At 51.3% G+C, this 52600-nt stretch overlaps 4 protein-coding genes and 1 long non-coding RNA gene across 9 annotated transcripts; 1 reads left to right on the top strand and 4 right to left on the bottom strand.

The window, feature by feature from the left end:
- Positions 1-5649: 5649 nt before the first annotated feature.
- Positions 5650-9194, bottom strand: NEU1 (neuraminidase 1). The gene is made up of 6 exons (XM_020897266.2): positions 8902-9194; positions 8300-8492; positions 7798-8060; positions 6922-7104; positions 6497-6719; positions 5650-6383 (listed from the first exon to the last, which is right to left on the bottom strand). Exons 1-6 carry the CDS (start codon positions 9061-9063, stop codon positions 6157-6159), a joined length of 1251 nt encoding a protein of 416 aa, XP_020752925.1. The 5' UTR covers positions 9064-9194; the 3' UTR covers positions 5650-6156.
- LOC139031474 (uncharacterized) lies at positions 8010-8492 on the top strand. The gene is made up of 2 exons (XR_011483975.1): positions 8010-8087; positions 8202-8492. It is a non-coding gene; the product is annotated as an uncharacterized lncRNA (long non-coding RNA).
- A 278-nt stretch (positions 9195-9472) lies between the features above and the next one.
- Positions 9473-22580, bottom strand: SLC44A4 (solute carrier family 44 member 4). Its single transcript, XM_020897265.2, has 21 exons — positions 22495-22580; positions 20575-20623; positions 20031-20104; positions 19814-19892; positions 18770-18869; positions 18564-18686; positions 18350-18410; positions 16878-16962; positions 16709-16792; positions 16173-16408; positions 15985-16084; positions 15385-15477; positions 15028-15130; positions 11532-11782; positions 11350-11444; positions 11135-11238; positions 10951-11024; positions 10661-10731; positions 10463-10557; positions 10301-10385; positions 9473-9710 (listed from the first exon to the last, which is right to left on the bottom strand). The coding sequence occupies exons 1-21, from the start codon at positions 22529-22531 to the stop codon at positions 9589-9591; spliced, it is 2121 nt and encodes a 706-aa protein (XP_020752924.1). The 5' UTR covers positions 22532-22580; the 3' UTR covers positions 9473-9588.
- Positions 22581-23017: 437 nt separating this feature from the next.
- EHMT2 (euchromatic histone lysine methyltransferase 2) lies at positions 23018-36337 on the bottom strand. 4 transcript variants are annotated; one of them, XM_070456753.1, is made up of 28 exons: positions 36236-36336; positions 35523-35589; positions 35206-35424; positions 34852-35105; positions 34001-34085; positions 33862-33902; positions 33556-33711; positions 31812-31949; positions 31572-31686; positions 31324-31425; positions 30949-31097; positions 30716-30859; positions 30393-30628; positions 30131-30313; positions 29940-30022; positions 29325-29431; positions 29116-29238; positions 28928-29029; positions 28118-28222; positions 27864-28018; positions 27605-27772; positions 26831-26975; positions 26377-26454; positions 25914-26029; positions 25723-25809; positions 24187-24265; positions 23869-24044; positions 23018-23542 (listed from the first exon to the last, which is right to left on the bottom strand). In XM_070456753.1, exons 1-28 carry the CDS (start codon positions 36275-36277, stop codon positions 23362-23364), a joined length of 3636 nt encoding a protein of 1211 aa, XP_070312854.1. In that variant the 5' UTR covers positions 36278-36336; the 3' UTR covers positions 23018-23361. The 4 variants fall into 4 exon arrangements, with proteins under 4 accessions (XP_070312854.1, XP_070312855.1, XP_020752926.2 ...); XM_070456754.1 differs by lacking the exon at positions 31324-31425 and having other exon boundaries at positions 36236-36337; XM_020897267.2 differs by lacking the exon at positions 36236-36336 and having other exon boundaries at positions 35523-35847.
- Positions 36338-37298: 961 nt separating this feature from the next.
- ZBTB12 (zinc finger and BTB domain containing 12) lies at positions 37299-39871 on the bottom strand. Of its 2 annotated transcripts, XM_070456757.1 has the most exons (2): positions 39665-39871; positions 37299-39544 (listed from the first exon to the last, which is right to left on the bottom strand). In XM_070456757.1, exons 1-2 carry the CDS (start codon positions 39869-39871, stop codon positions 38492-38494), a joined length of 1260 nt encoding a protein of 419 aa, XP_070312858.1. In that variant the 3' UTR covers positions 37299-38491. The 2 variants fall into 2 exon arrangements, with proteins under 2 accessions (XP_070312858.1, XP_020752931.1); XM_020897272.2 differs by having other exon boundaries at positions 37299-39871.
- Positions 39872-52600: the final 12729 nt, after the last annotated feature.

The following is a 52600-nucleotide window of genomic DNA, read 5'->3' as shown; positions in this document are numbered from 1 at the left end:
CACTGATGATCTTTGCCTGTGTAGGGGAGGGAAAAGTTTTCCTTGACCTTCTTAGGGTCCGGGCTCATTCTGAAAAATCAACCTGATAAAGACAGATTAACAGAACCGTATACATATTTAAGTTTTACATAACACAAGCCTTTATAAAAAAAAATGGAAGCCCAAAGACATGGCAAAACATACTTGCTTATATGTTAGGTTGAAAGAGGCAATTGTGGGAAAGTGTCTAAACTATGTGGGGAGGCTAAAGAGAGATAAGGATTATTTTAACAAATTCTGTTTTTGTTGCAGGATCTTCGTTCCCTAACCGGGAACTTAACTCAGACCAAGGCAGTGAAAGCACTGAGTCATCACCACTGGGCCTCTAGGAAATTCCCAACAAGTTTTGTTTCTACAGAATTCTCTTGGTCTCAGCTTTTTGTTCTCCTGGTTCAGGGAGTTCAGTTCAGTTCAGTTGCTCAGTTGTGTCTGACTCTGTGACCGCATGGACTACAGCTTGTCAGGCTTCCCTGTCCATCACCAACTCCCGCAGCTTGCTCAAACTCATGTCCATCGAGTTGGTGATGCCATTCAACCACCTCAACCTCTGTTGTCCCCTTCTCTTCCTGCCTTCAATCTTTCCCAGCATCAGGGTCTTTTCCAATGAGTCAGTTCTTTGCATCAGGTGGCCAAAGTATTGGAGCTTTAGCTTCAGTATCAATCTTTCCAATGAATATTCAGGACTGATTTCCTTTAGGATGGACTGGTTTGATCTCCCTGCAGTCTAAGGGACTCTCAAGAATCTTCTCCAACACCACAGTTCAAAAGCATCAATTCTTCGGTGCTCAGCTTTCTTTTTAGTCCAACTCTCACATCTGTACGTGACTACTGGAAAAACCCTAGCTTTGACTAGATGGACCTTTGTTGGCCAAGTAATGTCTCTGCTTTTTAATATGCTGTCTAGGTTCAGGGAGGGTGCCTTTCAAATGGGAACTGCCACTCAAGTTTACAAAATGATAATTTTCCAATTTGGTTACTTTTTCTATACTTTTATATTCTCTTGGAAAATAAGTAATCTCTCATCAACTGGTACTTTAACCTGAATTTGCTTGTTCCTGCAAAGGTAAGGGAAATGGTTCATATTTTTCCTGTATTTATAGTATTGTGTAAGAGGTAGGTGTGTAAAAAGTGTCCTCCAGTGGTGGTAAATGAATTTCCCTTCTTTTTTGTATACATGGGTCCAGGAAATTTTCCTGTGGTTCCCCATGGCCATATCAAATGCCTCATTGAGACTCAGACATCCTGAGACACTGGCCTCCCCTTGATCTCTCCTTTTAGAGCCATGAGCACAGAACTGCCACTGGGGTTGGCATGACATCTTCAGTGAACCCGTGTTAGTTATTGTCTATCAGGCTCCTACCTCCAACGGCAAGGGCACTTGAACGGCTTGAGGAATTCCAAAATAACAAAAGCAAGCTCGGTGAAGGTTGAACAACATTCCTTAAATTGGTTGATAGGAACATCACCAAGTTAGCTGGGCTTAAGATACTGAAGCACAAAGGTGATTGTACATCTTCATTCTTCCCTCCAACCTCTCCCTCTCTCAATACACATTAGGTTGGGTCATTCACTATGGGCCCCACCTTTGTGGCTGTATTTTTGCCAAATTACCCAGAGGTCATTTATTTATCTTTTTCCTTCTATTTATTTGTTCCTTTTATTTCCTTCTATTTAGTTTTTGTGTGCGTGCTAAGTTGCTTCAGTCATGTCTGACTTTTCGTGACCCGGTGGACTGCAGTCTGTCAGGTTCCTCTGTCCATGGGGATTCTCCAGGCAGAAATCCTGGAGTGGGCTCCCATGCCCTCCTCCAGGGGATCTTCCCGACCCAGGGATGAAACTCATGTCTCTGGTCTCTTGCACTTAGAGACGGGTTCTTACGCCACTATTTAGTTTAAAAATATTTATTTACTTGACTGCAGCATTCGAGATCTTTAGTTGCTGCATGTGAACTTAGTGTCATGTGGGATCTAGTTCTCTGACCCGGGATTGAACCTGGCCCTCCTGCATTGGGAGAGTAGAGTCTTAGCCACTGGACCACGAGGGAAGTTCAGTTATTTCTGATAAGTATCTTATTTCTCCATCTGTGTCAGAAAAGCAGAGCAGATCCCCTGCCCCTAGTCAGGCCGCCTGTATTTCTCTCTTCATATTTGTTCTCAGACATCCCCATGTCCGCTCCCTAGGCCTGCAGACTCCGCCTCTGTATGTGTGCCCTGTGTGGTAACAATGCGGTTTACCGGCCAAGGTAAAGTATTATGAACACATCTGTTTACTTTGAGAACTGGCAATGAAAGGGGAGAAAGGAGGCATTTATCCTGCCTTTCCCACATGAACCATGCTTCAGGGTAACCGAGCAACCTTGATGAGGGACACTTCTTTTTCATTAAAGAATTCCAGTTAATAAGTGAAGGAAAATAATATAATTAAAAAACCAGTATTTCATAACCCCTCATGAAATAACTGATTCAGGCAAAACTCATTTGTGTATGTAACTGTCAGTTGGACGGTTGATGGGGAAACCTTACACAGCAGAGTTAATGGCCATCTGAACATATCACGTACCCTCAACTTTACTCAAGAGAGGGACAAGCGAGCAATACTTGCTTCCTGAGGGAGGACAATAGGAAACACACAGCACCTGAGAAGGAATCTTGTCCTATGCTCCTCCTCACCCAGTGGAATCAGAATCTAATTAAACCTTCAGGTTTGGTAAGTGGAAACACAAGGGATGGAGGAAAAAGTTAAATGACACTCTGAGGAAGAAACAGACGAATCTAGACAGTAAAACATTCTACAGGACAAAATGAATCTGCTTCTGTGTAGACGGTATCTAAAAAAATAAAATAAAAGAGAGAAAAGAGAGGAGAGGTGGACTACTGTAGATTAAAGAGATTTAAGAAATACCAAATGCAACGAGTAGATTTTCTTGGGATCCTGGTTTGAACAAATCAACTAAAATAAAACATCTGATGAAATTTGAATAACCAACTTGGGCTTTAGAGTATACCACAGTTATTGTGAATGTTTTGGGTGTGCAAAAGCATTCAGTTCAGTCACTCAGTCCTTGCAACCCCATGGACTGCAGCACGCCAGGCTTCCCTATCCATCACCAACTCCACAGCTTGGTCAAACTCATGTCCATCGAATCAGTGATGCCATCCAACCGTCTCATTCTCTGTCATCCCCCTGCCTTCAGTCTTTCCCAGCATCAGTGTCTTTTCCAATTAGTCAGTTCTTCACATCAGGTGGCCAAAGTATTGGAGTTTCAGCTCCAGCATTAGTCCTTCCAATGAATATTCAGGACTGATTTCCTTTAGGATGGACTGGTTGGATCTCCTTGCAGTCCAAGGGACTCTCAAGAGTGTTCGCCAACACCACAGTTCAAAAGCATCAACTTTTGTTGCCAACCTTTGTTGGCAAAATAATGTCTCTGCTTTTTAATATGCTGTCTAGGTTGGTTATAGCTTTTCTTTCAAGGAGCAAGCGACTTTTAATTTCATGACTGCAGTCACCATCTGCAGTGATTTTGGAGCCCAGAAAAATTAAGTCTGTCACTGTTTCCATTGTTTCCCCATCTATTTGCCATGAAGTGATGGGACCCGATGCCATGGTCTTTGTTTGTTTTTTGGTCTTAGTTTTTTTAATGTTGAGTTTTAAGTCAACTTTTTCACTCTCCTCTTTCACTTTCATCAAGAAGCTCTTTAGTTCTTCTTCACTTTCTGCCATAAGGGTGGTATCATCTGCATATCTGAGGTTATTGATATTTCTCCCGGCAATCTTGATTCCACCTTGTGCTTCATCCAGCCTGGCATTTTGAATGATATACTCTGCATGTAAGTTAAATAAGCACAGTGACAATATACAGTCTTGACATACTCCTTTCCCAATCTGGAACCAGTCTGTTGTTCCATGGCCAGTTCTAACTGTTGCTTCTTGACCTGCATACAGATTTCTCAGGAGGCAGGTAAGGTGGTCTGGTATTCCCATCTCTTAAAGAATTCTCCACAGTTTGTTGTGATCCACATAGTCAAAGGCTTTGGCGTAGTCAATGAAGAAGAAGTAGATGTTTTTCTGGAACTCTCTTGCTTTTTTGATGATCCAACAAATGTTGGCAATTTGATCTCTGGTTCCTCTCTGCCTTTTCTAAATCCAGCTTGAACATCTGGAAGTTCACAGTTCATGTACTGTTGAAACCTGGCTTGGAGAATTTTGAGCACTACTTTGCTAGCGTGAGATGAGTACAATTGTGTGGTAGTTTGAACATTGTTTGTTATTGCCTTTGGGACTGGAATGAAAACTGACCTTTTCCAGTCCTGTGGCCACTGCAATAGCATTATGATTATGTAATAAAATGTAATAAAATAAAAAAAAAGAATGAGATGCATACTTAAGAATGTAGGGGTGAAATGTCATGGGGTCTGGGGTTTGTTTTAAAATACTTCAACAAAGGAAACAGACAAAAGGATCAGACGATGCAACGTGGTAACATCTTGATTAACTGCTGAAACTGGATGTTGTGGTACCTGAGGTTCACTAAGCTATTTTCTCTAATTTTGTATTTTTGAAAATGTCTATAAAACGAAAAATCAAGTATTACATTGTTGACCACAAACTCTGGATAGAACATAACAAAATTACACCTTGTCTTTACATGCAGTGGGATATATTCTTCTTCCATCAGATAGAATAAATTATCCTAACATTTTCTTATAAATGCAGTTGAAAGTAAAAGATATCTCTAACTGCAAATGAATGTGGCCCTCATCTCTTTATAAGAATAAAGTGTCTTGAGGGCTTCCCTGGTGGTGCAGTGGATAAGATTCCGCCTGCCAATGCAGAGTACATAAGTCTGATCCCTGATGCAGGAAGATTCCACATGCCGAGGAGCAACCAAGCCGGTGCGCCACAACTACAGAGTCGGAACTCTAGAGCCAGAGAGCCGCAACTACTGAAGCCGGAGTGCTTGGAGCCTGTCCTCAAGAGAAGCCACCACAATGAGAAGCCTGAGCACCCCTAGGAAGAGTAAGTTCCACTCACTGCAACTAGAGAAAAGCCCACACAGTGATGACCCAGCACAGCCAAAAATTAATAAAGTTAAAAAAAAAAAGTCCTGAACATTCCTACCATCCTATCCAGGCATTGCATTTTCTCTCCATATGGAGGAAAGCTGTGGCCGTCCCACTCAGCTGCAGGCTCTTTTCACAGCATCTCCTCTAGGACGAAATGCTTTTTTCGCATATAATTGCCACAGTGCTTATTTCTCTGCCAAGCTGGCCTGGGAGAAGCTTCTCACCTGCATTTTACAGGTGCATTGTACAGGAGAAGCTGCTCTCTGCTTCATGAAGGATAGCTTCTCATCCCACCTTAGAATTACAATGCAGCTGGTTTTTAATTATCTTACGAGCTCCTTATGCTCTACACCTGTGAGAGCGAACTTTTTGTGTGATAGGAAAGAACATGAAGTCAAAAGGAGGATTTGACTTGCCAGAGTCACAGATTTTCAGAGTCAATAAGCACACTAGCTTCCTTCCCCAAGTTCACTCCCCATCCCACACGTGTGCACGAGGAAAACAGACACGATGACGCGCAATGACCGAAACAGAGAGACCCTGCAAATATTCATTCTCCTTCATTAAAAATGTTAAGTTATAAACATTTTGATTCATAAATAGTCAAAGTGCATGGTGCACCTCATCCTTTCTTGAAGCCAAATGTCCTGCCTTCCTAGAGCTTTCACCAACCCTCTCCAAAACCAATATTTTACCCCAAAGAGGTAAGTCTTCCCCAGTTCCCTGAGTTCACATTTATTTAATGCTACAGGCCCACCTAGCCCTGCCCAAGAAAAGGACCAATCATTGTCCCGGGAGGGCATAAAGGGCAGGGGGATGCACAATGTGGAAGGGAAGCGCTCCCAGGTGCAGGCAGCTCCTCCTGGGAGGGAGAAGCCAGGTTTTTAGTCTTAAAGGAATGATCTCCCTGTCAAAGATAAGTTGATTTTGCAAAAGGCTAGAGTCGAAAGGAAGGTGGAACTGTCCTCTAGGCTCCTCCAGCAGACACTCTGCAGACCCACTGTCCTGAGGCTCAGTTCGGGGCCCTCTGCCCTCATGGTGGGTGCACAGTTTACAGTGTTCCATAGACACTGACTTTGACCAAAGAGATGCTCTCCATGTACTGGTTCCGGCCTTTCTCATACAGGACGTAGAGTTGCGGGGCCTGGTCCTTCCCACCCACGCTGCCCTCCAGGGTGGTCAGCGATGAGTAGCCACTGGGCCCCGGCCACAGCTGGACAGTCTCCTTCCGCCAGGAGGTACCATTGCTGAAGCTCCAGCGCAGGGTCAGGTTCACTCCTGGGAACAGCAGCGGAGTCAGGGAGACGAAGGGCTTCCCTCGTGGACAAGGCGGCCTTCTTTCGGTCACAGGGGCTACCCCGCCCACCCCACTGCACCTGGCATATACTCACGGAACTCTGGATGGGCTGGGTTGGAGAAGAAGACAATGCCGGAGCTGGTGGCTACAGCCCCTGCAGCTACCACAGGGTCCACGAGCTCCGTGTCAAAGGTCACATCCCGAGGCCTCAGGGTGTCACAGGCGTCGTAGCTGCGGAGGATGATGCGGCAATGGCAGTGGTAATTGTTTTGGTTCCTCGCGTTGATGACCACTGAGCCGTCGGGGAGCTCGTAGGGCTGAGCGGAGAGAAGAGGGCTTCAGGAAGACCCAGGGCAGGCACAGGGCCCAGGGCAGGGGCAGGGCCCAGTGTCCCGTCCCCGAGGGAGCAAGGCTGGCTGGTACAGAGCTGGGCAGCCAGACCCGGGGTCTATGAGTGAAATGGGCCTCTGGAGGGCTGAGCAGGTCGGGTGAGTGGGGAAGAGCTCATGGAATTCTCACCTGGCACTCGTCGGGGTTGAAGTCATTTTCCCGCTTGGGCTGGCCATAGGGGATGCCGCTGACCCCACCTCCATAGCGCCAGGAGACACCGTGGTCATCGCTAAGCAGGCAGAAAACCCCGTCCCGCTCCAGCGTCCCATGGCCACACACGATGAGCCGGCCCTTCCGAGGATCCCGCTGTTTCTGTGGGGAAAGGATCGGGGTGCTACAGATGGAGACACTGAGGAGGCTCAGAGGCAGGGAAGGGGGACCCCTCACCTCCTAAGTGTGAGGATACACCCAGTCTCCTTCCGTTCTGTCCTTGCTGCGGGTCCCACAAGCCTTGCAAACACCCACTGACTGAATTTAGCTTTTTGGCAGAATAAACTCCTTGGGGGCATACAGGGTATACTCTGGACAGGCTGTGCGAAGGACAAGGAGGCCAAGCCACAGGCATCAGATGGGAGCTTAAACCCAACCTGTGTTCAGGGACCAAGCTGTGGCCCATGGCACAGGCTTGTGTCTGCCCAAATGAAGGAGAGTTTCTTTCCCTAATCTGCATGGGATTTTCTAATTTTTTTCTAATCTGTACATGGATTCAGTTCAGTTGCTCAGTCATATCCGACTCTCTGTGAGTCCGTGGACTGTATCATGCCAGGGTTCATGGATTGTTACATGGTTTGGGGCAGCCCTGTGGACAACCCCCAAATGGAATGCCACTGGCAAAATTCCACCTTCCCTGGGTAAGAGTGTTCTTCCCAGGATGTCCCTTTCTTCCACGGAATCCCACCTAAGACAGAAAAATCTGACTTCACAGGATCTTGTCTTTGAGAAGGAGTCCGTTATGGGGCAGACTCTCTACAAGGCAGCTCCTTCCACCTGTCTCAGGGCAGAGACCTGAATGCCAGAGCCTGGTCCTGGGGCAAACATCTCGGTGCCTATATCCAGGGAGAGGTTCCGTGGCGAGCTCCAGGAAACACCATCATCCTTACTCCACACCAGCATGGTAGAGGCCACCTGGCAGCCAGCCTTATGAGCACAGAGGGAGTAGAAAAGGAAGACCACGCCTGTCGTCGTGTCGCTAACCACTGCCCCCAAGTTCAGCCCATCTGGGGTCTCCCCATCATCCACAATGAAAGCTGTGGGAGACCATGTACTGCCTAAAGAAAAAAAGGAAGAGACCCAGGGTAAGCACTTTGCAGGTGTCCTTTCCACCACTCCCTGCCATTTTTCACCTCCTGGCTAGGGACCCAAGGCCTTATGGCCCCAAGGCCTACATGATTGACACCTTCCCTCCTTAGGTTCTCTCAACTTCTCAGGGATCCAGCAGCCTTAGGGCCCTAAAGGCAGGTCAAGCTCCCCACCCATCCAACCTCTTGTGACCCAGTCATCTTTATACCTTGGTCCATAGACCTCCGCAGAGCTATGAATTTAGCTCCTTTATCCGATGTCGACATTTTTCTGGCCTCAGCAAAGGCAAGGAGAGTGCCCCGAGGAGTGGTGGTGATGAGCGGGATTCGAAAGGTGTCCACAGAGCCGATCTGCTTCCCACTCACCCACAGCAGTTGCTCCATGGTCACAAGTGGATGAACCTAGGAAGAGGAAGGGTCAACAGAACAAAGGTAACTTTGGGTTTCAGAGTGAATGAAGAGTGTCCTGGAGTCAGATTTCTCTGGGAGAGGCAGGGTGATGGGGATCTGGTGTGCGAGCTGGGGTCTCAGAACTAGGAAGGGGAACCCGAGGAGAGTTTAGAGAGAAACTGGTGGCTCAGAGCGAGGAAGAGGCTACGACGGGAGAATGAGCCCTCAGGGACAGGGAGACCTCAAATGGGGAAGAAGCCTGAAAGAGGAGACTCAGAGGGAAAGAGGACTAGGAAAGGAGGAAACGGGGTCGGAGGGTTCCTTGGAGGAGAAAGCGATCAGCAGCCCCTGTCCCAGGGGGGACAACCGGCACAGACAGCCAGAGTGGGTCGGGGACGGAGCTATGCGAATGGGGACCCACCAGACTGAAGTCATCCTTTGCTCTGGCCCCGACTCCTGCAGGAGACAACATCAGCAGGAAGGTCGCGGAAAATATCGGAACCCTAAAGATTCCCCATAATCGCAGCATTCGCGGTCTCCTGGGTTTGCCCAAAGGCACTATACCGGGTCCCTCTTCAGTCATCTCTCCCTCGCGGCGGTCACGACCCTGGCCCCCAGGATTCGGACGCGTGTTGGAGTCGATCAACTGACCCCAGCCCTTTAAACGTTCAGATGTCTACCACAAACCCGGCCCACACCCGCCGCCTAGCCGCGCTTCCGCGACTCTTAACTGGTCCTCACAGGACTCTGCACGTGACCTTCAGCGCTTCAGAGCCACTTCTTCCAATTGGCCATCTTTGAAGCCCTGGGGCGCGTGACCCGGGCGGGAAGCGTATTGGATGGGGTGAAGAAGGGGGCTGGCATTACTCCACAGAAGCCTTTTGATTGGTCAAGACATCAGGGGCACGTCATAGGGGCGGGGCCTACTTTAAAGAGCCGGCGAGGTTAAAAACGCTGCAGGTAAATCTTGGTTGAAATTAAAGTCCAGAGAATTTTTGAGAAAACAAAATAGCAATTTTTTAATAAAATCTTTTTACTACAAAAGCGTGATCTGGAAGGCGGGGAGGCTGTACAGGCGGGAGAGAGTCCGGGATCAGGGCTGTGTCTCTCACTTCTTCCTCTTCTTGTCTCCAGGGGTCCCCTTGTTCTTCTTGCCCAGAATCTTCAGAAGGCTCTTGGACATGTAGTAGGGCCGGTCGGCTGAGCCATCATTCCGCTCCAAGTCTTCCACTAAGGCGCGACATAGACCTTAAGAATGAACCTTTGGAAACCAACCCCACTACCTGGGAAAATGAGGGACTAAGACAGCTGCCTGGTTTCCAGACTGCACCACCACCGGCTGGTTTGGGGGGCAGTTTTTGTAACCTATGTAATCATGTCTTCATCTGTAAAGTGGGGTGAACGATACTATATTTCATAGCATGATAAGGGTTAACGGAAAAAATACATATCAGTTGCTTGACAGAGAGCCTGGTACACAGGAAACTCTGAATAAACGCATACAGTAGGGTAAGGAAATGCCCACTCACTACAGCCACCTACTGGGAAGTCTCCTGGGGCTAATTTCATCCCTAGTTTTTCTCCGGGAAGATAGCAGAGGCCTCTGCCCTAGAATGCCCCTTCTTGAGAGAGCCCAGGAGCCTGGGGGCTCATTCCCTCTGTTCTTCCCAAACACCTGCCCTGAGGATGTTAGAAGAGGCTCTGGCTCCTGTAACTCACAAAGTCACTGTTTCTAGAAGCATCACATCTCCTAAAGAGCCTGAATGATCTGGTACTTTTAAGTTGAGGAGAGGAGGTAGGGGGGCTGTCTTGTCACTCACAGAAACAGAGGAAGAGAGTGTCCACACACATTCCAAAAACGCTGAAGAAGCCGCTGGCGATGAGGTAGGCCCCTAGGATGGAGACCTGGAAGACATAAGGTTCCTAATAGTGTTCCTTTGGGGAGTTGGAGAGTGAAGTGGGGGTGGGAAGGTGTCACTCACCATGATGGGCAGCCAGTAATAGTTGAGTTGAGGATTCTCAAAGTTTTTACCCAGTCCAGGGATGCGACCCGTGAAAAAAAAGAAGGACAGGACCCCTATGGGAGAGATCTGGATGTCACAATCACTCCTCTAGGTCACCTCTTAAACTGTCCAGCACCCGTGTCCTCTGTTCCTGTAACTCCCTGTCCTGGTCCTTACCGACACCTCCAACCACCAGCAGCTTCCCAAAGAACAATAGCAGGTCTGTGACTTTGTCCAGGACGACCACCCTGTATAAGGTGTTAGAAAGGTTGGGGATAAGAGGCCTGCCTGGGCTGGGAATAGAACTGGCTGCATAATTTACTGTGATAGATGCAAAATGAAAGCTGTTCACATTTCAAGATGGAGGTAGCAGAGATTAAACCAAGCTTAAGGCCCTTCTGAGCACAGCACACTTGTGGGTAGGAGATAACGGGGGTGAGGTAGGGAGGTGGTGGTGACAGCCTGACCTGACAATGTTCCGCATGAGCAGCATGAAGGCATTTTTGGCTGAGACACAGAAATTCTTCCCGTAGATGGCAATCTGGGTGAGGTGGCAATTTCAGAGTTAGCTGTGGTGAGCTCACCTGGGTCAGGGCGGGAGGGCAGGGTCAAGAGTGCCCAGAGCAGGGGTTGCTCATATAGTGCGCTCACCATGATGTATGCATTGCGGTTCAGGAACTTGATGAACTTTTCTAAACACCAGAGGCAGCACTTGAAGCAGCACAGGATACAGCGAGTCAATGGGTTCTGGGCTCCTGGGGGTAAGAAAGGCTCATGTTTGGTCACTGGCCCCTGATAGGTGCCCCTGCCCCATCAGGGATACAGCTGATTAGCCTAGCCTCGGCCAGCCCCCAGCCTCTGCTCACCTCTCAGTTTGTGGTCAATGTATTCCAGGATGACCCGGGCTATCTGCACCAGGGTCAGGATGAGGGCTCCAAAGGCTAGTGACCCCGTGTGGTAACTGCAGGGAATTGGTGGTCAGAGGCAGCCCCAGGACCCCTGGGCCTCCTAGGTTCACAATTCCCCCAGTCCTCTGCCCTGGACTTACCGGAGTGTGCGCAGGAAGGCAGAGCCAAGGGGAAAGGTAGGGATGTCCCGGGGCTTGTGGAAGGCCCAGTAGAAGGAAGCAAAGGCCCCAGCCAGGACACACTGGCCCAGGGCCAGTACCCAGTTGATGGTCCAGAATAGGCCCAGAACTGCATAGATTTGCAAGTTGAAGAGAGAACGCTGTGCCAGGCCCGTGGACCGGTATCCCTGGAAGACGCACATCAGCCTGGGACAAGAGGAGTTCACTTGCTCCTGTGGAGGAGGGCAGAGGAGTCTTGTTCCCAACCAGCTCCTGCCCTCCCAGAGTAGAGGGTGGAAACGGACTTCCCAGAGCTGGGGAAGCCCGTTCCTTCCAGGAGATTTATCTCTGGGTTCAGACAGGGTTCGGCTTGCCTATCGTGTGAGCATAATTTGTTTCCTTCAGTCTCCAGTCTCTGCAATAGCACAAGAGCTCCCAGGCTGTGTTGTTGCTGCACTGCTGCTCAGCCGTGTCTGGCTCTGTGACCCCATGGACTGTAGCCCACCAGGCTCCTCTGTCCATGGGGTTTCCCAGGCACGAATACTGGAGTGGATTGCCTTTTCCTGCTCCAGAGAATCTTCTTGACCCAGAGATTGAATGCTTGTCCCTTGTATCTTGTGTGCTGGCAGGCAGGTTCTTTACCACTGCACCACCTGAGAAGCCCTATTGTTGTAGCCAAGCCTTAATGGTATGGAAGCAGTGTGACCAGTGCCTAGCTCTCCCCTGGACTCCATCAGCTGTCCTCTTCCAGAGCAGCCTCTGCAACTTCAACCAAAACACTTCCTAGCAAAATTGAACAGACTGGGTACCAGATGATACTAAGGAATTGTTCATTTTGCTTGATGTGATAATAGTGTAATGGTTATGCTTTTAAAAAGTCCTTATCTGTTGAGATCCATCCTGGTATATTTATTGATGAAATGGCACAGTGTTCAGAAGTTACCTCTTAAAGTTCCAGAAAAAAAAAAAATGCAGGCGATTGGGGAATGGGTGGGGAGACAGAGAAAAAGAACAGAAAGCTGAAGGTTATAGAATCTGAGTATGTGGATTCTCCATGTTTGTGTGTGTCTGAAAATGTCTCTAATAAAAAGTAAAAAACACAGACTTGTCTCCTAAAGCAAAGGAAATAGACAAATGGGACCTACTAAACTCACAAGCTTTTTACACATTAAAGGAAACTGTTGAAAAATGAAAAAACAACCTACTGAATGGGAGGAAATATTTGCAAATGACATGATCAATAAGGGATTAATATCTAACGTATAAAAACAGCTCATACAACTCAACATAAAAAAGAAAAACAAACACACACACCTGATTTAAAAATGGGCAGAACTGAACAGACATTTTTCCAAAGAAGAAATGTGGATGGGCACCAGGCACATGAAAAAATACTCAACATTGCTAATCATCAGGGAACTACAAATCAAAACCACAATGAGATATCACATCATACCTGTCATCAAAAAGAATACAACAGATGTTGGCAAGGATATGGAGAAAAGGAAACCCTTGTACACTGTTCATGAGAATGTAAATTGGTTCAGTCACTGTGGAAAACAGTGTGGGAAGTTTCTCAAAAAGCTAAAAATAGAACTACCATTATGACCCAGGAATTTCACTTCTGGATATACACCACCCCTCAAAAAAAACCCCAAAAAACAAAAAAACCCACTAACTGGAAAAGATCCATGCTCTCCCAATGTTCATAACAGCATTACTTTCAATTTGCCAAGGTGTGGAAGCAACCTAAGTGTCCATCAACAGATGAATGAACAAAGAAGATGTGGTATATATCAATATATACAATGAAATACTACTCAGTCATAAACAGGAACCTGTGCAGCAACATGGATGGACTTGGAGGATGTTATGCTAAGTGAAATAAGTCAGACAGAGAAGGACAAATACTGTATGATATCACTTATATGTGGAATCTAAAAAATACAACCAACTAGTGAATTTAACAAAAAAAATGCAGACTCATAGAGGACAAACTAGTGGTTACCAGTGAGGAGAGGGGAGCTGGAAGGGGCAATATAACTACTTGGTATAAAATAAGCTGCAAGGATATATTTACAGCATGGGGAATATAGCCAGTGTTTCATAATAACTATAAAATGGGTGTGCCTTTTAAAAATTGTGAATCACTATGCTATACACTTGTAACTTATATAATATTGTACATCAATCATACCTAAACAAACAAACAAACAAACAAACTTTTCTTTCCATGGGACTTCTGTGGCAGTCCAGTGGTTAAGACTCCATCCTTTCACTGCATGGGGCTTGGGTTCAGGGAACTAAGATCCCATATAGCACGTGATACAGCAAAAAAAAAAAACCCCAAAAACTAAAGTTTTTCCATAAAATGTGACAAAAATCTTGATAACTGCTGAAACTGATTGTATGTTTGAAATTTTATAACAAGAGGGAAACTACTTTCCACTTTTTATGTAATTGTGGGTTTGTGTCCGTTACCACCACTAGGTCCTAAGCAAGTTGAAAGCAACAACTACTTCATCTGGGGCTTTGTGTAAGCAGTGCCTGGATCTTCCTTAAGTGGATCCTCCTTAAGTGATCTCCCTCTCCTTTTTCAGTGAGTGGCAAATGTCTATGGGCAGGCTTCCCTGGTGGCTCAGGAGTAAAGAATCTGCTTGCCAATGCAGTAGACACAAGTTCCATCCCTGGGTTGGGAAGATCCCCCGGAGAAGGAAATGGCAACCCACTCCAGTATTCTTACCTGGGAAATTCCATGGATAGAAGAGCCTGGTGCGCTATAGTCCATGGAGTCTCAAAGAGTGGGACACAACTGAGCAACCAAACAACAATGCCTGTGGGCACAGCCCATGGTCCCAGTTCTGATGCAGTGGCCACATGAAAGCTTTGACAGTAAATACCCAGCAGTCCAGCCCCAACTCCCTGGGAAGCTCACAGAGGAGAGTTTGGGGAAGCAGTTTCTCTCCCAGGCACCCAGGGAACCCACCTGCCTATCGCCTAGAACAGTGTGTTCTGAGGAAGACTAAAAATAACCTAAACAAAACCCACCTACAGATACCAGCTCTTATCAGGTGCCAGCCATTACACTAAGCACTTTCATGTACCCAGGGTCCTTTCATCTTCTCGGCTACCCTGAAGCACAGATATTAAGGTTATCTCCATTTTACAGGTAAGTGAACTGAGACAGAAAGGATGAAGAGGTTAATGTCCCTCTGGGCAGAGAAACGTCCTGAGGAGGGAGGGCGATGTTCTGGGATCTGCCTGCCCCAGGGCCTGGCAGCACAGCACACCTCCTCTTCCAGCACAAGGGGCAGGAGAGGTGCTCAGTGGGAGATCTGGAGTCTGTTAGGGGCCTGCTGTGTGACCCTGGGTGAGCCCCTTGCCCCTGTCTCCTCTGCACAATGAGGGATTGGACCACTTGGCCTCTAAGGTCCCCTCAGCCCTCTTGATGCCCTCCATGACGCCCCCAGATCCTCACCATGGGGTTGCATGATGTATTCATGGGCACTTTCTCACAGCCGGGCAAACTGCTGTTGGGCGCCCAGAACACATACTGGGGTTGCCCCGATGTGGCCAGGAATCCAGAGGGGAGTCAAAGAAAACGTGGTGACGGGGGGCCCCCACAGATCCCCTCCCCTCCTCAGCCATCCCTTCCCAGGTGCTTGAGCAGGTTGTTCACTGCACAGAGAGGCTGAAATTCAGCCTGTGCTTGCTCTTTCAAGGTAGGGCTGTGTCTGCTGGGCAGAAGGGGTGCTTTCTTCTGGTGGCACTAGTATTGCCCTGCCCCCCACACCCAAGGGCTTCAGGAGGGGTGAGCCATGTGGGCAAAGGATACAGAGCAATTATAGCCCAGTAGGCAATGCAGACAAGCAGGAGGGCAAAGGTGACCAGCGGGTAGAACATGGCGGACATTATGTATCCTACAGCTCTGCAAGGGAGATGAAAGCAGTCCATCAGTGAGGCTAACCCCTCCATCCCCACCCCCCATCCTCTCTTGGGGTTGACCCTGGCACAGGCCACACCTCTGCTCTCTCTGGGGCCTGCCCCATACCCCTAAGACTGGGCACACAGTAGGTGTTCACTGGAAGAACTGAATTGAATAAATCAGGCTCAAGAGATCTTTAGAGGAAACTAGAGTCACAGAGAAGCCACCAGGGGGGGCTTTAGGGACAGTAAGGGCCTATTTCCTATTTTAGGCACTTGACAAGACACTAATTAATTTAATCCTTATGACCACCCTACAATATAGGAACTATTATTACCCCCATTTTACAGATGAGTAAACTGAGGCACAGAAAGTCTAAGCTACATTAAAGTGTTCATCACCATGCTATGCTACCCCCTTTCCTCCACTGCCCTGCCACCTTTCCAGTGCTCCCATTTTGGGCCCGCCCCCTTTGCCCTCTGCCCCTTCTCCTTTCCAGGCAGGCCTGACCTGCTGGCCTCCTTCAGGAGGGCGATGGCGATGCAAATCCGCTGCCGCAGGAAGATGAGCATCAGCAGCAGGATGCCTTCGAGCACAGCCAGTATGATCACTGAGGGCAGACAGGGGGTAGAGGGGCCTGCATCAGGGCCAGGGCAGCTTTTGGGCAACCAGTGGTTTATGGTAGGCAGGGCACTCACGGGCAGCTAGCCAGGTCTCCTGAACATTTCTGTAGGCACTGAGGTTGGTGGTGAAGCCCAGCTGGGAGATGGAGGCACCCTTGTCCCGCAGCACGCGGTATTCTTCCCAGCAGTGGTAGATGCCATACGCCAGCACGCCCAGCACCCCTATGATCAGCACGAACACCAGGGGCCCAGCCACCAGCCGTAGGAGCAGGATAAACAGCAGGCTCAGAACCAAAGCCACGCCTAGCGCACTGTGGGCAGGGAAACACAAGTGAGGGTCACCCCACATTGCTTGTATCTTTCCCTGTCCAGAGGCCCACAGATGTCTTTCCTCAAACCCCTAATGTCTCCAAATCAGAACCACCCTATCCCCACCCCTACCCCCAAACACACCCTTTTTCTTATAAATCCTGTTGGACTTGGGATCCATTTGGATCTCTGGCTCCTCCTCCCCTGCCCAAAGCTTCTGTTTCAGATGGTGGTCTAGGGGACAGAAGGGGCACAGTGGGGAGAAAGGAAGGATGAGAGGGCAGGGGAACCTGGTGACTCACACAAGAATCCAATACCAGGACTGCGCAAAGTCTTCAAAGATCTTGACACTGATGTCACGGGCATTGAGGCTGTCGAAAACACCACTGTTGGAGAGAGACAGAGTCAGATGGGGTTGTGAGTGGGAAGGGGTGGGGTGGGACAGAGATGGAGGGGCAAGGGAGTGCCCACCTGATGCTCTGAGAGATGGATGTGTTGGAGATCCCTGGGAGCTCGGGCACCGTACTATTGGTCCATGGGAAACAGCGCCCCAGAGCTGGAGGGAGAGAACCGGGTGGGAGGCCACAGAGCTGACTTCAAAATTTCTGGCCCCTACCCTCCCACCCCCCAAACTGCTGCTAGGACAGAGTAGAGAAGGGCTCTGCACCCTGCAGAGGGCAGTTCTTCACTCCACAGCAGAAAGGTAGTGCCTGCCCCAAGGACCCCAGTCTGGCTTCTTTCACTGTCTCTTCATGCCCCTTCCTCCATGTCCTGCCACTGCCTAGGTTAGACTTTCCTGCCTCTTGCAGCACCTCCACTCCCACCCCTGCCACCCTTCAATTCAGCCTCTGCTGGAGTGCCTGGGAGACATGGCACAGCCGGGACCTGGCATTCTAGGCTCTAGGTCACTCTGCTAGACGCCCTACTCTGGAGAGTGCCCACACTCGACATCCAAGCTGTAAGTCCCCATTGTCTGAGCCCAGCCCCTCTCCCCTCTGTACCTTTGCTCTCCCTCCTCTAGAAATTCCATCCATTATGCCCCATTCAGCTCCATCTTCATCTCCCCTCCTCCAGGAAGCCTTCTCACCCCCGCCCCCACCCCTCTCCTCGGGCACCTATTATATGCCTACAAAGCCATTTATCACCACCCTCACAACAGCTTTGTCATGCGTGCTTTGGCATTTACATTCTAAAGATAAGAAAACAAGGTTGAGAGGCTGAGTCATTTACCTAAGACCACACAGCTGGAAAGTGCTAGAAATTAAACCCAGATCTATCTGATTCTGGAGCACTCATTTGGAGATACTTCCTGTTATACACATTGAGAGTTGGATATCTTTTCTCATGCTATAGTTAATAAAAAATTTTTTTTTCCTATACTTTCCATGAGGTTTGCACGATCTTGGCTCCCTGACCAGGGATCCAACCTGTTCCCCCGCTCCAGTGGAAACACAGAGCCCTAACCACTGAACCACCAGGGAATTCCCCTCAATTTTCCTTTTTTTCTTTTTCTGTTAAAAATAGCATTCACTATTGGGAAAAAAGAGCATACAGGGGAAAAAAAAATCAACCATGATCCATCACCACACAGTCCCTTTAACATTTGGGTGAACATCCTTCCAGTCTGTTCCTGTGCCTGCACATAAATGCACATGTGTACATTCACCCAGGTATGTTCTCTTGGGAATCTCATGCAATTGCTTTGTGAACACCTCTGATCTCAGCACCTAGGAAGTGGTTTTTATCTTCACTTCACCTGTCCCTGGAGCCTGGCATGCAGCAGGTGCATAATAAGCACCAGTGATCTGACTCCAGGAAAGCAAAGACCTGATGTCTGTTCCTATTTTGTTACAGAGTAGCTGTGTGACTTGACTCTCTCTGAGCCTGGTTTCCTCAAAAACCTAGGACTGGATGATGTCTGAGAGAGGAATGTGGCTTCTCACCTGGAGTGGAAGGCAGGAGGAAACTGGGGCAGAGCTCCTGTTGCAGGCTTTGGAGTACTTGCTGGAGGGTGGGGGAAGACCAGACAGACACAGAGCAGGATGAAGGAAGGAGTCATCCCCTTTCTACCACCAGGATCATCTGCCGCTCCCCCTCCCATCCTCCCTCATTATGGAGGCTCCCGGTGACAGCAGGGATGTTAGGGGCAGCACTCACCATGTTCCCAGGCACCCCTGGCAGACAGAATTTCCTATTTGCTGCGAAGACCTGTTCGACTGTCTGTGAGAACTGGCTCGGTTCCACGGTCCATGGGGCCGCTGGGCAGGAGGATACACACACCTGGGGGCAGAGGGCATGCTGAGGGGCTGGTACCCAGACCCTGGGGGGAGATGGAGGGACAGAGGCAGGCCCCAGACTCTGACCTGGGGCGTGGGGCATGTCAGGCCATTCTGGGCGATCGCGATGATGTTGGTGTTTAGGACGCAGCTGAAGATGTTGAAGTATAGGAGATATGGTTTTTCTCTGTAGGAGAGAAGGAAACATATGCATCAAGGCTTGGTCAAGCTCAGTGAAAGAGAAGGACTGCCAGGGCTGTCCCTCCAGATGTGGCCAGTGTGACCCAGACATGCACCACCCAGCTCCTGACCGCAGGAAGCTCAGCCCAGCTGGGGAAGTGTGGGAGACACCTGAGTGTTTCCTAGAGGAACTCAGCATTGCCGCTGCTAACAGATGGTTAAGAGCTTGAACTCTGGAGTCAGATCATCACCCAACTTTATGACCCTAACCACTCACCACCTCAGTTTCATCAGATGTAAAATGATAGTACCTACCTCCCAAGGTTGAAATGAGTTTGCGTGTGTAAAGTGCACTGCCTGCCTGGAACATAGTCAAGGCCATATGAATGTTAGTGTATTTTTTTTAATATTTATATATTTATTTATTTGGCTGTGCTGGATCTTCTTCGTTGCATTTATACAGGATCTGTGGTTGTGGCTTGTGAACTCTTAGCTATGGCATATGGGATCTGTTTTCCTGACCAGGGATCAAAACTCGGCCCCCTGCATTGAGAGCATGGAGTCTTAGCCACTGGACCACCAGGGAAGTCCCAGCGGCTTCACTATGTGTCAAGCGTCTCCTGTATTCTGGGACTGAGAGTGTTGCTTCTGGAATCATCCTTGTGTTTCAGAAGAGGAACTCCAAGTTCAGAGAGGTTGAGTCTCTTGCCAGAGATCACAGACCAGAACTTACTTAGAGCAGTTAGAGATGAAAATGCCCGTCTATGAACTCTAAAACCCATGCATTCAACCATGACTCTGCTGCCTCCCAGTTCTGGGCATCTGGGAAGCCCCTGGCCAGCAGTGGGGGCTGTTCTACGTGGTGAGATTCAGGGAAGCTGAGGAGGAGTGGTCCCCTGTCCATCCCCTATTGCACCTCCCTCCTGCCCCCTTTCCTGCCTTCATACTCACTTGTTCTCCCCGATCCCGCAATAGGCCCCCGTGGAGTTCCTGGGATAGAGGACTTGTTTGGGGTCTCCGTACACCCAGGCTGAAGATAGAGACATGCAGATAAATCACCAGGAGGGGGGGCGCAGGGACTTAAGAGGGAACAGCCATGGTAGGGTCCCTCCCTGGGACAGTAATGTCCCCAAGCCACTGGCCCAGCTCTGCCCAGCCAGAAACTCACCCAAGATCCCCACGGCGATGTAACCCAGAATGAAAACGAAGAAGAGCACACAGCAGATGATATCTGTGCAGCTCCTGGGAGAGAAATGGGGGAGATACCTGGAGAGGGGGTGCTGGGGTAGGGGGAGCATGGTCTGGAGGAGTCATGCTTTGGAGAGTTGGGGGGATGCTAGAAAGTAGGCATGGGTAGGTTTCATTTTATAACTTTTTTTTTTTTTTAAGAAAAACCTTTTCCTGGATGGGTAAACTTTCTTCTGAAGTTTAACACAGGAAAGGGCACAATTCAGAAGTGCTCAGCTGAGTGAATCTTCCCAAAGGACACATGCCCGTGTAGCCAGCTCCCAGGTGAAGACACAGAATGTCACCAGCAGCCCAGAAGGCCCCTTGGGGCCCCTCCACCCATGACAGTCTCCCCAGGGCCACTACTCTCCTGGGGCAGGAGTTTTTCCTCCCACAAGTTTCTTAACAATATTCCAGTAAATAGAAAGCAGAACCAAGACCCTGCCCAGCCCCCTGCCCCCACCAGCACGGTGCCCAGAACTTACCTGTTTCTGATGGGGCCTCGAAAGGAGGGGTCATATTTGGCTGGTTTCCCTGAAGGGCAAGGGGAGGAGTGTGGGGAGTAAGACATTGAGAGGCATCTCTTTCCCCCAATTTCTAGTCTCTCCAAATCCCTCCCCACAGCAGGATCTACCCTAAGCCCTGTCCTACCGGCCTTCAGGAATATGGAGGGAGAAAGAGAGGGGCAGGGCTGGCAGGAGGGGAGAGTAGAGAACAGGGAGGGTGGGATCCAGGCTTGCTCAGCAACTTTGCTGCTCTCTGTGAACTCCAACCAGGAGGCCTTGGAGGTAGGGGGGAAGGGCGGCCTTTTATGGGTCATTTACGCTCGCACCTCAAGGCTCTTCACCTCCTTCCCCGACCCTGGCTCCTTTCTTCGAGTCTCTTCTCTGGCTGGGACGTGGGATTCTGTGTTCAGTCATCTCAGCGGCTCTCACATCCCAGTCCTTGTCCTTTCTCCTCTCTGTACCCCCACCCAGGGTGGGCACAGTCCCTCCCACGCCTGCCCCAGCCCTTCCCTCCACTCTCTGGCCCCAGGCTGCGGGGAAAGAAACTGGAGCCAAAGGCATCAATTCCTGTAGGACCTGGAGAGGGAGGAGACCCACCCCCAACGCCCCGAAGGGACCTTAGTCCCCAGCTAATGCCAGTCTCCTCTCCGGGGGAGCAGTCAGGCTGACACCTGAGCCTGCAGTTGAGATTGCTGTGGCCACAAGTCCTGTTCCTGGTCCTCCCTGAGTACACACGGGGAGGAGGTGGGGCCAGGCCACCAGGGTCCCTTGTGGGCGCCGAGGAGGGAGGACACAGGGAGGGTGAGAATCTGGGAAGGGGTGTGGCCCCTTCTCCCAGGTGCCCTGGACTCTGTCCCTCCGTGGTTCTGGGACATGATGTCAATGATTGACCCAAAACCTCTCCAGGAAGTCTGTGGGGCGTCCCCACTGCTCCCTCCCCTACCTCCCTTCTGACCAAGCCTTGCCTCGGGGAGGTCCCTCCCCTGGGGTTCCCTCCTTTCCGGACCAGGGCAGGCCCCTGAACCCCAAGGACTCTCTGCAGGCAGGCCCCCAACCCTCACTGCACACAGGGATCCCAGAAGCTGGTCCCCGTTTCCTCTCCCTGCAGATTCCCCCACCCCGCCCCCACACTTGTCCCCAGGACCCCTGGGGCAGGCTCCCAGCCTTTGTTCCTCACAGACACTCTGGAGACAGGCCGCCTCCTTCCTCCTCAGGCCTTACCCTTCACAGGAACCCAGCAGGCCGCTGCCTCTTTCCTCTGGGCTCCCTCCTAACAGGGATCCTGGAGGCAGGCCCCCAGCCCCCTCTCCACCAACATCTGCAGTCCCAACTCCTCACAGGGGCCCTCAGCAGAACCCACTCCCACTGCCATTCCTCACAGTCCCTGGCAGGCAGACTCCAACATCTTTCCCCTCTTGGAGACTCGAGTCCCGGCTGAAACTCCCCCTCTTCTCAGGGACCCCAGCTGTTTCTCCCATAGCAGCACAGAGCCTGGCTCACTCCGGAGCCCCTGAACTCCTTCCCCCGCTCAGGACCCTGACCCTGATTCCTTCAGGCTTCACTTCCAAGGGCCCTGCTCTGAGGGTCCCCGGAATCCAGGCGTGACATTACCCCCTGCTCCCAGGGACTCCAGCCTCCCTCCTCATGGAGATCACAGCTTCACTCCTCAAAGGCTCCCAGCAATGGTCCTGTCCCTGAACCCCATCCTCCTCCAAGAACCCTGACACTATCTCCTTTCTTCCATCAGCTGTTTCCTGGGTCCTCCCCTCGGGGACCACGACTGCCCTCAGCTCCTCTCCTTGGGGTCAACCCAGCCACCATTTCCAGAGCAGGCCTCGCCTCCCTGACCGGGCTCCAGGCCCCTACCCCAGCCTCACCGCCCCCAGCCCTCCGCCTCACCGTAGGCCTCCTCGTCCTGGTCCTGTTTTCCCCCCATGGCTCAGTCTCCCGGAGTGATTGGAGCCCGGGAGACCTGGCGGCTCACCTGCCACCAGCCCCGCCCTCGGGCACACGTCACAGCCCCGCCCCTGCCTGTGGTCCCTGAAACACTGAGTTCCTCTTGGACTCAGCTGAGCGCTGGAAGCTTGAGTGGGGGAAGGAAAGCCTGCGATGTGAGTCAAGTCAGGGCTCAGGACCATGGCCTGAAGAACTCACACTCTAAGAAAATCCTTTAGAATTCTGTAAACTACTTCCAACTGTAATACAGCCATGCCCACGCCCTCCTACAGGAAGATTTAAGTGTGAAGATGAGAACTACCCTAGACTAGACTGCCCCACAGTAATCCCCCCCCCCAACCTTCCCTTTCCCCTGGAGGGCTATCCACACCGGCCACACCTGCCCAGCCTCCTTCCCATCCCCTTTCTGCCCCTTGGACCCACATTCCCTCGGGCTGTGTATGCTTTTCCGCCAACAGTCACCCAGTTTATTATAAACTCAACATTTATTGAGAACAAAGGAATCAATTAGCACAGAGGCTCAATTTCATCAAACTTCAGCTCAGGGTGGGGAATGGAGGTGGGGTGGGGCGCATGGGGGGAGGGGTGGCCAGCCCTGAAGTCACCCTCCCAGGAAAGAACCAGCTCTGGGAGACAGGGGCTGTCAGACCTCCAGGGCCTGGCTGGGAGCTGGCTGAGGAATGTGTGAAGGGGTAAGGGAAAGAGGAAACAGTAAAAGCCCCCAGGCGTGGGCTGTGGGCAAGCGGCAGAAGTGGCTGCTGAGCTGGTGGCCGTCCAACTGGATGGAGGCTGTGGTCTGATCTCACGATCTCACGGGTTGACAGGGGGCAGGGAGCTGAGCTCAGGCAGCAGCTCGGGGTGTGGGTCCAGGCGGGCCAGGCGGCTCTGCTCCAGGGCAATGGCTTCAGCCGAGTGCTTGCACTTCTCAGAGCCACACTGGCAGGTGAAGTACTTGCTTTTGATGTCCCAGAAGCGGTCACCATAGTCAAACCTGTCAGAGGAGCACGAGAGATCTGTGGGGCCCAGACCCACTCCAGAGCACCCACTCCCATCTTCAGAGAGGCTCTAAGCCCTCCTAGGTTCAAATGCCCCGGCAGCACCAGCATTGCCTGGGACCTTGTTAGAAGTGAAGGCTCTCACGACCCATCCCAAATCTACTGACTCAAAATCCTTGAGGTTCAGGACTCTGTCTACAGTGACTTCAGAGAGGCTCTGCTCTAATCCTTGCCTGGAAACCAGGCACTTGCCAGCCTTCTGCTTTTGGTCTGGGGCTTGTTGCATCTCCCACACCCCTGGCTGAGCCTCAGGAGGCCTCACCCCAGCTCCTCCCCGGCCCGGATATCTCGGGAACTGAAGAAGGCGATGCGTGGAAATCTCAGGTCTTGATGCAGCATGAAGACCCGGACGGGGATGATGTTGGGGTCACACAAGTGGTTGATGAAGCGGCTGATGTTGCCGTAGTAACGGGCATCGATGCAGTACACCTCTCCATCCTGAGGGGGGAGCATCACTCATCACATCTACCACCACCCCGCTGGCTGGCCAACCTCCTTGCCCCACCGATCACCCAGTCCCTCCTCCCCAGGTTTCCATCTGCTGCTTGAGAGGAGGATGGCAAGGGGGTCTCCTGCCCACCTTGTTGTCTAAGTCGAAGAGATAAGAATCGTCCTCTCTCACATCAGCCTCAGCATCAGAGATCAGTTCTCCAACATACCTGTTGGGCAGGAAGCAGTGGTTCTGGAGGTAAGCAGGGAATTACTGGAAGTAGGCTCCAGGCCCTCTCTCTCCCCATAGCCCGGGATTTCTCTTTCACTGTTTGTCAGCTGCCCCAGTCACTGTCCGTGAATCTCATAGATCCACATGGCTGGGGTGGGTGACCCAAGGATAGCAGACATAATGTGGGAGGGAGGGGGTGGGAGGTCCCCATCCAGAAGGGGGATCAGGAAGAGGAGTCTGGGGACACAGGCATGTGAGGGTACACAGAAAACAAACTCTGGCCAGTTGGGGTCCCCCGGGACAGCTAGATCAACAGGCAGGACCGATAGTGTGGGGCAGGGGTCAGAAGTGTGGGGCCACTGGAGTAGCAGTGGTGGGGTAGCTAAAGGGAAGGTTCAAGCTGCACCAGAGGATGATTTGGGAGAGCATGGAGGTGCCAAGCCTCTGGGGTGAAGGGATGAGTATCTTGGCAGAGGGCCTGGGTGGGGAATCTGTTCAGGCGTGGACGTGGGGAGGACGAGGAATCACCCAGCAAGGTCGGGCTGAGGACAGGAGAGAAGTGAGGACTGCAGGAAGGGATGGAGCCCCAGGAGCTGTGAAGAACTGGGGAGGAAGCACCCACGTTTGGAAAGCAGAGGGAGAGGAGCTGGTGAAGAGGAAGAAAGGATGGGTTGCAGGTAAGGATGGTGTCATGGGAGCCAGAGCTAAAGGGGTGGCGGATGCCAGGAGAATGCAGACTGAGACACAGGGGTCGGGGTGTGGGGACCGTGAGAGGAAGTATCAGCAGAGGGAGAGGGTATAGGCAGATCTGGGCAGGGATGAGCAGGGAGTGGATGGGGGGGAAACTGAGACCTAGCAGGAAGAGGCCGCTTGTCTGAGTCAAACTGAGAGATGACATGATGGAGGAAAAATGAATGGTTTCTTAAATAGCCAAATAGGGCTGAATGACTTTTTTTTTTTTTTTTTTTAAAGCCAAAGAAAATTAAGTTTGAAAGCCATGGGGTAAAAGCTAGGAGACACGGAGAAGTTACAGATGCTGGAAAGAGAACTGATGGATGGACAGGCCTGAAGCTCCTGGGGTGGACAGAAGGGTAGCTGTTATCACCTCCATTTTGCAGACAAGAAGGAGGAGGCTTAAAGAGGTTGTGAACTTGGCTGAGGACATCCAGTGGCAGAATAGGGCTCAAACCCTGGTCTGTTAAAACTGGGGCTTTCCCCAGTTGAGAAGGGCAGGGGAGAGGGAGTGTGAGGCTCAGAAAGACACCGATGGGGAGGGAAAGATGCAGGCCCTGTGGCCTGGGCAGAGTGGAGGCTCAGGAATGGGGGTCAGAGGAGGCTGGCCAAGTGGATCCATTAGGGAGGAGGGCAGAGAGGGATGCCTGGGAGTCAGCCGTGGCCCCGCGCCCAGCCCTGTGCCCCCAGAAGCCAAAGTACCCCTCCCCCTCAACCACTCACTCGCAAATGAAGGTACCCTGGGGAATGGTCTGCAGGGCACGGACGCCCCAGCCCATCTTCGCTGTCCGGTAGAGCTGCAGTCGCACCCTGGGAGTGGGAGAGAGGATGGTATTGAGGGAGGTGATGTGGAAGCTTCCCAAGGGAGAGAAGGGAGAAAGGGGGGTGAGGAGGGCCGAGGGGCGGGGACTCACTTGATGCCGCTCTGCACTACTCGGTTCTTACAGTTTCTCCAGCAGGAGCATGCCTGGTTACACTCAAAAATCAGCGGGGGCTCGATCTTATTAAATTCCTGGAGTAGCCGCCCATCCTGGGGTCGAGGGAGGGGAGGACAATGGTTTTTATGTGGTGCCCCCGCTCAGCTGCCCCAGACTCCCAAGACTTCACCGAGAAATCCACTGCTGACCCCACCCCAGACTCAGGGAGGCCACGTATTCTCTGAGTTCATCCAACAGGAAACCCACAGCCATCGCCCTTTATTTGCATATACCTGGGCCAAGTCTCTGTCATGGCAACGTCCTAGGAGTCTCGGGTCTCGCCCTGCCCTCTCTGCTACTTCCCCCACAGGATAGAAGGCAAGGGACAAGGCCCCAGAGAGCTGGTGTCAGAGGCCAGCTCCTTTGGAGGAGTGGACGGGCGGGTCGCCAGGGCATGTACCTTGTCATACCAACAGCGGATGCTGAGCTGGCCACACAGGCAGTTGGAGCTGGAACAGTCATCTACACACGTGCAGTGCTGGGGCAGGAGGCAGGGTCAGCTCACTCCCCAGAATCGGCCCAGGCCCCTCAGCTTCCCCCCACAAGCCCCCCAACTGCTGTCCTTTCTCTAGGATCCACACTGTAAGGTAGTGGTGGTGAGGGTCCCAGGATGAGGGGGAATCAAGATGCTGCTGATGGGGGTATCACTAGGGCCACCATGAGCCCATGTGATAGGACACAGCTTCACAGGTCCTAGAAAAAGGCTCCCCTTCCCAGGTGGATGCAAGCCCACACCAGAGGTCCCTTTCAGCCCTACCACCTTGGCCAGAGGCCCTTGTTGGCCCACAACATGCCCAGCTCCACTTGGTGGCTCTGGGTGCCCCTTTGGGAGGAGGTCCCAGGACCCCACTCACCTGCAGGTGGGTGATGTTGCGGTCAATGTTCATGGTGGATGTCTCACAGTTCTCCGAGATGTACTTGTAGTCCTCGGGGCAGGGCTCCCCGTCCACACCATTGACACAGGGGATGGGGACATTCTCGTAGCCCCGAGCCACGTCCCTGGCAGGAGGGGAGATGGAGCTGGGTGGCTAGGGCAAGGGGTGAGGGCTTCCCTAGGAGCCAGGAGAGGGTTGGGGGAGGGGAGAGGGTGTTCTGGGGGTTCATCGGGTGCGGGGAATAAGGTTCCCAAATCAAAGGCAGGACACTTAGTTAAAAATCTGAATTTCAGATCAGATAGTCAGGAAATAATTTTTTTAGTACATGGCTTCCCTGGTGACTCAGACAGTAAAGAATCCGCCTGCAATGTGGGAGACCTGGGTTCAAACCCTAGACTGGCAAGATCCCTTGGAGGAGGGCATGGCAACCCAGTCCAGTATTCCTGCCTGGAGAATCCCATGGGCAGAGGAACCTGGCAGGCTACAGTCCACGAGGTCACCGAGTTGGACAGGACTGAGTGACTAACACTTTCACTTTCATGTCCCAAATATACTGCTCAGAACACTCTTAAACATTTTAAGTATGCGTTGCTCACCTGAAATTCTAATTTAGCCAGATGTCTATTTTTATTTGCTGTATCTGGCAACTCTAGCTATATGTGTTGCAGGGGGGAACAGAGGTGGTTCTGGGGACTTTGAGGCTCCAAGGGGCCTGGGGAGGGGGCTCTGGGTGCGGAGAGAGCCCAGGCTCACCGGCAGATGATCTTCTCTGTGCGGATGGCCCGATTCCCCACCCCGAGCCGGAGCTTGCGGTTGAGCTGGAGGGCAAACCACACGTCGGAGCGCTCGGGGGTCAGGTCCCACGCCGTGTCCCCCTCCTTGTTCCGCAGCTCAGGGTTCGCCCCGCGTGACAAGAACAACCTGGGAGGGGACAGGGAGCCCATGGGGCGCCTGGCCGTGAGAGGTGGCAGAGGGGTATGCAGGGGTGTGTGTGCAGGGGTGGGGGGCTCACAGCACGCAGTCGTGGTAGCTCTCCCGGGCCGCAATGTGCAGTGGTGTGTCCCCATGGTAGTTGACAGCATGGAGGTCACAGCGGGCGTTCAGGAGGACCTCGGCGATGGCGGCGCTGCCGGTGAAGGAGGCCCAGTGCAGGCAGATGTTCTCCTCCTGTGGAGGTGGAAGGGGGCGAGGCTTGAACCCAGCCGGCACCCAGGCACAGGGTAGGACTGAGCCCGCCTCCGGCACCCCCACCAAACCCTCACTCACGTTGTCGGTGAGAGTGACATCCGCGCCCCGTGTCAGAAGCATGCGGATCACTTCTATGTGCTTGTGCTCTGCAGCCCAGATGATGGGGGTCCACCCGCCGCTGTCCTGGGGGCGGGGAGGGAAGGGGGAGGGTGGAGACTCAGCTCCCGCCCTGCTCACACAGAGTCCCGGCTCCACCACTCACAAGCAGTGGGGTCTGGGGGTAGGTCATTTGAGGTCTCTGGGTCTCAATTTCTTCATTTATAAACTGGGACTAATAGTGTCTATGGCTCAAGACTGCAAAGTAATTTTTCTCTTTCTAAAATATATTTCCTAGATCTACCCACTCACAAGAGAAGCAGGGATCCCAATAGCAATAACCACCCCCAGGTACACAGATAGTTGTAGTCTCCACAAAAATATTTCCCACTTAAAGGAAACAGAGTTTCCTAGAAAGTGGTAGAGTCTGAGTCTGGTGCAGGATAGCTGCTGACAAGGATGCTCTCAAAGACTACTGGATCAGTTCAAAGCCACAGGAGCCTGTGGCAAGGGGTTTCTTCTGGACAAAGGATGGAACGGCTCAAAGATCAAGGAGAACACAGACTAAAACACCTCCAACAGGTGAAAAACTGAGTTAATACTGGCCAGTTCCAGAGATTAAAACGGCAACTCATTCTGAAAACTGGTATAGAAACACAGAAAGAAACTGAAAAGAATAAAGAGAAATACAAGTGAAGCAGGGAAAAGAGACAGGAACAGACAGGAACAGTGTGACAGGCAAGGAAAGGATCAGAGGTCAGACGAGGGAGAAAAGGGGACCAGGCTGCTGACCTGGGCGTTGACGTCCACCTGTCCCGTGCTCAGCAGCAGGCTGACCATCTCCAGGTTCCCAATTTTGGCTGCGTGGTGGAGGCAGGTGGAGCCGTCTTCCTCCTGGGGAAGATGCAGGCAGAAGAGCCCTCAGGCTGGCACCTCAGGCCTGGCCCCTGAGCCCGGCCCGGGCCTGTCCGGCCACGCACCTTGCTGTAGACGCAGCCCCCACGCTGCACCATGTAGCGAGCCACGTCCAGGTGGTTGTTCACCACGGCCTCCATCAGTGGCGTCCGCTGCTGCTTGTCCACGGCATTGATGTTGGCTCCAGCCTGCACAGAGGGGCTGATGGCACCAGGAAGGGGCTGGGTGGGGGTGGGGTGGGGTGCTAGTGGTCCCAGGCGGGGCCCACGCTGACCTGCAGCAGCACATGGCAGATCTCCACAGAGCCCTTCTGGGCAGCCGCGTGCAGGGGTGTGCGCTTGCTCTGCTGGTCACTCTGGAAGTTGGGGTCCAGGTTGTCCACTGTGGGGAGAGCCCACCATACCGGGAGAGGGAGGGACACGAGGTGAGCAAGCTAGGGGGTGGGTGGCATCTCCTCCAGGAAGGCTTCTCAGGACCCCAAGCCAGGACAGTGGCGCCTCCTGGGCCTCCCCTGTGCTCATGTCCACCGTGGCACAGTCTTGTGAGAGCAAGATGTTAAGAGCACCAGCTCTGCCCAAGTTCAAATGGCCCCAGCCCCTCAGTACCCTGTGCATTGGGCAAGCCAGTTCACCACTCTGAGTCTCCGCTGGGAAGATACAAGTGAGTGAAGGTGCGGAAGCTCTCAGAACAGGGCCCAGCGCCTCTGCGCTCATTGCCTCCACAGTCCCTATCATCACAGGCGACCTGTGTGTGTGTGTCCCCTACCAGCCTAAGTCCTTTGGGGCAAAGACCATGTCCCACACGGCTGCCCTCCTGGCCCTGAGCCCAGGGATGGGCACATAAGCGGAGCTCAGGTAGGGTCTGCTGAACGAACAAGGGGGATACTCACACAGCATCAGGATCACCTTCTGCAGCTCCCCTTGCTTTACGGACAGGTACAACTGCCGGGGGTGGAACCGGAGCTTCTTCCGCCTGCCGGGGTGAGGGCCCCTCAGATTCAAGTATCAGCCCCACGAGCCACAGATCCACACTCCCAGCCCCAGTCTAGCGGCTGTGCCTGCGTGTGCATCCCCTACTCACCTCTCCGACTCCTGGATGACCAGGGCCTTCTCCAGGGCCTCCCGGCCTGGCCCTGGTGGCAGCCCTACAGCTGAGAGGCAGCCCCCATTGGGCAGGGTTAGGGAGGGCCCTGAGCTGTCGATGGTGTCGGCCAGAGGGTCGCAGGGTGGACGCCGAGGCTCCCCCTGCCCGCGCATCCGGGCACTGTGGGAGAAGGTGCAGATGTCTAGGGCGGATGGGGACGGCGCAGGGAAGAGACAGAAGGCAAGGGCGAAGCCAGTACCTGGGCTGGGAAGTGTCCGCTCTCCCGGGGGCATCCTGGGCCAGGGGTGGGGGGGCGGGGGCTGCAGTGCCAGCCGGTGGGGTCACCCCATCCCCCCGGGGGATGGTCACCTCCTGGGCCTCAGATGCATCCTCCCCACAGTGAGGACAGAAGACCATCCCATTCAGCTGGGACACACAGGCCTTGTGGAAGCGGTGGGCCACACGGAAGTCGGGGTGACACTCCAGGAAGGTGCCCTAGAAGCGGGGAAACAACATGGTCAGGCTCCGGAAGCCCCTGCCCCTGTGGGGGCATGCCGCCTGGCTGCCCTGCTGGTCACTCACCGCCGTGCAAAAGTAGCCACAGCCGGGGCAGCAGTGATGTTTGACCATGCGCGCGCGGTGGGTCTCACAGAGCACCATCAGGGCCACGCGGCTGGATGGTCTCATGGTCTCCCGCTTGAGGATGGCAGCATTGCAGCCGGACAGCTGTGGGCAGTGAGGCCGGGTGACAAGAGGTGAGGCTGGGCTCTGGGGCTGGTTGCCCTGGCATCTCGCCTGCCACCCCCTGGGCCCACCTCTCCATCCACGCTCTCCGTGGCCATGCACTTGTGACCCGCTCTCTCGCTGATGCGGTCTATCTTGGGGGCCTCCATGCGGCAGCTGCAGAGGGGCAGCTCCTCAAACCCGCGCTCTGTCTCCAGCGAAGATGTGTCATTGGACACCCCTTGGACAGAGGGAACAGGGAGCTGAGGGAGGCCCAGCCTCTCACCCTCCAGGACCCCTCATGGGGCCTCTCACCCCCACCCTGACTTTCCCTCCATGCTCCAGAACCCCCAAAGTCTGGTCATGGACACCCCAGCTCCAGCGGGGTCCCCCTCCTCCCCATTCCCTCCAGCCCTGAGGGCACCCCTAGTGGCTCCCTATCCCGGCAATCGGCAATTGGCAATTACCAGCGTGGTTGGGAGAGAGGGTCCCCTCGCTGGGCAGCTCCAGGGACCCCAGAGGGACCTCCATGTACTCACTGGGGCCTGAGGAGCCCACACCATTCACTCCTGACACAGAGACAGAGAGAGTGAGAGTGCGAGCTCACAGGTGCCTGGACGCGGGGCTGCATGCGGAGCGTGGGTGTGCATGCGCACTCTCTGGGGGCCAGGAGGGGGCTGGAGGAGGGGACCCCAAAGCAGAGGAGCCTCCTTACCTCGTGGCTCCTTGGCCCTTGGAGGCTCTCGTTTCCGCCGTTTCCGTGATGGCTTCACCCACGGGCTGTCCTTCCGCCATTTCTTCTTGGCTTTGCGGCGGCCGCTGGAACCACTCTGGGGGAGGAGGAGGAGCATTAGGGAGTCGGGTGGCCCCCAGCCCGTAACCCTCCTCCTTGGAGGACTCAGACCTCCGGTCCTGCAGTCTCCATTCCTCCGGGGCCGCCAGCCTCCAATCCTACCCTGTCAGACTGATTGCCGGACTCTTCATCTTCCTCTTCTTCTTCTTCCTCCTCCTCCTCTTCTTCTTCTTCCTCCTCTTCCTCTTCCTCTTCTTCCTCTTCCTCACTCAGTTGTTCAGCCAGAGCTTCGACCTCAGACTGGAAGAGAGGTAAAGCTGTGGCGACCCCAGGCCACAGCTCGCTCTTGGAGAGAACTTGGGAGAGAGGCAGGGTAGGACACATCCAACCCCTGGGACTCAGAGAAGGAGGTGTGATCAAGAAAACCATAATTCCCCACGGATGGTTCCCTGGTGAAGATGACTGTGGACAGGAGAGGAAGGAAAGGCTGGGTACAAAGAGGGGGTATGGCATGTTATACAGCAATGAAAAATAAGGTGCTATGGTGACATGCAAAAATGTGATGATCTTGGCAACATAATAGTAAGCAGGAAATAAAAAAAAAAGAAGTTCCAGATAACAAATGTATAGTATGAGACTCTATGAAGTTCATAAACAGGCGAGACTGAAAACACTACATGAAAAGCTAATCAGAAATGCTATAATGAAATCAGGATGATACCATCTCAATTCACTGATCTTAACTTCACTAATAAAAGGCCAAATGTCCAACACCTGATGATACAACAGGAAGCACCTGCTATCAAGTCTTACCAAACTAGAAAGAAAAATAACAGGCCTCTGAGGCTGATCACACTTCTAGATCCATGAGTTTACAAGAAGAAACACTGGACAGAGAATTACATGTCAGTTCCCACACAATCAGCCAACTCCTAAGTGTGAAGAATTCTGCAGGACAATTGACTTGGTTCCTTTAACAAATGAATGGCAAAAAAAAAGCTTATTTTTTTTAGAAGGCAGGGAACCTATATACCAAGAGAGACCTAAGACAAATAGTCAGATCAATGTGTGGACCTCATTTGAAACTTGACAAGTGAAAACCCATTTATGAAACAACTGAGAAAGTGCGAAGACTGACTGGTAGCAAGGGGATGGGATTAGAGAATCATTTGTAGGGATTTCCCTGGAGGTCCAGTGGTTAGGTCTCCATGCTTCCCCTGTAGGAAGCATGTGTTCTATCCCTGGTTGGGAAACTAAGATACCTGTAAGCCACATGGTTCGGCAAAAAAAAAAAAAAAAATCATCTGTAAATCTTTTGAAAACAGAGGTCTTATGTTTACAGAGACTTATGGAAATGTTTCTAGATAAAATGAAATGGTGCCTGGCATTTGCTTCGAACCAATCCAGTAGGTATAGGTATTAAAGGAGGAAGAGATGAGTCAAGGTCTGCTGTGTATTGATAATCCTTTGAGCTGGGTGATGGCTACCTGGGGGCTCACTATTCTATTTTTTATGTGTACCTGAAAGATTCCATTATAAAACAAACAAAAAGTAAAAGAGGCAAGACTAAGCATTATGTTGCATGGGCAAACACACATGTGAAACAAACCAAACATACATGTGAAACAAACCAAACAAGAAGCAAAGGAATAAACAAGCAAACAAATAAACCATAAAATGAGATGTTAAACCCTAAGTCCAGGGTGGTGATTATCACTGTGGAGAGGGACAAGGGGATGGTATGGGGTGGAGCACACAATGGAAATAAGTTATAGATAGTATGGGGCAGTGAACTAGTGGGTGTTCAGAAAAGGAAAGAGAGGAAAAAGTGGGGCAGCAAAGACTGGAGAAATGAGCCCTGGATGCGGGGGAAGCATGGCTGGGAGAGTGGCCGGCTCCCTCTCACCTTGCTGTCAGAGTCCACCCGCTCATCCACAGAATAGGAATCATAGTAGAGGCTGAAGTCATCCCCCACCACCGTTTCCCACTCCTCCAGGGACCCGGGGTCCCCCTTCTCCAAGGTCACTTCTCCCGAAGTCCGTGTAGAAGCCAACTCTTCTGACTAGAAAAAGATTGCAGAAAAATTGATGCTGCTGGCATCACCAACTCACCAACCCATTTCCCGTGAGGGTAAGATGGAACCCCAGCTCTGGGGCTGCCTCAGAGCAGCCCTCAGGGGGAGAGGCCCTGTTCCCAGCCCCTCCTGGCTCACCAAGCCACCTCCTGAGTTCAGCTTCCTCCTTTTGGCCACATCTGGAAGGAGAGACAGAGATGGAAAGGAGTGAGGCTGGCACTCTAAGCCCTTAGCACAGGCCATAGCAAGCCACAGGTAGGTGGGGGATGGGACTGACCTGAGGTCACCTTCCCCAGCGAGTGCACGTCATCACTCATGCGGAAATGCTGCACTTCAGGGGGCCGCTTCTCAGGGACTGGGGGCTGGGGGCCGAGAGGGAGCACACTTGGGTCAGGGAGCATCTAAGGTTCTGTCTGGATGAACTGAGAGCCCCAGGTTGGGGTGGGATGGTGAGCCACACCCTCAGAAATGCCATCCAAAGTTCTCTGGCAATAAGAACCATGTCAAGCCATATTCCCCTTCTAACACTCAACCATTCATACACACAGAAGCAGGCCCCTTGCCCCCTCCTTTCCACATGGAAAAACACAAATTAAGGCCTTGATCAAAGCTACCCAAAACAAACTCAGAACAACATGATATCAAGAGCCCTAAAAACACTGTCATAAAACTTCTGAGATTCTGGGGCTCTTGTTACTTCCCTTTTGTCTCCTTCTCTGTAGAGATTCACAGTAAAACCTTTAAAACAGCAGGAACAGTTTCAAAGAAGGGAGGGAGAAGTTCCCTTGGGGCTTGCTTGGAGGTAGAAAGGAACGGTGGTTTGAAGTCTCTATAGTTGTTATCATAAGAGTAATTAAGACATGACGACATAATTAACTTTTCAACATTTGTATCTTCTACTCTCCTCTCCCTAACAGCATAAACCCCAGCAAGATAGGCATCTGGTATGTTCCTAGATTAAGCCCCAGTAAAGAATCTGACATATAGTAGCCCCCTTGGTAAATATGTGAAGCAGTCACGTATTGGATAAGAAAAGGCCTGAAACTAAATTGTAAAAAAGCAGCCCAAGGGGTTTATGGTTAATTACCCTGTCTCTCCCACTCCCACAGCCATCCCCCTAAGCCTCACCTGTCCATTTCCTGGTTTGGACATGGTTTTCCTGGCTCGATGAACCTTGGGCTGCCCCTCTGGGCTGGCTGTGGCTGGAGGGGGGTCAGGCCCTGCTGCTGGGGCCCCCTGGGCGCCCGGCATACTCAGCAGCCTCATAGCCAAACTCTGAACTGATGGGGGTGATTTTCCGGCCCCTGTCATTGACATCTTGGCTCGGCTGGGACAGGCACCCCCCTTGCTGGGGGAAGACGGGAACGACTTTGTGGCATGGCCTGGAAAACACAGGCAGGCAGGCAGGAGACAAGATAAGAGGGAAGGCAGAGTCAGAAGTTACCCCACCTCACCCCTCCCCAGACTCCCCCAGCCTCTCACCCAGCAGGATACGACCCCCATGGAGGTCCCCATCTCCCTCGAGATTCTCGGGTTCATCCCCAATGAGTGGTGTGGCCCCTACAGGGGTGTCAGCCCCCTCATCGCCGACAGTGACCGTGACAGAGGCTGGGGATGAGGGGCCAGCAGTCTCCAGGGAGTCGGGGTTGGCCTTGGGCAGGGTCTCCTCACTACGAGGGGTGTCCCCCAAAGAGCCATGAACTGTAATGGAAGAGAAGAAGTCCAGGGCTAAGGGCTCAGGAGATCATGTGTTGTGGGGGAGGCGAAGGTCCAACAGGGCCCGTTTCTACTGCACTCACCTCTCTCGGTGGCTCCTCTGGGCTCCTTCTCCAGCACCAGCGCCCCCATCTCAGCGGGGGCCTCCCCCTGGGAGGGGACACAAGGGATAGGACGGCTGGTCAGTCCGGTAGGAAGATGGGGGGCCCAGGACGCCTGGGCCCTGGGTAGAGAGAGCAGGCTCCGGGGCCTACCTCTTCCTCTATGGCCCCCCCCTCTTCCGCGGCCTCGGCTGCCCGGAGGGGCCGCACGACCCCTCCCCCGGGCCCGCATCAGCCCCCTCCCTCTAGGCAGACCCCGCATCTCAGGGGCCGAGAAGAGAGGAGGGGGAGGGGGCGGGGCCTCTGCGCCCCGGCCCCGCCCCCTCCTCCCGGCTGCACGCGCCGCTCCCCCTTTGTCCCCCAGGCCGCGGGGACCCCGGGCACCAACCCCTCCAGCGCCCGCTGCCCCCCAGCCCGGTGGACGGCCCCTCGTGCCCCTCGCGCGTGTTCCTGGGGCCCCGGCGCCCGCTGCCCACTCGGGGGCAGCCGGCGGCTGCACGCGCGCCTCCGTGCCCACTCCCCCCACCTCCCACCCCCTGGTCCCCTCATCCGCCCCCGGTGCTGGCCCTCCGGATTGCTGCAAGTCTCGCTCGGGCCCCCCGGCCCCGTTGCACCCCCGGAGCATTGCACGGGCGCGCGCTTCCCCCGGGCGCGCGCGCGGGCATGCACCCGCCTCTCCCCCTCCCCTTCCGCACCTCGGCGGCCGCCGCCGCTGCAGCTCCCGCCGCCGCCGCCATCGCCGCTTGCGCGGGGGGCCGAGCCGGCGCGCGGCCGCCCCGGGTCACGTGGGTTGGGAGGGAGGGCTGAGAGGAGCCTTAAAGGAGCCACTACGCGCTTTCTGGCCATTTTTTTTCCCAAGAGCGGCCTCGGAGATGGCAGTTCCTGTCCTAAACTGGGAGCGGCAGGGGAGAATTGCTGCCATTCCTGGCCTCACTCAGCTGGGAACCGAAGGCGAGGCACGCCTGGGTCTCCAGGTGTGGCTTCTCCATCTCCCACCTGGCTTTAGGTAATTAGCGGAGCGTCTGAGCCTTCCGGCTCTCGGCAGTCTGTATATCCAATCCTACCCGCGTGTGCTTCTCCCGCTTCTGGTTGCTTTCTAGTTTTCTGGGTCACTGGATTGAAGCCTGGGCCTCTTGGCCTCGCTTCTCTAACGAGCAAGAAGGGGGCGATGGGGACGCGCGGAGGACACCTTTAGTCTTAGCTGGTCCTAGCATGCGGCTTCAGTGTACCCTGGAGCAGCGACCCCTTTTGAAAACCTGGGACTGAATGTGTCACCCGTTTATGCCAGACATGTTAAGCCACCACGTGCACTAGGGATCCAGGTAAGCCCCCAGAGGCCCGAGACATTACTATCTGCAGACACTCTAGTAAGTAACCTTTTTTTTTTTTTGCCAAACACTTCACAAGCATACTAGGCACTCCGTGGGTCATAGCCCAGCCAGTAGTGGAAGTACGAATGGTATTACACCGAGACACAGAACTTTGATAGCAATATTCAGGGTACCATCTCTTTAGGTCTTACATCTGGCCAAAGTTTGGAAAATAGCTGTACTTGCAATATTCTACACAGGCAAATGGTTAGGATATAGGGCACCTGAGGCCAATTCAAGGGCTTCTGGGAACTGTAGTTCTCTGGTTAAGAACCGTTTCAGAGCTTTCTGGGAATTGTAGTCTTCTCCATACCAGAATCCAAACAGCGGTTTTTAGCTTTCTCCAGGACATGAGCCCTTTCCCCAGACCAAATGCCCAAACACAGGCTTCTGCTTAACAATTTTAATGGGCACAGTGATCACAACTATAGCTCATCCCTAGCCGTCATACCCAACTCCTCAACTGGAGCAGGTTATCTGTTCAACACCTCTGCCAAAAAATCACTGAACACTTGTGCTGTGAGCTGACAGAAATTGAGGATGCAGAACTGGGAGGGTCTCTGGCTAGAGGAGCCCACCTGTCACATTTCCCTTCCCCTGTCAAGGCTCCTTTAGGCATGAGACCTGCATGAGTTGTGACCTCTGAGTACTTAGCAAATGACATCAGAGGGTGGGATGGTCTAAGGTGGGATAGTCATTTACACGCAGTTGCCAGACAGAGTATAAAGAAAAAAAAGTTTGTTTTTTTTTTATTTTGTGTAAAACAAAAGCCGAAAAACTAAAACCCCAAACTCCAGAAAAAATCCTAAAAAATACGTTTTGTTTTCTTAAAAAATACTGTATAAGTCTCTACTACTCTCCCTCCCCCCACAACAGCCCTTCTGTGTACTCTCATCTAAGTGCCCTACCCCCCACCCCCACCACTATTTGTAGTTCTTGCTGTTGTACCCCACTTCCCAGTATCTACCCAGGCTGCTCACCCCCATATTCTCTTACCTGCCATCTTATTTTGTTCTGCCTAGAATTTTGGTGAGTCTTGTACCCATCCCATTTCCCCAGCATGCAAGAACTGTCTCCCCTTCCCTTCTCCAGAATTCAGTCATCCTTTCCCCCTACCACTCCCTCTCCCAAGGATCTATTCCAAGCAGGAGCAGGTAAGCTACCTCCTGCCAGATTCCCTCCCACTTCCCACCCGCGCCGCCCCCCCTCCCCCCTTCAAGAAATGTCAGAACCTCTTCCTGGGCAGCCTTAGCCAGGAATAAAACATTTTCCAGTCTTTCCCCCCCAACTACCACCTCATTCCATAAGCCCTTTTCCCTCCCTCCACATATCCATGCACCTCCAAGAGAAGAAACTCTTTCTCTGGGACCCCTATTCCCTTGGCCTTCTCAAAGAACTCTCCCTGTCTCCATCCTTTCCTTCTGAAGAGGCAGGGTCTTCTCTCCAAGGAATCTTCGGCCCCTTGCTGTGTGTCTGCTCAGGCTCCCACTGTACCTGCCTGCCCCCCGACCCCCCACCCCCCTATTCTCCTGGACCAGGGAGCCCCTCCCCACCTCGCCCAGGGCCCCGGCGCCCGCCTCGCTAGCGGATGAGGACATTGATCTCGGCCACACTAGCCTCCAGCACGTTCTCTGCTGTGGTCTTGCCGTGCTGCTCCTTGAGGTGCCGCCTAATGGCCGGCTTGTGAGCGAAGCGCACGTCGCAGTAGGAGCAGCGATAGGGCCTCGCTCCCGAGTGGAGGTTGAGGTGATCGTGCAGCGTGGACTTCTGCGTGAAGCACTTGCCGCAGATGCCACACGAGTGCGACTTGACGCCGCGGTGCACGTTCATGTGGCGGTTGAGGTTGCTGCTGTGGTTGAACTGCTTGCCGCAGCGCGGGCACATGAAGATGAAGTGCTGCGCCCGCATGTGGAAGACCAGCTTCTCCACGCCCTGGAACACTTCCGGGCACTTGGTGCACTTGATGTTCTTTAGGGGATTTCCGCTGGAAAAGCCTCCGGGCAGGGGTCCCCGGCCGCCCCCTGCCCCCAGGCTGCCCCCCGCCCCCCGGGCAGCCATGGCCACCGCTGCTGCCTCCACAAGGCCTGAGGTGGCCCCCACACTGGCCCGGCCTCCAGGGATCAAGAGCAGGCCCTCCCCTTCCGCGTCCTCAGACAGGCTGTAGCAGGCTTTCACCACACCCTGCGGTGGGGCGACAGTGCTGGGAGGCACGCTGCTCTGGGCCAGCTCCCCAAGGTGGCTGCCCACAGAGCCTCCAATGCCCAGACCTCCTCCCAGGCCCCCGGGAGGCTTGAGCCGGTGTGCCACCTCCAGGGCTGATTCCACCTTGACGATGCAGATGTCAGACACGTCCTCGTCCTCGTCCTCATCCTCTTCCTCGGCCTTCAGCTCCAGGTCCTCATCCAGCGGGAACTCTAGCTTCACAGGCCTCAGGAGTGGAGGGGGGAGAGGGGGCGGGGGCGGGGGTTTGGGGGCTGGCTTTGGGGTCCTGGCAGGAGGGAGCAGGGATTTGGTGGCACTGACACTGCTCACAAGGCTGGCATCGCTGACCCCATCCTCTTTGAGGCCTATTTTGGGCTCGATAAACTGGCTGAGGGCGTTCCGGCATTTCTCCACCACGTGCTCCATCTGCAGGTAGGACGCAGCCGTCAGGTAATTAACGATATCCCTGACGGCGAATTCCAGGGCGCCCGTATAGCAAGAGAGGAGCAGGTCAGCCACTATGCGTGCACTGTGCATCAGTGAGACCTGCAGCTCAGAGCTGGGATTCAGCAGGAACTGATCCCGCAGGAACGGCGAGCAGGCGGCCAGGATGACCTTGTGGCCACGGAACTTGAGGCTGTCGGCCACAATGGTCACGTCGCAGAACCGCTCCTCTGCGCGAAGCTGGTTCATGTTCCGCAGGGTAGCAGCCTCGTGGCCAGGCAGCTGGAAGCGCAGGACTTCCACCCCAGAGGCCATTGTGGCGGGGGGTGGGCAACCCTGGTTGGGAAGGAAACGGGTCAGAGACAAAGGTCTCTGGCTTTGCTAAGCCAAGGCCCCAGGCCTTGCGCTCCCATTCTTGGCAGGGCTCCCCAGCATCAGATCACCCAGTCTTCAAGCCTCTTCCTCAGTTTCCCCAGCCCCCGGGGAGGCGCTGTCCCTTCGGGAGAAGGGAGGCGTGGTTCCCGGGGGCGGGGCAGCGGCGTCCACACCCCCAGCCCTACCGCCCGCGATGATGGGGCGAGCCCGCGCCCACAGGGGAAGGTCGGCAGAAGAGGGAGCAGAGGCCTGGGGTTCTGGGGTGACCCCGGTTGCAGCCTCTTCTCACCCCGCCCCTTTTACCCGCTGCCCCATTCCTCCGCCGCCCCCTTGCACGTTTGCACGCGGCTTTCACGTCCACCCCCCCTGCCTGCACGCACCGTGCACGCCCCCCCCACGTTCAGAACTCCGTGGCACGCCCCCCCCCCCCCCCCCCCCCGCCCCACGACCCTGAGTGCACGCGCCGCTCACCTGGCTGGGTTCCGCGCGCTGTTTTTTTCCCCCCCTTATTTCCCCCACCCCCCCCCGGGGCCGACTGCGCCCCCACACACGGGCAGGGCCTGGGCAGCGCGCAGGCGCGGGGGTGCACGGGGCGCGCGCGCGGGGCCGGCTCCGCGTGGGCGTAAGGGGGGAGGGGCGGGGGCGGCTCGTGCAGTGTGTTCCAGGCCCCGCGCGCGGCGGCGTCGTCGAGAACTCGGGGAGGAGGAAGAGGGGAGGGAATTAAAGGAGCAGGATTCCCCCTTTCCCGACCCCCCTTTCTTCACCAGCTCCCCCCACACGGTTAAAGGGCCGGACGGCCTGGCCTCTCCTTTGGCCGGTATTATTTGTCCGCCAGAGCGGAAATACGTTCCGCACCCCCCCTCTTTCTGGCTCCCCCTCCTCTGTGCCTCCGGGCCCCGCGGCCCGTCTGCGCGTGCGTGCCAAATGCCGCGCGGAGGCCCGCTCGCTGGGGCCCGCCCTCCCCATTCCCTGCGGCCGGCCGCGCAGCTTGCTCCTCGCCCCCCAACGTGCGCTCTCCGCCCTCTGGTCTCCTAGCCTGCCTGGCTCCCCGCGGGCGGCGCTGCCACCTGCTCACGCGTGCGGTACTTCTCTGACCCAGCTGCGCGAAGCGGAGCCAGAGTTGCAGCCACTGCCCCTCCTGGCGTCCCAGACCGCCCGGTGGCTACCGAGATGTTGGTGGTTGTTGGTTGCCTATGCCTTCATCCACTGTTGATTCTGTTCATACTTCCTCCAGCCACGCTTTCAGATTTTTGCAACTGTTCTGAAGTTGGTAAACACCTCAGCACTCCCGGCCTAAAAGATATTTTAACTTTCTACAAGGCCAGACAATCCTCCACTTCCTCTCCTCTGTCTCAAAATCTTAGCAAATCACAACTATCCTTTCCTTCCCTCCATTCTCAGAATCGATTCTAACTTCTTGCCACGGCAAACGCCCTCGTAAGGTCGATGACCTTGCCCATTTCACCCCCTACAATATAATAGACCTAGTACTAATTCTTCTAATTATGTGAAGATATGTATTAGTAGGACAAGCGTCCATCCTGCCCCTGCTCCTCCATACTAACAAGGTCAGAACTCCATCTCCCTGAACAAAGTCCTCCCTCAGTTCTGCCCTGTTGCCTTCTCTTTCTCTGTTCCTCCCAGACTGCCGTCTCTGCGCTTCAACACCGGCGTTTTTGAGCGTCTTGAAGACTGGTTCCCTTCCCGCCTTCTTCCTTGCACCTCTCATATACCTGTACTCATTTCTGCACCCAACCAAGTCCAGGTGAAGAAGCCTCTTTTGCTTGCCGCCTGGATTTGTTTATTACATTCTCCAGTAGACTAGAGCATTATCCTTACACATCAGTTTTGGTGGACTGTTTAATATCTGTGTTCAGTCTAATGGTTTCTCCATTAGATTGCCAACTTCTTGATTGCATGAATCATGTCCTGGGTTATGTTTTGCAATAAAAGTCATACAATAAATGACTGACTGTTGAAGTCATTCCTCTTCAGTTCAGCCGGCATCCACCCATAAAAAGTTTGCTCCTGACTTAAACTGGATCCTGAACTTAAGGGATGCTCTTTTAGTTGGGAAGTGAGGGAAGTGTTCAGATAGTGCCTCTACTCTTTGCCTTTCTCTTTTAAATTCTCTTTTTTGCCTTCACCCTACTGATGCTTAGTCGCTTCAGTCATGTCTGACAGTGCGGCGCTATGGACTGCAGCCTGCCAGTCTCCTCTGTCCATGGGATTCCCTAGGCAAAAATACTGGAGTGGGTTGCCATACCCTCCTCCAGCAGATCTTCCCCACCCAGGGATAGAACCCAGGTCTCCTGCATTTCAGGCAGAGTCTTTACCCCTGAGCCGCCTTGAGCCAGTTCTCTCTATTCTAAAATGCCCTCTTTGTAGAAATATGTGTTGTTAGGCCACATGGATTCTGTTGGCATTTTTGTCAGATTTTCAGACACCCCTAGGCTCAAAGCCATATCCCACTACATATGAAAAGAGGGCCTCTGGGCAAGTTCCTTCTCTGAATCACAGTATCTTTATCTTTAAATTGGAGGCCCTGATCCCTCACAGGGCTAATGTAAAGTTCAAGTGAGCCTGACACATAGTATGTGCTGAATCAATGAGACCTCCCTTCACCTTTGCTTAATTGGGGGATAGACTGAAATTTTCAAAAGGACTTTAAAAATTCTGTTTCCCTATCTTATCTCTTTTCCTCATTACCAAATTTCCCAAGAGTTGTTTACAGGCTTCTGGTGGCTCAGTGGTAAAGAATTTGCCTGCCAATGCAGGCAACAGGGGTTTGTTCCTTGGTCTGGGAAGATCACACGTGCCATGGAGCAACTAAGCCTGTGTGATGCAACTATTGAGCCTGTGCTCTGGAGCTGGAGAGCCACAACTACTGAACCCCGAGTACCCTAGAACATGTGCTCCGCAACAAGAGAAACCACGGCAATGAGAAGCCTGCTCATCACAACTGGAGAATAGCCCCCTGCTCCCTGCAACTAAAGACCATGCAGCAACAAAGACACAGCGCAGTCCCCACTTCTCAGGGGACTAGCAAGCTCAGGGCTTAGAGCAGCACTCTTGGTTACTGATTGAGGTGAGCAGTGGCCCGGTAGGAAATGTGTAAGCAGTAGGAAAGCTGAGACATTTTCCTGTGGCATTCAAAGTATTTTTGGCAGTGGGTTTACTTTTGCAACTGTGCTTTGCCCAGATCCAAACAACTATTTCTTGAGCAACCAAGAGAAAGGAGGAAAGAAGTCTGCCCGGGTTTTTAATCCATCAGCTGAAAAGACTTTCCTGTCTTACAACAAAATCTCCAGCTTCTCCCTCCCTCTCCTTTGCCCCACACTCAGCGCTGCCCTCACTGTAGGAATCCTGGTGAAAAGGGCAGCCTGTTCAGGCGATGATAACAGGGGCTCACAGCTTGAGAAAAGAAACTCTATAAAAACAAACGGCTCACATCAGTCCCCTCTATTTGTAAAGCCATCTTTCTTAAACTCCCATCCATCTCCTAAAATGTACTCCTGCCCTCGATTTTTGCTGGCCTCTTCTCCAATAACCTGTTCCTTCCAGCTCTTTGGAACCCTCTCATAACAACCTCCTGATAAACTCTTCCTTCCCCTTCCTGCTTCACGGGGAATTTAGTTCTTCCTGCAGCCCATGACCTTTCCCCTCCTCCAAGTCACCTCCCCAGCCTTGCTCAGCATGAGGTCTGGGGAGATGGTGGTGGATTCTCCTAGCTCCTTGTCAATCCCAGGAGCAGAACTCTTCCACTTCATGCCAAACACCCTTTCCTCCCAACTTCAAGAGTGCTGCTTATTGCCATGAGAAACTGACTTCCAGGCCTGCCAGTGTTCAGGCAAATGACCCAATCCACACTCCAATTAAAATTTATTTTGGTTTAAGTTTTCATAGAGTCCTTTGCAGGGCTCAGAATTCAAAAAAGTGTACAGGGGTACATTGTCAAAGGTCTCTCTTCCACCTCCACCCAGACCCCTTCCCTTCCACATCCTGTATTACAGGTTTTTTTTAAAGCTTCTTGACTTCTTTCCAACAACTTTTATCTTGACTCTTATCTCATCCATGTTCTTCCCAGAATCATTCTCTGGTGATTATCAGCACTTGGAACTACATCCTCTCTGCAATTTAAAATGCCAACATACCATTCTCTTAGTAGCCCTCATATTGTTCCCTCCTGGAGGGCAGCAAGTATATCTGCCCTGCTTCCCCAGGGGGACCTCCAGCCACCTGGTCTTCTCTTTTCTGTCAGGCCCTTCTCTCTCCCTTTCTTCCCTGTCCAGCCAAAGTACCACTCACAGTCCATCCCTCAGCTCTTCTCTGCAGGCTCTCTTTAGCTTGGCACTGGGTGCCACTTTAGGTACTGGAAGAGCCTCTCCCGCCTCTCCCCAACCCCCGGCTCCTTTCCAATCCTGTCCATTCTCCTGAGTCCCCCACCCTAACCCCGGATCTCCTTCTCAGCAAGCGGCCCCGTCTCTTAGCTGAGGCTATATAACTTCTTCAACCTGGACCCTCTTTAGCTTCTCCTCTTTCCAGCATAGCCAGCATTCTGAGTTCCTCACTCAACCTCTTCACTCTCTCTTCACACTCATCCTCTCTCCTAAAAATACTTATTGTGAATGTATTATGCACATAGAAGTATGTATGGGGCTCCCCTCGTGGCTCAGCTGGTAAAGAATCTGCCTGCCCGTGCAGGAGACACAAGAGACATGAGCTCCATCTCTGGGTCAGAAAAGATCCTGTGGAGAAGGAAATGGCAACGTGCTCCAGTATTCTGCCTGGGAAATCCCATGAGCAGAGGAGCCTGATGGGCTACAGTCCATGGGGTTGCAAGGAGTCGGACATGACTGAGTGCGCACACATACACATACAAAGGGACTAGCAAACTTCTGGAATTCCCTACTAACCAGCTCAGGGATAGAAGTATGTATATGTTGGATATGTATAGTTAAAGATGAATGCAACAGAACCCCTGGGTACCTGATCAAAGCTTAAGAAATCAGTTCCTGTAGAACTGAATCACGGTGCTGTACATCTGAAACTAACACAACATTGTAAATTAACTATGTGTGCGTGTGTGTCAGTTGCTCAGTTGTGTCCGACTCTTTTTGACCCCATGGACTATACAGCCCACCAGTCTCCTCTGTTCATGGGATTTCCCAGGCAAGGATACTGGAGTGGGTAGCCATTTCCTTCTTCAGGGGATCTTCCCGACCCAGGGATGGAACCTAGGTTTCTTGCATTGCAAGCAGATTCTTTACCATCTGAGCCCCCAGGAAAGCCTGTAAATTAACTATACTACAATGCAAAATTAAAAAAAAAAAAATCCTAACACACACACACACACACAAGAAATAAATTCCTGGGATTTCAGATGTCCGCATGCTTAACAATGACTGCATCCCTCTCCCTCCTGGGAGAATGGACCCCACCCTGAATTCCTTAGGTTCACTTCCTTTGTTTATCTTCATAGTTCCACTCTCTATGCATTTTGTAGGCATTCCTACACATGCACAATCTTTGGTTTTGCCTGTTTGATCTCCAAAGGGATAGAATCATAGGAATCATATTCTGTTTTTATGAAACTGTTTTTTTTTTTTTTTTACTGAGCTTTATGACTTCATTGACTGTGTAGCTGTAATTCATTAGCTTATTTTCTGTTGCATGATGACACCACTGTTTATAAATCCCTTGTCCTGTCAGTGGACATTTGCTTTGTTTAAACTGGTGCTTATCACCACAACGCTGCTGGGAGTTCTCTTACTCTTCTCTGGATAAGTTTCTCCGGGGCTACAGTCTTCAAAAGAGGGTCTATGTATCTCTGTGATGTGAGAGGACTGTCCAGGGCTTAGGTGGACCTGGAGAGATGTACGGGGACTGTCCTCAGATCTGACACTCCCATATGAGTTGGGACACTGGTGGGCCTGTGAGGGCCCCTTTCCTCACCCCTTGCCCAACTCTTCCTTACCACAGAAAGAAGGCCCAAGAGGGAATCCAGGAGGGTAAAAACTGCCAGGCACCAAAGCAACAGTTTCAAAATCTCACTGAGGTGAGTGACCTAGTGACATCACTTTGCAAGTGAAGTACTTTTTCTTTCCTTTCAACAAAATTGAAGGAAGCTTTAGCGAGTGCCAGCTGATTGCTTATTTTTTTTCCTATCCTTTATGCTATTGAGGTGAAATTCACACAGCCTAATTTTTAAAGAATTTTTATTGCTAATTCTAGAAATAAATAATATTTATCCATAAATACATGAACTGGTTGAGAAGTGGCCCGATTGTCTTATTTAGAATTGGGCTTCCAAGTGTGTTTTTATGCTTCATCATTATGTAGTGAAATTTATAATATATTCATATTCTTTTGACAAATTGATTGTTAATGATGATCATAAGTACTAAATTCAGAAGAAAATTTAAAACTCAGAGCCTTAAAATTTTTAAAATTCAGTTTTAAGTTATATACTTATTTTTATTGCAGAGAATAGAATATTTTCTTTTTTTTTTTTTTTTAGAAAGATTTTTAAGCCTAAATCATATTAGGATACTATTCGGGGAGGTAGAAACAGAAATATGAATTCAGAAGAAATGGAATGGTGTGAATTTTGGGGGGGGGGTCCATGAGGCTTGCAGGATCTTAGTTCCCAATCAGGCATTGAACCTGGGCTCTCCGCAGTGAAAGCTCAGAGTCCTAACCACTGGACCATGAGGGAAGTCTCAGATGTGAAATTTCTGATTGTTAAAGAAGGGTGTGTTCATGTACTTTTAAATGAATCATAGTATCATCAAAAGTGAAATAATACTGTTTTTTTTTTAAAGGTCAGTGTTTACAACACGCTGGAAATTTCACCCTTTCACATCTATTTAAAAACTTGAGGAAAATTTTAGATAACAGCAAGAAAATGTACAAGAGGTACATACTTGCAAAACTTTTTAACATGAGCCAAAGTTTTGAGTGTTTCTCAAACTTCATTATGCATATGAATCATTTAGAGATTTGCTCAAATGTAGATTCTGAGTCAGAAGTTCTGGATGGCCTGGAGTTTTACATTTCTACAAGCTTCTGGTGATGTCAGTGCTGCTGTGGTCTTATGGACCTTATGTGGTCTGTGGACCACACTTTGAGGAGCAAGCCTCAGTATATTCCCAAGAGTGGAATTGCTGGTGATGGGTATGGCACATGCTCAACACCCGACTGATGTTAAAGTATTTTCTGAAACATTTGTATAAATCTGATAGCAAAAACAAACAAACAAACAAAAACCAAAACAAACAAACAAATCTGATAGCAATAGCATAAAGGGGCACAGTGGGTGATTAAATAGTTAATCCCACTAAGGAATTGTAAGTAGAAAAAAATATGGGAGACCCCTGTAAGTTTATGATTACTGAAGAAAGCAGGTTTGCTTAACCACAAAACCAAGCAGACTTGCTTGGTAACAAAACCATGCAACAGTAGCATAAGACATGCCCCCAAACAATAAAGCAATGGTGGCATAAGACCCACATCCTGCCCAGTGAGCTTACTAAGTTGATGGTCACTAGGACATGCTCTCTGCACACATAAAAAACACTAATTTGTAGACCTAGCTTGACCACACAGCGACAAGAAAACTAGCCCTGCTCGACCTGGAGGAGGAACTAATGATGAAAATATGACATCTACTCAAGAAAAACAAAGAAGATCTTTCCACCTGCCCATTTTTCCTTTGATTATAAAATTGTAGCCCAGGAAGTCACAGCATGTCTCACCCACCTGCTTGTAAACCTCACAAATGCCCTATTCTAAAAACTACTTCTTATCTATCACCTTGTCTCTCGCTGAATTCTTTTTTGTGCTGAGGCATAAAGGATCATGATACCAGAGCTCTTTGGAGCTTCTGAAATGACACCAAACATTGCAAATCTACACTTGAACTAGCCATGGGAGTGCTGCTGTTTCTTGAAAACAGTTCACTAAAGCCTTCCTGATTTTCAGTCCTCATCTCACTTACATTTTCTGTGACACATTTGGCCATGCTTGTTTGATACACTGTTCCCCCCTGGTTTCTGTGACACCATTTTCTTTGGGTTTCTTCCTTCTACAACCACAGTCTCTTCTGTAACCCCTCACCCTCTTCCGGGTCCATCATTTAACTGTTGGTTGTACTTAACCTTTTGTTGGGCTGAACCCCAGGTCTATAAGGCCTGCACTTGCCCAGCGTTAAGAAAGAGCTGGGCTCTTTCTTTCACTGAAGAAAGACCCCAGTGTCAGCAATAGAGACATCAGTGAAATGGAGGAACTTGTGTATCTCAAGCAAGATCCTGGAGTGACACCCCACCATGCTCAGCTGATGGGCTGGCAGGACTTGGTGGCAGGCTTTGCTCCTGGGAGTGGAGGGGGAAGGGGAGATTACCTGTTATAGGAGGAAGTGATGGCAGTTTGGCTCATTAGTTACCAGGGAAACTAGCGGAGGGGCCACCGCTCTTTACCACCCCCTTGATAAGACCAAGGTAGGACCACTAGCTAAGGCCGGGACAAGTATGTGGGAAGATTAATCATGTGCATAGGGTGTAAGCAAAGCAGGCACTGGTCAGGCAAGGGATATACACAGAGCAACAGAAGAGCCATTTCCCCCCCCAAATTATTTATTTGTTTATGGTTGTACTGGGTCTTCATTGCTGCTTGTGGGCTTTCTCTAGTTGCAGTGAGTGGGGGCTACTCTTCACAGCAGTGCACAGGCTTCTCATAGCAGTGGCTTCTCTTGCTGTGGAGCATGAAATTTATGTGCAGAGGCTTCAGTAGTTGGGGTATATGGGCTTTATTTGCTCAACGGCATGTGGAATCTTCCCCCATCAGGGATCAAACCTGTGTCTCCTGCACTGGCAGGCAAATTCCTATCCACTGTACCACTAGGGAAGTCTGAGAACAGCCATCTTGAGTGGCCTGACCATACACCTTCTTTCAGTTCAGTTCAGTTCAGTTCAGTCACTCAGTCATGTCCAACTCTTTGCAATCCCATGGACTGCAGTACGCCAGGCCTCCCTGTCCATCATCAACTGCTGGAGCTTACTCAAACTCATGTCCATTGAGTCGGTGATGACATCCAACCATCTCATCCTCTGTTGTCCCCTTCTCCTCCTGCCTTCAATCTTTCCCAGCATCAGGGTCTTTTCAAATGAGTTGGTTCTTCACATCAGGTGGCCAAAGTATTGGAGTTTCAGCTTCAGCATCAGCCCTTCCAATGAATATTCAGGACTGATTTCCTTTGGGATGTATTGGTTGGATCTCCTTGCAGACCAAGCGACTCTCAAGAGTCTTCTCCAATACCACATTTCAAAAGCATCGATTCTTCAGGGCTCAGCTTTCTTTATAGTCCAACTCACATCCATATATGACTACCGAAAAAACCATAGCTTTGACTAGATGGACCTTTGTTGGCAAAGTAATGTCTCTGCTTTTTAATATGCTGTCTAGGTTGGTCATAACTTTTCTTTCAAGGAGTAAGCATCTTTTAATTCTGTGGCTGCAGTCACCATCTGCAGTGATTTTGGAGCCCCCCAAAATAAAGTCTCTCACTGTTTCCATTGTTTTCCCATCTATTTGCCATGAAGTGATGGGACTGGATGCCATGATCTTAGTTTTCTGAATGTTGAGTTTTAAGCCAACTTTTTCACTCTCCTCTTTCACTTTCATCAAGAGGCTCTTTAGTTCTTCTTCACTTTCTGCCATAAGGGTGGTGTCATCTGCGTATCTGAGGTTATTGATATTTCTCCTGGGAATCTTGATTCCACCTTGTGCTTCATCCAGCCCAGCATTTTTCATGATGTACTCTGCATATAAGTTAAATAAGCAGGGTGACCATATAGAGTCTTGACGTACTCCTTTCCCTATTTGGAACCAGTCTGTTCCATGTTCAGTTCTAACTGTTGCTTCTTGACTTGCATACAGATTTCTCAGGAGGCAGGTCAGGTGGTTTGGTAATCCCAACTCTTTAAAAATTTTCCACAGTGTGTTGTGATCCACACAGTTGAAGGCTTTGGTGTAGTCAATAAAGCAGAAATAGATATTTTTCTTGAATTCTCTTGCTTTTTAGATGTTACAATGGATGTTGGCAATTTGACCTCTGGTTCCTCTGCCTTTTCTAAATCCAGTTTGAACATTGGGAAGTTCACAATTCATGGACTGTTGAAGCCTGGCTTGGAGAATTTTGAGCATTACTTTGCTAGCATGTGAGATGAGTGCAATTGTGTGGTAATTTGAACATTCTTTGGCATTACCTTTCTTTGGGATTGGAACAAAAACTGACCTTTTCCAGTCCTGTGGCCACTGCTGAGTTTTCCAAATTTGCTGACATATTGAGTGCAGCACTTTCACAGCATCATCTTTTAGGATTTGAAATAGCTCAATTCCATCACCTCCACTAGCTTTGTTCATAGTGATGCTTCCTAAGGCCCACTTGACTTCGCATTCCAGGATGTCTGGCTCCAGATGAGTGATCACACCACTGTGGTTATCTGGATTATACACCTTCTTAGCCTTTATCTTGTTCTCCCTGATGTGCCCTTAAGAGGTGGGTTACCACCTTGATGACCCTGTGATGGTTAATTTTATGTGTCAACTTGGATGGGCTATGGTACCCAATTCTTTAGTCAAACACTAGTCTGGATGTTCCTGTGAAGGTATTTTGTAGATGTGACTAATATCTGTACTCGGTTGACTTTAATTAAAAGAAACTGCCCTTGATAATGTGGGTAGACGACCGTCAATCAATTGAATGCCCTAAGAGCAAAAACTAAGGTTTCCAGAGAAGGAATTTGGTCTCAAGACTCAAACAGAAATCTGCCTCCATTTCCAGCCTGTCAGGCTGCTCTACAAATTCAAACTCAAGGCTACATTGTCAACTCTTCCCTGAGTTTCCAGCCTGCTGGCCTGTGCTGTGCATGTTTTGGAAACACTAGTCCCCACAACTGGGTGAGCCAGTTCCTTAAAATAAGTCTCTTTGTATATATCCTTTTGGTTTTGCTTCTCTGGAGAACTCTGGCTGATACAGACAGACACCCATGTTTCCTTTTTTCACTAGACCTGCCTCCTATTTCTAGAGTATCCATCTCCTCCTGAGTGTCCTAAAGGTGCTTAAGACATAATGTGTCCTGGACAGAATCTGTTCTCTTTCTCCTGCATAAACCTGTTTCTCCTCCTGCATAGACTGTACCGCCACCAGCCATCCCCAACCCAAGCTGAAAACTTGGAATTCAGCATGGACTTCTGTTTTCCCCATTACCCCTCATATGTGCTGAGCCACCAAGTCTTTTATCCATCCACTTAATAAATATGTGAATTTGGGACTTTCCTGGTGGTTCAGTGGCTAAGACTCTGCACTACCAATGCAGGGGACTGGGGCTCCATCCTTGGTCAGGGAACTAGATCCTACATGCTGCAACTTAGAATTCACGTGCCACAACTAGAGATCCTGCATGCTGCAACAAGGATCGGTGATCCCGTGAGCCACAACTAACACCCAGGGCACCCAAATAATTGTTAAATAAATATGTGAATTATTCCAATGTGCCAAAACCAGGCTAGTGCTGGGAATAAAGGAGAGAGTAAGACACATTTCCTGAGGGTATGGAGATATTGAAACCTTTGTGCATTCTTGTTTTGGTGTTGAGAATACAAACTAGTATTCCACAGCTGCTATGGAAAACAACATGGCGGTTCCTCAAATAGAAAAAAAAAATTATCAGATGACCCAGAATCTCCACTTGGGTATATATCCGAAAGAATTGAGAATACGGCCTCAAAGAGATATTTGTACACCTATGTTTATAGCAGCATTATTCACAGTAGCTCAAATGTGTCCATCTACAGGTAAATGGGTAAGCAAAAGGTAGATACACCATACAGTAGGATATCATTCAGCCTTAAAAAGGAAGGAAATTCTGACATATGCTTCAATACGGATGAACCTTGAGGACACCATGCTACGGGAAATAAACCATACAGAAAAGACAAATGCTGTATGATTCTATTTACATGAGATACTTAGAGTAGTCAAAATCATAGAGACAGAAAATAGAATGGCGGTTTCCAGGGCTGGAGGAAGGAGGGAGAGAGGAGTTATTGCTTAATGGGTGAAGAGTTTCAGTCTTACAATACGAAAAGACTTAGAGATGGTTGGTGGGGATGGTTGCATGATATTATGAAGGTATGTAATGCCTCTGAGCTGTACACTTATAATGATTGATATGGTAAGTTTAATGTTACAAGTATTTTACCACAATAAAACATCCTTTAAAAAAAAGAAATGAGATATAAATTCATTTAATAGTAAACCATCATTTTAATACAAACAAACTGTCCTGTCAAATATAATTCTTGACAAAGAAATCTGTCTTTTTAGAAGTTAAAAAACCTATCTATTTGTTGGACATATTTTGCTTCTCTTTTTCAGTCTTGTTTCCCAGGTAGCTAAAACCTCTCTCATATTTCACTGCCTTGTGAATCAAATGTGTGTGTGTGTGTGTGTGTGTGTGTTCAGTCGTATCTAACTTTTTGTGACCCCATGGACTGTAGCCCACCAGGCTCCTCTGTCCATGGGATTTCCCAGGCAGCAATACTGGAGTGGGTTGCATTTCCTACTCCAGGGGATCTTCCTGATCCAGGGATTGAACCTTCATCTTT

The sequence above is a fragment of the Odocoileus virginianus genome, chromosome 27, assembly GCF_023699985.2.
Source record: "Odocoileus virginianus isolate 20LAN1187 ecotype Illinois chromosome 27, Ovbor_1.2, whole genome shotgun sequence".
Classification (NCBI taxonomy): Eukaryota; Metazoa; Chordata; class Mammalia; order Artiodactyla; family Cervidae; genus Odocoileus; species Odocoileus virginianus.
The sequence above is the reverse complement of the archived record's forward strand: the minus strand, read 5'-3'. Positions and strand labels throughout refer to the sequence as shown.

Bases quoted from the DNA above. Each gene is read 5' to 3' on its own strand.
- NEU1 (XM_020897266.2), bottom strand. From the start codon at position 9,063: ATGACTGAAGAGGGACCCGGTATAGTGCCTTTGGGCAAACCCAGGAGA. The intron at 8,493-8,901 runs GTGGGTCCCCAT...TCCTCTTCCTAG, and splicing joins CAAAGGATGACTTCAGTCTG to GTTCATCCACTTGTGACCAT. The intron at 6,720-6,921 runs GTGAGAATTCCA...CTCTCCGCTCAG, and splicing joins TCAACCCCGACGAGTGCCAG to CCCTACGAGCTCCCCGACGG.
- SLC44A4 (XM_020897265.2), bottom strand. From the start codon at position 22,531: ATGGGGGGAAAACAGGACCAGGACGAGGAGGCCTACG. The intron at 18,411-18,563 runs GTGAGTGCTGCC...CCCACCCTCCAG, and splicing joins CAGGGGTGCCTGGGAACATG to CAAGTACTCCAAAGCCTGCA. The intron at 16,963-18,349 runs GTGAGAAGCCAC...CTCTCCCTCCAG, and splicing joins CCTCCTGCCTTCCACTCCAG to CTCTGGGGCGCTGTTTCCCA.
- EHMT2 (XM_020897267.2), bottom strand. From the start codon at position 35,802: ATGCGGGGTCTGCCTAGAGGGAGGGGGCTGATGCGGGCCCGGGGGAGG. The intron at 26,976-27,604 runs GTGAGCCTGGGC...CCCTCCTGCCAG, and splicing joins ACAGAGAAGATCATCTGCCG to GGACGTGGCTCGGGGCTACG. The intron at 25,810-25,913 runs GTGAGTCCCCGC...TCCCACTCCCAG, and splicing joins GTAGTGCAGAGCGGCATCAA to GGTGCGACTGCAGCTCTACC.
- ZBTB12 (XM_020897272.2), bottom strand. From the start codon at position 39,871: ATGGCCTCTGGGGTGGAAGTCCTGCGCTTCCAGCTGCCTGGCCACGAG.